The sequence below is a fragment of the Prunus avium genome, chromosome 1 (genome assembly GCF_965620075.1).
Source record: "Prunus avium chromosome 1, drPruAviu1.hap1.1, whole genome shotgun sequence".
Classification (NCBI taxonomy): Eukaryota; Viridiplantae; Streptophyta; class Magnoliopsida; order Rosales; family Rosaceae; genus Prunus; species Prunus avium.
Genome location: NC_142284.1, coordinates 26,798,275 through 26,870,363, shown reverse-complemented (window position 1 = coordinate 26,870,363; position 72,089 = coordinate 26,798,275). Strand labels below are relative to the sequence as shown.

Below are 72,089 nucleotides of genomic sequence, written 5' to 3'. Positions count from 1 at the left end.
AATACACCAACCACTCCAATTAGGAACGAACTGCCGTTCAACTTGAATTGTCCAATTTTGAACAACTATTCATTTCGGATCGAGCCCAAAACTTGGGCAACATCATAATATGGTGGGAGGCTTCATTTGGTGAGGTTTGAGTGAAATCCATTCACCAGAAGTATGGAATACACCAACCACTCCAATTAGGAACAAACTGCCGTTGAACTTGAATTGTCCAATTTGGAACACCTATTGATTTCGGATCGAGCCCAAATCTTGGGCAACATCATAATATGGTGGGAGGAGTCATTTGGTGAGTTTTGATTGAAATCCAATCGCTAGAAGTATGGAATACACCAACCACTCCAATTAGGAACGAACTGCCGTTGAACTTGAATTGTCCAATTTCTCACACCTATTGATTTCGGATCGAGCCCAAAACTTGGGCAACATCATAATATGGTGGGAGGAGTCATTTGGTTAGTTTTGAATGAAATCCAATCGCTAGAAGTATGGAATATACCAACCACTCCAATTAGGAATGAACTGCCGTTGAACTTGAAGTGTCCAATTTGGAACACCTATTGATTTCGGATCGAGCCCAAATCTTGGGCAACATCATAATATGGTGGGAGGAGTCATTTGGTGAGTTTTGAGAGAAATCCAATCGCTAGAAGTATGGAATACACCAACCACTCCAATTAGGAACGAACTGCCGTTGGACTTGAATTGTCCAATTTCGCACACCTATTGATTTTCGATCGAGCCCAAAACTTGGGCAACATCATAATATGGTGGGAGGAGTCATTTGGTGAGTTTTGAGTGAAATCCAATCGCTAGAAGTGTGGAATACACCAACCACTCCAATTAGGAACGAACTGCCATTGAACTTGAATTGTCCAATTTCGCACACCTATTGATTTCGGATCGATCCCAAAACTTGGGCAAAAGCATAATATGGTGGGAGGAGTCATTTGGTGAGTTTTGAGTGAAATCCAATCGCTAGAAGTATGGAATACACCAACCACTCCAATTAGGAACGAAATGCCGTTGAAATTGAATTGATCAATTTCTCACACCTATTGATTTTGGATCGAGCCCAAAACTTGGGCAACATCATAATATGGTGGGTGGAGTCATTTGGTGAGTTTTGAGTGAAATCCAATCGCTAGAAGTATGGAATACACCAACCACTCCAATTAGGAACGAACTGCCGTTGAACTTGAATTGCCCAATTTGGAACACCTATTGATTTCGGATCCAGCCCAAAACTTGGGCAACATCATAATATGGTGTGAGGAGTCATTTGGGGAGTTTTGAGTGAAATGCAATCGCTAGAAGTATGGAATACACCAACCACTCCAATTAGGAACGAACTGCCGTTGAACTTGAATTGTCCAATTTCTCACACCTATTGATTTCGGATCGAGCCCAAAACTTGGGCAACATCATAATATGGTGGGAGGAGTCATTTGGTGCGTTTTGAGTGAAATCCAATCGCTAGAAGTTTGGAATACACCAACAACTCCAATTTGGAACGAACTGTCGTTGAACTTGAATTGTCCAACTTGGAACACCTATTGATTTCGGATCGAGCCCAAAACTTGGGCAACATCATAATATGGTGGGAGGAGTCATTTGGTGAGTTTTGAGTGAAATCCAATCGCTAGAAGTATGGAATACACCAACCACTCTAATTAGGAACGAACTGCCGTTGAACTTGAATTGTCCAATTTGGAACACCTATTGATTTTGGATCGAGCCCAAAACTTGGGCAACAACATAATATGGTGGGAGGAGTCATTTGGTGAATTTTCAGTGAAATCGAATCCCTAGAAGTATGGAATACACCAACCACTCCAATTAGGAACGAACTGCCGTTGAACTTGAATTGTCCAATTTCTCACACCTATTGATTTCGGATTGAGCCCAAAACTTGGGCAACATCATAATATGGTGGGAGGAGTCATTTGGTGCGTTTTGAGTGAAATCCAATCGCTAGAAGTTTGGAATACACCAACAACTCCAATTTGGAACGAACTGTCGTTGAACTTGAATTGTCCAACTTGGAACACCTATTGATTTCGGATCGAGCCCAAAACTTGGGCAACATCATAATATGGTGGGAGGAGTCATTTGGAGAGTTTTGAGTGAAATCTAATCGCTAGAAGTATGGAATACACCAACCACTCCAAATAGGAACGAGCTGCCGTTGAACTTAAATTGTCCAATTTCTCACACCTATTGATTTCGGATCGAACCCCAAACTTGGGCAACAACATAATATGGTGGGAGGAGTCATTTGGTGAGTTTTGAGTGAAATCCAATCGCTAGATGTATGGAATACACCAACCACTCCAATTAGGAACGAACTGTCGTTGAACGTGAATTGTCCAATTTGGAACACCTATTGATTTGGGATCGAGCCCAAAACTTGGGCAACAACATAATATGGTGGGAGGAGTCATTTGGTGAGTTTTGAGTGAAATGCAATCGCTAGAAGTATGGAATACACCAACCACTCCAATTAGGAACGAACTGCCGTTGAATTTGAATTGTCCAATTTTGAACACCTATTGAGTTCGGATCGAGCCCAAAACTTGGGCAACATCATAATATGGTGGGAGGAGTCATTTGGGACGTTTGCAGTGCAATCCAATCGCTAGAAGTATGGAATACACCAACCACTCCAATTAGGAACGAACTGCCGTTGAATTTGAATTGTCCAATTTGGAACACCTATTGATTTCGTATCGAGCCCAAATCTTGGGCAACATCATAATATGGTGGGAGGAGTCATTTGGTGAGTTTTGAGTGAAATCCAATCGCTAGAAGTTTGGAATACACCAACCACTCCAATTAGGAACGAACTGCCGTTGAACTTGAATTGTCCAATTTCTCACACCTATTGATTTCGGATCGAGCCCAAAACTTTGGCAACATCATAATATGGTGGGAGGAGTCATTTGGTGAGTTTTGAGTGAAATCCAATCGCTAGAGGTATGGAATACACCAACCACTCCAATTAGGAACGAATTGCCGTTGAACTTTAATTGTCCAATTTGGAACACCTATTGATTTCGGATCGAGCCAAAAACTTGGGCAACATCATAATATGTTTGGAGGAGTCATTTGGTGAGTTTTGAGTGAAATCCAATCGCTAGAAGTATGGAATACACCAACCACTCCAATTAGGAACGAACTGCCGTAGAACTTGAATTGTCCAATTTGAAACACCTATTGATTTCGGATCGAGCCCAAAACTTGGGCAACATCATAATATGGGGGGAGGAGTCATTTGGTAAGTTTTGAGTGAAATGCAATCGCTAGAAGTATGGAATACACCAACCACTCCAATTAGGAACGAAGTGCCGTTGAAGTTGAATTGACCAATTTCTCACAACTATTGATTTCGGATCGAGCCCAAAACTTGGGCAACATCATAATATGGTGGGAGGAGTCATTTGGTGAGGTTTGAGTGAAATCCAATCGCTAGAAGTATGGAATACACCAACCACTCCAATTAGCAACGAACTGCCGTTGAACTTGAATTGTCCAATTTCTCACACCTATTGATTTCGGATCGAGCCCAAAACTTGGGCAACATCATAATATGGTGGGAGGAGTCCTTTGGTGAGTTTTGAGTGAAATCCAATCGCTAGAAGTATGGAATACACCAACCACTCCAATTAGGAACGAACTGCCGTTCAACTTGAATTGTCCAATTTTGAACACCTATTGATTTCGGATCGAGCCCAAAACTTGGGCAACATCATAATATGGTGGGAGGAGTCATTTGGTAAGTTTTGAGTGAAATGCAATCGCTAGAAGTATGGAATACACCAACCACTCCAATTAGGAACGAACTGCCGTTGAACTTGAATTGTCCAATTTCTCACACCTATTGATTTCGGATCGAGCCCAAAACTTGGGCAACATCATAATATGGTGGGAGGAGTCATTTGGTGAGTTTTGATTGAAATCCAATCGCTAGAAGTATGGAATACACCAACCACTCCAATTAGGAACGAACTGCCGTTGAACTTGAATTGTCCAATTTCTCACACCTATTGATTTCGGATCGAGCCCAAAACTTGGGCAACATCATAATATGGTGGGAGGAGTCATTTGATTAGTTTTGAGTGAAATCCAATTGCTAGAAGTATGGAATACACCAACCACTCCAATTAGGAACGAATTGCCGTTGAACTTGAATTGTCCAATTTGGAAAACCTATTGATTTCGGATCGAGCCCAAAACTTCGGCAACATCATAATGTGGTGGGAGGAGTCATTTGGTGAGTTTTGAGTGAAATCCAATCGCTAGAAGTATGGAATACACCAACCACTCCAATTAGGAACGAACTGCCGTTGAACTTGAATTGTCCAATTTGGAACTCCTATTGATTTCGGATCGAGGCCAAAACTTGGGCAACATCATAATATGGTGGGAGGAGTCATTTGGTGAGTTTTGAGTGAAATCCAATCGCTAGAAGTATGGAATACACCAACCACTCCAATTAGGAACGAAATGCCGTTGAAATTGAATTAACCAATTTCTCACACCTATTGATTTCGGATCGAGCCCAAAACTTGGGCAACACCATAATATGGTGGGAGGAGTCCTTTGGTAAGTTTTGAGTGAAATCCAATCGCTAGAAGTATGGAATACACCAACCACTCCAATTAGGAACGAACTGCCGTTGAACTTGAATTGTCCAATTTCTCACACCTATTGATTTCGGATCGAGCCCAAAACTTGGGCAACATTATAATATGGTGGGAGGAGTCATTTGGTGAGTTTTGAGTGAAATCCAGTCGCTTGAAGTATGGAATACACCAACCACTCCAATTAGGAACGAACTGCCGTTGAACTTGAATTGTCCAATTTGGAACACCTATTGATTTCGGATCGAGCCCAAAACTTGGGCAACATCATAACATGGTGGGAGGAGTCATTTGGTGAGTTTTGAGTGAAATCCAATCGCTAGAAGTATGGAATACACCAACCACTCCAATTAGGAACGAACTGCCGTTGAAGTTGAATTGACCAATTTCTCACACCTATTGATTTCGGATCGAGCCCAAAACTTGGGCAACATCATAATATGGTGGGAGGAGTCATTTGGTGAGGATTGAGTGAAATCCAATCGCTAGAAGTATGGAATACACCAACCACTCCAATTAGGAACGAACAGCCGTTGAACTTGGATTGTCCAATTTGGAACACCTATTGATTTCGGATTGAGCCCAAAACTTGGGCAACATCATAATATGGTGGGAGGAGTCATTTGGTGAGTTTTGATTGAAATCCAATCGCTAGAAGTATGGAATACACCAACCACTCCAATTAGGAACGAACTGCCGTTCAACTTGAATTGTCCAATTTTGAACACCTATTGATTTCGGATCGATCCCAAAACTTGGGCAACATCATAATATGGGGGGAGGAGTCGTTTGGTGAGTTTTGAGTGAAATCCAATCGCTAGAAGTATGGAATACACCAACCACTCCAATTAAGAACGAACTGCCGTTGAACTTGAATTGTCCAATTTGGAACACCTATTGATTTCGGATCGAGCCCCAAACTTGGGCAACATCATAATATGGTGGGAGGAGTCATTTGGTGAGTTTTGAGTGAAATCCAATCGCTAGAAGTATGGAATACCCCAACCACTCCAATTAGGAACGAAATGCCGTTGAAGTTGAATTGACCAATTTCTCACACCTATTGATTTCGGATCGAGCCCAAAACTTGGGCAACATCATAATATGGTGGGAGGAGTCATTTGGTGAGGTTTGAGTGAAATCCAATCGCTAGAAGTATGGAATACACCAACCACTCCAATTAGGAACGAACTGCCGTTGAACTTGAATTGTCCAATTTCTCACACCTATTGATTTCGGATCGAGCCCAAAACTTGGGCAACATCATAATATGGTGGGAGGAGTCATTTGGTGACTTTTGATTTAAATCCAATCGCTAGAAGTACGGAATACACCAACCACTCCAATTAGGAACGAACTGCCGTTGAACTTGATTTGTCCAATTTGGAACACCTATTTATTTCGGATCGAGCCCAAAACTTGGGCAACATCATAATATGGTGGGAGGAGTGATTTGGTGAGTTTTGAGTGAAATCCAATCGCTAGAAGTATGGAATACACCAACCACTCCAATTAGGAACGAACTGCCGTTGAACTTGAATTGTCCAATTTCTCACACCTATTGATTTCGGATCGAGCCCAAAACTTGGGCAACATCATAATATGGTGGGAGGAGTCATTTGGTGAGTTTTGATTTAAATCCAATCGCTAGAAGTACGGAATACACCAACCACTCCAATTAGGAACGAACTGCCGTTGAACTTGAATTGTCCAATTTGGAACACCTATTGATTTCGGATCGAGCCCAAAACTTGGGCAACATCATAATATGGTGGGAGGCATCGTTTGGTGAGTTTTGGGTGAAATCCAATCGCTAGAAGTGTGGAATACCCCAACCACTCCAATTAGGAACGAACTGCCGTTGAACTTGAATTGTCCAATATCTCACACCTATTGATTTCGGATCGAGCCCAAAACTTGGGCAACATCATAATATGGTGGGAGGAGTCATTTGGTGAGTTTTGAGTGAAATCCAATCGCTAGAAGTATGGAATACACCAACCACTCCAATTAGGAACGAACTGCCGTTCAACTTGAATTGTCCAATTTGGAACAAATATTGATTTCGGATCGAGCCCAAAACTTGGGCAACAACATAATATGGTGGGAGGAGTCATTTGGTGAGTTTTGAGTGAAATCCAATCGCTAGAAGTATGGAATACACCAACCACTCCAATTAGGAACGAACTGCCGTCGAACTTGAATTGTCCAATTTCTCACATCTATTGATTTCGGATCGAGCCCAAAACTTGGGCAACATCATAATATGGTGGGAGGAGCCATTTGGTGAGTTTTGAGTGAAATCCAATTGCTAGAAGTATGGAATACACCAACCACTCCAATTAGGAACGAACTGCCGTTCAACTTGAATTGTCCAATTTTGAACACCTATTGATTTCGGATCGAGCCCAAAACTTGGGCAACATCATAATATGGTGGGAGGAGTCGTTTGGTGAGTTTTGAGTGAAATCCAATCGCTAGAAGTATGGAATACACCAACCACACCAATTTAGAACGAACTGCCGTTGAACTTGAATTGTCCCATTTGGAACACCTATTGATTTCGGATCGAGCCCAAAACTTGGGCAACATCGTAATATGGTGGGAGGAGTCATTTGGTGAGTTTTGAGTGAAATCCAATCGCTAGAAGTATGCAATACACCAACCACTCCAATTAGGAACGAACTGTCGTTGAACTTGAATTGTCCAATTTGGAACACCTATTGATTTCGGATCGAGCCCAAAACTTGGGCAACATCATAATATGGTGGGAGGAGTCATTTGGTGAGTTTTGAGTGAAATCCAATCGCTAGAAGTATGGAATACACCAACCACTCCAATTAGGAATGAAATGTCGTTGAAATTGAATTGACCAATTTCTCACACCTATTGATTTCGGATCGAGCCCAAAACTTGGGCAACATCATAATATGGTGGGATGAGTCATTTAGTGAGTTTTGAGTGAAATCCAATCGCTAGAAGTATGGAATACACCAACCACTCCAATTAGGAACGAACTGCCGTTGAACTTGAATTGTCCAATTTGGAACACCTATTGATTTCGGATCGAGCCCAAAACTTGGGCAACATCATAATATGGTGGGAGGAGACATTTGGTGAGTTTTGAGTGAAATTCAATCGCTAGAAGTATGGAATACACCAACCACTCCAATTAGAAACGAATTGCCGTTGAACTTGAATTGTCCAATTTGGAACACCTATTGATTTCGGATCGAGCCCAAAACTTGGGCAACATCATAATATGGTGGGAGGAGTAATTTGGTGAGTTTTGAGTGATATCCAATCGCTAGAAGTATGGAATACACCAACCACTCCAATTAGGAAAGAACTGCCGTTGAACTTGAATTGTCCAATTTGGAACACCTATTGATTTCGGATCGAGCCCAAAACTTGGGCAACATCATAATATGGTGGGAGGAGTCGTTTGGTGAGTTTTGAGTAAAATCCAGTCGCTAGAAGTATGGAATACACCAACCACTCCAATTAGGAACGAACTGCCGTTGAACTTGAATTGTCCAATTTGGAACACCTATTGATTTCGGATCGAGCCCAAAACTTGGGCAACATCATAATATGGTGGGAGGAGTCATTTGGTGAGTTTTGATTTAAATCCAATCGCTAGAAGTACGGAATACACCAACCACTCCAATTAGGAACGAACTGCAGTTGAACTTGATTTGTCCAATTTGGAACACCTATTTATTTCGTATCGAGCCCAAAACTTGGGCAACATCATAATATGGTGGGAGGAGTCATTTGGTGAGTTTTGAGTGAAATCCAATCGCTAGAAGTACGGAATACACCAACCACTCCAATTAGGAACGAACTGCCGTTGAACATGAATTGTCCAACTTGGAACCCCTATTGACGTCGGATCGAGCCCCAAACTTGGGCAACATCATAATATGGTGGGAGGAGTCATTTGGGGAGTTTTGCGTCAAATCCAATCGCTAGAAATACGGAATACACCAAACACTCCAATTAGGAACGAACTGCCGTTGAACTTGAATTGACCAAATTCTCACACCTATTGATTTCGGATCGAGCCCAAAACTTGGGCAACATCATAATATGGTGGCAGGAGTCATTTGGTGAGTTTTGAGTGAAATCCAATCGCTAGAAGTATGGAATACACCAACCACTCCAATTAGGAACGAAATGCTGTTGAAATTGAATTGACCAATTTCTCACACCTATTGATTTCGGATTGAGCCGAAAACTTGGGCAACATCATAATATGGTGGGAGGAGTCATTTGGTGAGTTTTGAGTGAAATCCAATCGCTAGAAGTATGGAATACACCGACCACTCCAATTAGGAAAGAACTGCCGTTGAACTTGAATTGTCCAATTTGGAACACCTATTGATTTCGGATCGAGCCTAAAACTCGGGCGACAGCATAATATGGTGGGAGGAGTCATTTGGTGAGTTTTGAGTGAGATCCAATCGCTAGAAGTATGGAATACACCAACCACTCCAATTAGGAACGAACGGCCGTTGAACTTGAGTTGTCCAATTTGGAACACCTATTTATTTCGTATCGAGCCCAAAACTTGGGCAACATCATAATATGGTGGGAGGAGTCATTTGGTGAGTTTTGAGTGAAATCCAATCGCTAGAAGTATGGAATACACCAACCACTCCAATTTGGAACGAACTGTCGTCGAAATTGAATTGTCCAATTCGGAACACCTATTGATTTCGGATCGGGCCCAAAACTTGGGCAACAACATAATATGGTGGGAGGAGTCTTTTGGTGAGTTTTCAGTGAAATCCAATCGCTAGAAGTATGGAATACACCAACCACTCCAATTAGGAACGAACTGCCGTTGAACTTGAATTGTCCAATTTGGAACACCTATTGATTTCGGATCGAGCCCAAAACTTGGGCAACATCATAATATGGTGGGAGGAGACATTTGGTGAGTTTTGAGTGAGATCCAATCGCTAGAAGTATGGAATACACCAACCACTCCAATTAGGAACGAACTGCCGTTGAACTTGAATTGTCCAATTTCTCACACCTATTGATTTCGGATCGAGCCCAAAACTTGGGCAACATAATAATATGGTGGGAGGAGTCATTTGGTTTGTTTTGAGTGAAATCCAATCGCTAGAAGTATGGAATAGACCAACCACTCCAATTAGGAACGAACTGCCGTTGAACTTGAATTGTCCAATTTGGAACACCTATTGATTTCGGATCGAGCCCAAATCTTGGGCAACATCATAATATGGTGGGAGGAGTCATTTGGTGAGTTTTGAGTGAAATCCAATTGCTAGAAGTATGGAATACACCAACCACTCCAATTAGGAACGAACTGCCGTTGAACTTGAATTGTCCAATTTCGCACACCTTTTGATTTCGGATCGAGCCCAAAACTTGGGCAACATGATAATATGGTGGGAGGAGTCATTTGGTGAGTTTTGAGTGAAATCCAATCGCTAGAAGTATGGAATACACCAACCACTCCAATTAGGAACGAACTGCCGTTCAACTTGAATTGTCCTATTTTGAACACCTATTGATTTCGGATCGAGCCCAAAACTTGGGCAACATCATAATATGGTGGGAGGAGTCATTTGGCGAGTTTTCAGTGAAATCCAATCGCTAGAAGTATGGAATACACCAACCACTCCGATTAGGAACGAAATGCTGTTGAAATTGAATTGACCAATTTCTCACACCTATTGATTTCGGATCGAGCCCAAAACTTGGGCAACATCATAATATGGTGGGGGGAGTCGTTTGGTGAGTTTTGAGTGAAATGCAATCGCTAGAAGTATGGAATACACCAACCACTCCAATTAGGAACGAACTGCCGTTGAAATTGAATTGTCCAAATTGGAACACCAATTGATTTCGGATCGAGCCCAAAACTTGGGCAACATCATAATATGGTGGGAGGAGTCATTTGGTGAGTTTTGAGTGAAATCCAATCGCTAGAAGTATGGAATACACCAACCACTCCAATTAGGAACGAACTGCCGTTGAACTTGAATTGTCCAATTTCGAACACCTACTGATTTCGGATGGAGCCCAAAACTTGGGCAACATCATAATATGGTGGGAGGAGTCATTTGGTGAGTTTTGAGTGAAATCCAATCGCTGGAAGTATGGAATACATCAACCACTCCAATTAGGAACGAACTGCCGTTGAACATGAATTGTCCAATTTCTCACACCTATTGATTTCGGATCGAGCCCAAAACTTGGGCAACATCATAATATGGTGGGAGGAGTCATTTGGTGAGTTTTGAGTGAAATCCAATCGCTCGAAGTATGGAATACACCAACCACTCCAATTAGGAACGAACTGCCGTTGAACCTGAATTGTCCAATTTGGAACACCTATTGATTTCGGATCAAGCCCAAAACTTGGGCAACATCATAATATGGTGGGAGGAGTCATTTGGTGAGTTTTCAGTGAAATCCAATCGCTAGAAGTTTGGAATACACCGACCACTCCAATTAGGAACGAACTGCCGTTGAACTTGAATTGTCCAATTTGGAACACCTATTGATTTCGGATCGAGCCCCAAACTTGGGCAACATCATAATATGGTGGGAGGAGTCATTTGGTGAGTTTTGAGTGAAATCCAATCGCTAGAAGTATGGAATACACCAACCAATCCAATTAGGAACGAACTGCCGTTGAATTTGAATTGTCCAATTTCTCACACCTATTGATTTCGGAACGAGCCCAAAACTTGGGCAACATCATAATATGGTGGGAGGAGTCATTTGGTGAGTTTTGAGTGAAATCCAATCGCTAGAAGTATGGAATACACCAACCACTCCAATTAGGAACGAACTGCCGTTGAACTTGAATTGTCCAATTTGGAACACCTATTGATTTCGGATCGGGCCCAAAACTTGGAAAAACAACATAATATGGTGGGAGGAGTCGTTTGGTGAGTTTTGAATTAAATCCAATCGTTAGAAGTATGGAATACACCAACCACTCCAATTAAGAACGAACTGCCGTTGAACTTGAATTGTCCAATTTGGAACACCTATTGATTTCGGATCGAGCCCAAAACTTGGGCAACAACAGAATATGGTGGGAGGAGTCATTTGGTGAGTTTTGAGTGAAATCCAATCGCTAGAAGTATGGAATACACCAACCACTCCAATTAGGAACGAACTGCCGTTGAACTTGAATTGTCCAATTTGGAACACCTATTGATTTCGGATCGAGCCGAAAACTTGGTCAACATCATAATATGGTGGGAGGAGTCATTTGGTGAGGTTTGAGTGAAATCCAATCGCTAGAAGTATGGAATGCACCAACCACTCCAATTAGGAACGAACTGCCGTTCAACTTGAATTGTCCTATTTTGAACACCTATTGATTTCGGATCGAGCCCAAAACTTGGGCAACATCATAATATGGTGGGAGGAGTCGTTTGGTGAGTTTTGAGTGAAATCCAATCGCTAGAAGTATGGAATACACCAACAACTCCAATTAAGAACGAACTGCCGTTGAACTTGAATTGTCCAATTTGGAACACCTATTGATTTCGGATCGAGCCCAAATCATGGGTAACATCATAATATGGTGGGAGGATTCATTTGGTGAGTTTTGAGTGAAATCCAATCGCTAGAAGTATGGAATACACCAACCACTCCAATTAGGAACGAACTGCTGTTGAACTTGAATTGTCCAATTTCGCGCACCTTTTGATTTCGGATCGAGCCCAAAACTTGGGCAACATCATAATATGGTGGGAGGAGTCATTTGGTGAGTTTTGAGTGAAATCCAATCGCTAGAAGTATGGAATACACCAACCACTCCAATTAGGAACGAAATGCCATTGAAATTGAATTGACCAATTTGTCACACCTATTGATTTCAGATCGAGCCCAAAACTTGGGCAACATCATAATATGGTGGGAGGAGTCATTTGGTGAGTTTTGAGTGAAATCCAATCGCTCGAAGTATGGAATACACCAACCACTCCAATTAGGAACGAACTGCCGTTGAACTTGAATTGTCCAATGTGGAACACCTATTGATTTCGGATCGAGCCCAAAACTTGGGCAACATCATAATATGGTGGGAGGAGTCATTTGGTGCGTTTTGAGTGAAATTCAATCGCTAGAAGTTTGGAATACACCAACCACTCCAATTAGGAACGAACTGTCGTTGAACTTGAATTGTCCAATTTGGAACACCTATTGATTTCGGATCGAGCCCAAAACTTGGGCAACATCATAATCTGGTGGGAGGAGTCATTTGGTGAGTCTTGAGTGAAATCCAATTGCTAGAAGTATGGAATACACCAACCACTCCAATTAGGAACGAACTACCGTTGAACTTGAATTGTCCAATTTCTCACACCTATTGATTTCGGATCGAGCCCAAAACTTGGGCAACATAATAATATGGTGGGAGGAGTCATTTGGTTTCTTTTGAGTGAAATCCAATCGCTAGAAGTATGGAATACACCAACCACTCCAATTAGGATCGAACTGCCGTTGAACTTGAATTGTCCAATTTGGAACACCTATTGATTTCGGATCGAGCCCAAATCTTGGGCAACATCATAATATGGTGGGAGGATTCATTTGGTGTGTTTTGAGTGAAATCCAATCGCTAGAAGTATGGAATACACCAACCACTCCAATTAGGAACGAACTGCTGTTGAACTTGAATTGTCCAATTTCGCACACCTTTTGATTTCGGATCGAGCCCAAAACTTGGGCAACATCATAATATGGTGGGAGGAGTCATTTGGTGAGTTTTGAGTGAAATCCAATCTCTAGAAGTATGGAATACACCAACCACTCCAATTAGGAACGAAATGCCGTTGAAATTGAATTGACCAATTTGTCACACCTATGGATTTCGTATCGAGCCCAAAACTTGGGCAACATCATAATATGGTGGGAGGAGTCATTTGGTGAGTTTTGAGTGAAATCCAATCGCTCGAAGTATGGAATACACCAACCACTCCAATTAGGAACGAACTGCCGTTGAACTTGAATTGTCCAATTTCTCACACCTATTGATTTCGGATCGAGCCCAAAACTTGGGCAACGTCATAATATGGTGGGAGGAGTCATTTGGTGAGTTTTGAGTGAAATCCAATCGCTAGAAGTATGGAATACACCAACCACTCCAATTAGGAACGAAATGCCATTGAAATTGAATTGACCAATTTGTCACACCTATTGATTTCGGATCGAGCCCAAAACTTGGGCAACATCAAAATATGGTGGGAGGAGTCATTTGGTGAGTTTTGAGTGAAATCCAATCGCTCGAAGTATGGAATACACCAACCACTCCAATTAGGAACGAAATGCCATTGAAATTGAATTGACCAATTTGTCACACCTATTGATTTCGGATCGAGCCCAAAACTTGGGCAACATCATAATATGGTGGGAGGAGTCATTTGGTGAGTTTTGAGTGAAATCCAATCGCTCGAAGTATGGAATACACCAACCACTCCAATTAGGAACGAACTGCCGTTGAACTTGAATTGTCCAATTTCTCACACCTATTGATTTCGGATCGAGCCCAAAATTTGGGCGACATCATAATATGGTGGGAGGAGTCATTTGGTGCGTTTTGAGTGAAATTCAATCGCTAGAAGTTTGGAATACACCAACCACTCCAATTAGGAACAAACTGTCGTTGAACTTGAATTGTCCAATTTGGAACACCTATTGATTTCGGATCGAGCCCAAAACTTGGGCAACATCATAACCTGGTGGGAGGAGTCATTTGGTGAGTTTTGAGTGAAATCCAATTGCTAGAAGTATGGAATACACCAACCACTCCAATTAGGAACGAACTACCGTTGAACTTGAATTGTCCAATTTCTCACACCTATTGATTTCGGATCGAGCCCAAAACTTGGGCAACATAATAATATGGTGGGAGGAGTCATTTGGTTTCTTTTGAGTGAAATCCAATCGCTAGAAGTATGGAATACACCAACCACTCCAATTAGGATCGAACTGCCGTTGAACTTGAATTGTCCAATTTGGAACACCTATTGATTTCGGATCGAGCCCAAATCTTGGGCAACATCATAATATGGTGGGAGGATTCATTTGGTGAGTTTTGAGTGAAATCCAATCGCTAGAAGTATGGAATACACCAACCACTCCAATTAGGAACGAACTGCTGTTGAACTTGAATTGTCCAATTTCGCACACCTTTTGATTTCGGATCGAGCCCAAAACTTGGGCAACATCATAATATGGTGGGAGGAGTCATTTGGTGAGTTTTGAGTGAAATCCAATCTCTAGAAGTATGGAATACACCAACCACTCCAATTAGGAACGAAATGCCGTTGAAATTGAATTGACCAATTTGTCACACCTATGGATTTCGTATCGAGCCCAAAACTTGGGCAACATCATAATATGGTGGGAGGAGTCATTTGGTGAGTTTTGAGTGAAATCCAATCGCTCGAAGTATGGAATACACCAACCACTCCAATTAGGAACGAACTGCCGTTGAACTTGAATTGTCCAATTTCTCACACCTATTTATTTCGGATCGAGCCCAAAACTTGGGCAACATCATAATATGGTGGGAGGAGTCATTTTGTGAGTTTTGAGTGAAATCCAATCGCTAGAAGTATGGAATACACCAACCACTCCAATTAGGAACGAAATGCCATTGAAATTGAATTGACCAATTTGTCACACCTATTGATTTCGGATCGAGCCCAAAACTTGGGCAACATCAAAATATGGTGGGAGGAGTCATTTGGTGAGTTTTGAGTGAAATCCAATCGCTCGAAGTATGGAATACACCAACCACTCCAATTAGGAACGAAATGCCATTGAAATTGAATTGACCAATTTGTCACACCTATTGATTTCGGATCGAGCCCAAAACTTGGGCAACATCATAATATGGTGGGAGGAGTCATTTGGTGAGTTTTGAGTGAAATCCAATCGCTCGAAGTATGGAATACACCAACCACTCCAATTAGGAACGAACTGCCGTTGAACTTGAATTGTCCAATTTCTCACACCTATTGATTTCGGATCGAGCCCAAAACTTGGGCAACATCATAATATGGTGGGAGGAGTCATTTGGTGCGTTTTGAGTGAAATTCAATCGCTAGAAGTTTGGAATACACCAACCACTCCAATTAGGAACGAACTGTCGTTGAACTTGAATTGTCCAATTTGGAACACCTATTGATTTCGGATCGAGCCCAAAACTTGGGCAACATCATAATCTGGTGGGAGGAGTCATTTGGTGAGTTTTGAGTGAAATCCAATTGCTAGAAGTATGGAATACACCAACCACTCCAATTAGGAACGAACTGCTGTTGAACTTGAATTGTCCAATTTCGCACACCTTTTGATTTCGGATCGAGCCCAAAACTTGGGCAACATCATAATATGGTGGGAGGAGTCATTTGGTGAGTTTTGAGTGAAATCCAATCTCTAGAAGTATGGAATACACCAACCACTCCAATTAGGAACGAAATGCCGTTGAAATTGAATTGACCAATTTGTCACACCTATGGATTTCGTATCGAGCCCAAAACTTGGGCAACATCATAATATGGTGGGAGGAGTCATTTGGTGAGTTTTGAGTGAAATCCAATCGCTCGAAGTATGGAATACACCAACCACTCCAATTAGGAACGAACTGCCGTTGAACTTGAATTGTCCAATTTCTCACACCTATTGATTTCGGATCGAGCCCAAAACTTGGGCAACATCATAATATGGTGGGAGGAGTCATTTGGTGAGTTTTGAGTGAAATCTAATCGCTAGAAGTATGGAATACACCAACCACTCCAATTAGGAACGAAATGCCATTGAAATTGAATTGACCAATTTGTCACACCTATTGATTTCGGATCGAGCCCAAAACTTGGGCAACATCAAAATATGGTGGGAGGAGTCATTTGGTGAGTTTTGAGTGAAATCCAATCGCTCGAAGTATGGAATACACCAACCACTCCAATTAGGAACGAACTGCCGTTGAACTTGAATTGTCCAATTTCTCACACCTATTGATTTCGGATTGACCCCAAAACTTGGGCAACATCATAATATGGTGGGAGGAGTCATTTGGTGAGTTTTGAGTGAAATCCAATCGCTAGAAGTACGGAATACACCAACCACTCCAATTAGGAACGAACTGCCGTTGAAATTGAATTGACCAATTTCTCACACCTATTGATTTCGGATCGAGCCCAAAACTTGGGCAACATCATAATATGGTGGGAGGAGTGATTTGGTGAGTTTTGAGTGAAATCCAATAGCTAGAGTTTGGAATACACCCACGACTCCAATTAGGAACGAACTGTCGTTGAAATTGAATTGTCCAATTTGGAACACCTATTGATTTCGGATCAAGCCCAAAACTTGGGCAACATCATAATCTGGTGGGAGGAGTCATTTGGTGAGTTTTGAGTGAAATCCAATCGCTAGAAGTATGGAACACACCAACCACTACAATTAGGAACGAACTACCGTTGAACTTGAATTGTCCAATTTCTCACACCTATTGATTTCGGATCGAGCCCAAAACTTGGGCAACATTATAATATGGTGGGAGGAGTCATTTGGTTTGTTTTGAGTGAAATCCAATCGCTAGAAGTATGGAATACACCAACCACTCCAATTAAGAACGAACTGCCGTTGAACTTGAATTTTCCAATTTGGGACACCTATTGATTTCGGATCGAGCCCAAATCTTGGGCAACATCATAATATGGTGGGAGGAGTCATTTGGTGAGTTTTGAGTGAAATCCAATCGCTAGAAGTATGGAATACACCAACCACTCCAATTAGGAACGAACTGCCGTTGAACTTGAATTGTCCAATTTCGCACACCTATTGATTTCGGATCGAGCCCAAAACTTGGGCAACATCATAATATGGTGGGAGGAGTCATTTGGTGAGTTTTAAGTGAAATCCAATCGCTAGAAGTATGGAATACACCAACCACTCCAATTAGGAACGAAATGCCGTTGAAATTGAATTGACCAATTTCTCACACCTATTGATTTCGGATCGAGCCCAAAACTTGGGCAACATCATAATATGGTGGGAGGAGTCATTTGGTGAGTTTTGAGTGAAATCCAATCTCTAAAAGTACGGAAAACACCAACCACTCCAATTAGGAACGAACTGCTGTTGAACTTGAATTGTCCAATTTCTCACACCTATTGATTTCGGATCGAGCCCAAAACTTGGGCAACATCATATGGTGGGAGGAGTCATTTGGTGAGTTTTCAGTGAAATCCAATAGCTAGAAGTTTGGAATACACCCACCACTCCAATTAGGAACGAACTGTCGTTGAACTTGAATTGTCCAATTTGGAACACCTATTGATTTCGGATCAAGCCCAAAACTTGGGCAACATCATAATATGGTGGGAGGAGTCATTTGGTGAGTTTTGAGTGAAATCCAATCGCTAGAAGTATGGAATACACCAACCACTCCAATTAGGAACGAACTGCCGTTCAACTTGAATTGTCCTATTTTGAACACCTATTGATTTCGGATCGAGCCCAAAACTTGGGCAACATCATAATATGGTGGGAGGAGTCATTTGGTGCGTTTTGAGTGAAATCCAATCGCTAGAAGTAGGGAATACACCAACCACTCCAATTAGGAACGAACTGCCGTTCAACTTGAATTGTCCTATTTTGAACACCTATTGATTTCGGATCGAGCCCAAAACTTGGGCAACATCATAATATGGTGGGAGGAGTCATTTGGTGAGTTTTGAGTGAAATCCAATCGCTAGATGTTTGGAATACACCAACCACTCCAATTAGGAACGAACTGCCGTTGACCTTGAATTGTCCAATTTGGAACACCTATTGATTTCGGATCGAGCCCAAAACTCTGGCAACATCATAATATGGTGGGAGGAGTCATTTGGTGAGTTTTGAGTTAAATCCAATCGCTAGAAGTTTGGAATACACCAACCACTCCAAATAGGAACGAACTGCCGTTGAACTTGAATTGTCCAATTTGGAACACCTATTGATTTCGGATCGAGCCCAAAACTTGGGCAACATCATAATATGGTGGGAGGAGTCATTTGGTGAGTTTTGAGTGAAATCCAATCGCTAGAAGTATGGAATACACCAACCACTCCAATTAGGAACCAAATGCCGTTGAACTTGAATTGTCCAATTTGGAACACCTATTGATTTCGGATCGAGCCCAAAACTTGGGCAACATCATAATATGGTGGGAGGAGTCATTTGGTGAGTTTTGAGTGAAATCCAAACGCTAGAAGTATGGAATACACCAACCACTCCAATTAGGAACGAACTGCCGTTGAACTTGAATTGTCCAATTTGGAACACCTATTGATTTCGGATCGATCCCAAAACTTGGGCAACATCAAAATATGGTGGGAGGAGTCATTTGGTGAGTTTTGAGTGAAATCCAATCGCTAGAAGTATGGAATACACCAACCACTCCAATTAGGAACGAACTGCCGTTGAACTTGAATTGTCCAATTTGGAACACCTATTGATTTCGGATCGAGCCCAAAGCTTGGGAAACATCATAATGTGGTGGGAGGAGTCATTTGGTGAGTTTTGAGTGAAATCCAATCGCTAGAAGTATGGAATACACCAACCACTCCAATTAGGAACCAACTGCCGTTGAACTTGAATTGTCCAATTTGGAACACCTATTGATTTCGGATCGAGCCCAAAACTTGGGCAACATCATAATATGGTGGGAGGAGTCATTTGGTGAGTTTTCAGTGAAATCCAATCGCCAGAAGTATGGAATACACCAACCACTCCAATTAGGAACGAACTGCTGTTGCGTAGATACAGCTGCACCAAAATGGATTCAGTTGCATCCTCAACTTGTGATACTCGCAAGTGCACGAGCCGTTCGGTAGTATAGCGTATGTAAGTGCGAGGTCGATCCCACGAGGATTGGTGATTGAATGATTCAATTCATTTTCCCTACACAAAACAGAAATGAAAAAGAAGGGAAATAAATAAAACAAGGAAGAAAGAAATAACTAACTCAAGCAGATAAGTTCCCAAGTTCAATTAGATTAACGGATTGATTCTAGCTAATGTATGATTAAGCCATGGTGTGTGGTCATAACCTTGTGTTCCTAATTCCCTAATTTGATCATTTGTTGTCTAACCTAAAATTAAGCATTAGGAACCCATTAAGCATAGAAGAACAATTTAAACAACCAAGCATGTATCTAATCCCTGTTGTCGAATGTCCATACATACTCTTCCTATTCATAGTTCAATTCGAATTAAAGCATGGTGTATACTCTTAATTCAAACCAAGATAGCTAACATCCAAGCCTTAATGGTGATCAATCATTCAAACTAGCATATTAACTTATAAGCATAATGAATAAGAACAGGAACCATAATTGAAACTTGGAAACTAATCAAACTTGAAACTAAAGAAAAGAATTTACATAATGAAAAGTAAAGTGGAACTAAGAAAAACTTAAGGAAAATTTCAGCACAAAAGATTTCATTACAACAATTGAAAACTAGAAAGAGAAACTAAGAGAATTTGAGGGAGAGAAGGGAAGGGAGCTCTAGAGAAGTGTTTGAGAGCTCCCCCCCTTGGGGTGTGTTTACAAGCTTAGAGAACTTCCCTATTTATAGGCCTAGGGGAAGTGAAAATCTGAATTCAATATGGCTAATGCATACAACACTTGTTTTATAAAATCTGAAATGGTTGATGCACTTGTATTAGAAAATCTAAATTGGGTGATGCACTTGTATTAGAAAATCTTGAATTGGTTGATGCACTTCACCAATAGATCCCACCAGCAGCCCTAGCTCATCTTCATGTCACCATGACCAAGCTTCCTGTTGTGTAGATACAGCTGCACCAAAATGGATTCAGTTGCATCCTCAACTTGTGATACTCGCAAGTGCACGAGCCGTTTGGTAGTATAGCGTATGTAAGTGCGAGGTCGATCCCACGAGGATTGGTGATTGAATGATCCAATTCATTTCTCCTACACAAAACAGAAATGAAAAAGAAAGGAAATAAATAAAACAAGGAAGAAAGAAAATAACTAACTCAAGTAGATAAGTTCCCAAGTTCAATTAGATTAACGGATTGATTCTAGCTAATGTATGATTAAGCCATGGTGTTTGGTCATAACCTTGTGTTCCTAATTCCCTAATTTGATCATTTGTTGTCTAACCTAAAATTAAGCATTAGGAACCCATTAAGCATAGAAGAACAATTTAAACAACCAAGCATGTATCTAATCCCTGTTGTCGAATGTCCATACATACTCTTCCTATTCATAGTTCAATTCGAATTAAAGCATGGTGTCTACTCTTAATTCAAACCAAGATAGCTAACATGCAAGCCTAAATGGTGATCAATCATTCAAACTAGCACATTAACTTATAAGCATAATGAATAAGAACAAAAATCATAATTGAAACTTGGAAACTAATCAAACTTGAAACTAAAGAAAAGAATTTACATAACAATGAAAATTAAGTAGAACTTGGAAAAACTTAAGGAGAATTTCAGCACAAAGATCTCATTATAACAATTGAAAACTAGAAAATGAAACTAAGAGAATTTGAGGGAGAGAAGGGAAGGTAGCTCTAGAGAAGTGTTTGAGAGCTCCCCCCCTTGGGGTGTGTTTACAAGCTTGGGAAACCTCACTATATATAGGCCTAAGGAAGCTGAAAATCTGAATTAAGTATGGCTAATGCATACAACACTTGTTTTATAAAATCTGAAATGGTTGATGCACTTCACTAATGCATACAACACTTGCATTATAAAATCTGAAATGGTTGATGCACTTCACTAATAAATCCCACCAGCAGCCCTAGCTCATCTTCATGTCACCATGACCAAGCTTCCAACCAGAAATAATAGCTCATCCTGAGGTCAGCATGACCAGCAACTTCAAGGGCTTACGAATTGGGCATCCCTTAAGCAAATTAAGACTTTAAGCACTCAAACTTGAAGTTCAGAATGTCTTCTTTCCAGCCATATATCATTTGGGCCAATCCAAGGTCGGAGGAGGAAGTTAAGGCCAAAACAAATTGCTAACTCATTTTGCGCGCTGATAAAATCCATCCTGAGCATGGCTCTGTGTTTGCTAGGTAACAGACTCCATATTTATCCAATGGGGCTGCATTTTGGATATGTTATATTACACACCCATTGGAACAACTCTCATGAAGAATGTGGCCTCATCCGAGCTATGTAGGTTGCTGAAACAAAGCTTGCAATATGACCTACGAAACTGGGCTGGCAGGGGACTGTAGCCAAAATTGAGTTTGTCTTTAAGCTCTTCATCCATTCATCCAAATTAGGCCCTATCATGCATGGATTGCATCATTTACTATCCAAAGCCATCATTATTACCTAAAGCTCAATGAACTGAAAGATAAACACAAAAAGGATTAAAAGCACAAGTTTAACTCAAAAACATAACCAAATCATAAGCTAGAAGGGTACAAAATGATATACAATTATGAACCGATCAAATACCCCCAAACCTAGATTTTGCTAGTCCTCAAGCAAAACAAAAGGAAAACGAAGAAAAATAAAACAAAATAAGAAGTTAACTAGACCACTTTCGTAGGTAACTCGATTGCATTGAGCGTATGCAACAAGCCTTTAAACCTCTAGGCATCCCTAGTAGGAGGAGTTGTGTCTCCTGAGGGTTTAACAGATACGATACCCACAAACGTTTTACTGACTCTACAAAACAAAGTAGTTAGAAAACTTAATAGATTTGTTAGCCCTTAAGCAAAACAAAACAAAACAAAATACAAAAACCGTTAACCTTCCAACCGGACAAAAATGTTAAACTTCATAGACATGGCTCAACAAGGAACAAAACAAGCACTAAGGAAGTTCTAAACATTATTCTCAAGTGCTACCACAATCTCACAAAAATCATGCTCAAGGTGTGTGTGTGTGTGTGTGTGAAGTAGCCATGAAGATACAACTCATGCTTCTCAAACAACGATATGAATTCTTGCAAGAATGAACACAAGTTTGCCAAGCTAAACCAAAATCAATAGGACTTTACTCATGGATGTAATGTAATGGTTAGAAAAGGAATGGATATTGGAACACAAAGTCTAAGGAACAAAGTAGAGCATATCATGTAAACAAGATCATTGACATTTGAAATGTAAGGCACATAAATTGAAAAGCTCACAATACCAGATTTTGCAATTGAATCACTTCACAATTTGATTTTGACATTTACACACTTTGTATAATATTTGGCCCAATTTTGCGGCTCTTTACCCTAGATCACCTTGATTTCTCCTTATATCACCCTAGGGTCGTGACTACATTGGCCACACTTCTTTTCTCTTTTTCTTCTGAATTTTTTTTTTAATAGCTCATTTATTGCCTTGAATACATTACAATCTGAAATACAATCATACTCTACATGTCCCCTAGATGGTAGGATGTTTAATGGATGATAAGGTGATAGAAAGAAATTGCTAAGTGTTTGAGCACAAAGGGGTTTACAAGGGAATATGTATTGTATAGGTTGATGGAGGAAAAAAAAAAAAAAAAGAGGCATAACAAAGATGGCCTAAATCATATCTTAGTTATAACTTAACATTCCAGTGAATCACACAAGCAAAAATGCATACAATTGGGTAAGACATGCAAGAGGTGTATAATCATGGCTAAAGTGCATAGAAAGCTCAAGAATAATTATGTGAGACTTAGCTAGCAAAAGAATAAGATTCAGACCTAACACAATGCTTATCAAATTCCTAAGAGCCATATTAGAAGTTAGACTCATGATTTATCATTGGTGTGGGAAGGAAAACTGAAAATGACTCAAAGAAAAGAAACAGAAAAGAAAAAACGAGAGGTTTCAAATTGCTGTTTTGCTCAATTTCAACATATAATCTGTTTTGACATGTAACTTTCAAACCACTTGGTCAAATTTAACGTTCTTTATGTCGTTGGATTCAGCATGAAAAAATGAAGAACACATCACGGACCAATCTTTCAAAACAGTAGCAGAAAAAAAGAATTGTAGCAATGAAGAAGCCTACGTTTTCAGACACAAACACAAAAACTAAAAAAAAACTTTCCAGCACCCCCAAACTTAAATGAAACATTGTCCTCAATGTTAAAGCAAAGTAAAGATGATTGAGAACATGTAAATGATAAGGGGAAAAGTTAAGAAGAAGGTTTAGGAAGGAAAAAAAAAATAAAAATGAATATATAAGCAACTCACGGATGACCAGTTAAGGGCCTCAGAAAACACAGCCAGGGGATCCGGGAAGGTTGGAGGGGTCACAATGGTCCCGCTTAAAACCCAAACTTCTTAGACACCGAAGGTGTCGCCTAAAGAACTCCTAGACACTGTATTGACGGAAGTGCTCACTGGAGTTACCATAAGTCAGCTCATATGAAAAATCTTTTTAAATTTTTAAATTTTTTATTTTTTTAAATTTTTATAAAAAAAGAAACAGAAATTTAAAATAATAACAAGTAAAGAGAAAGGATTGAAATGCTCCCCCTTGAAGCGATTAGGTCGAGTGTGATGCACTTGGAGGTCGCGACTTCTCCCATTGCTCCACACTTCCCATTCTTATGATTGAGGTTGCCATCTCTCTCCATTTTTATTAAGCTGTCATAAATTGCTAAAACAAACACACAAACTTGAAATGGAATTAAAAGGATTAGGAAATAAAAACTAAAATGAAAAGGAAAATCAACACACATCCAATTCCATGCTTCAAAGCAACAAGCGCCAATGGGTTGTGTAAGCTGGGACTTAAACCCAGTTATCTTGCTTGTTGGGCAATTGTCCTTTTCTGTTGGACTACAAACACAACTTGTCCATTAATGTCATTAACTTTAAAACTTGAAATTGTCTAGTTAAGAAAAAAAAATAAAATAGGAAAGCCAAATAGAATCAAACAATGTTACCGATCCCCGGCAACGGCGCCAAAAACTTGTTGTGTAGATACAGCTGCACCAAAATGGATTCAGTTGCATCCTCAACTTGTGATACTCGCAAGTGCACGAGCCGTTTGGTAGTATAGCGTATGTAAGTGCGAGGTCGATCCCACGAGGATTGGTGATTGAATGATCCAATTCATTTCTCCTACACAAAACAGAAATGAAAAAGAAAGGAAATAAATAAAACAAGGAAGAAAGAAAATAACTAACTCAAGTAGATAAGTTCCCAAGTTCAATTAGATTAACGGATTGATTCTAGCTAATGTATGATTAAGCCATGGTGTTTGGTCATAACCTTGTGTTCCTAATTCCCTAATTTGATCATTTGTTGTCTAACCTAAAATTAAGCATTAGGAACCCATTAAGCATAGAAGAACAATTTAAACAACCAAGCATGTATCTAATCCCTGTTGTCGAATGTCCATACATACTCTTCCTATTCATAGTTCAATTCGAATTAAAGCATGGTGTCTACTCTTAATTCAAACCAAGATAGCTAACATGCAAGCCTAAATGGTGATCAATCATTCAAACTAGCACATTAACTTATAAGCATAATGAATAAGAACAAAAATCATAATTGAAACTTGGAAACTAATCAAACTTGAAACTAAAGAAAAGAATTTACATAACAATGAAAATTAAGTAGAACTTGGAAAAACTTAAGGAGAATTTCAGCACAAAGATCTCATTATAACAATTGAAAACTAGAAAATGAAACTAAGAGAATTTGAGGGAGAGAAGGGAAGGTAGCTCTAGAGAAGTGTTTGAGAGCTCCCCCCCTTGGGGTGTGTTTACAAGCTTGGGAAACCTCACTATATATAGGCCTAAGGAAGCTGAAAATCTGAATTAAGTATGGCTAATGCATACAACACTTGTTTTATAAAATCTGAAATGGTTGATGCACTTCACTAATGCATACAACACTTGCATTATAAAATCTGAAATGGTTGATGCACTTCACTAATAAATCCCACCAGCAGCCCTAGCTCATCTTCATGTCACCATGACCAAGCTTCCAACCAGAAATAATAGCTCATCCTGAGGTCAGCATGACCAGCAACTTCAAGGGCTTACGAATTGGGCATCCCTTAAGCAAATTAAGACTTTAAGCACTCAAATTTGAAGTTCAGAATGTCTTCTTTCCAGCCATATATCATTTGGGCCAATCCAAGGTCGGAGGAGGAAGTTAAGGCCAAAACAAATTGCTAACTCATTTTGCGCGCTGATAAAATCCATCCTGAGCATGGCTCTGTGTTTGCTAGGTAACAGACTCCATATTTATCCAATGGGGCTGCATTTTGGATATGTTATATTACACACCCATTGGAACAACTCTCATGAAGAATGTGGCCTCATCCGAGCTATGTAGGTTGCTGAAACAAAGCTTGCAATATGACCTACGAAACTGGGCTGGCAGGGGACTGTAGCCAAAATTGAGTTTGTCTTTAAGCTCTTCATCCATTCATCCAAATTAGGCCCTATCATGCATGGATTGCATCATTTACTATCCAAAGCCATCATTATTACCTAAAGCTCAATGAACTGAAAGATAAACACAAAAAGGATTAAAAGCACAAGTTTAACTCAAAAACATAACCAAATCATAAGCTAGAAGGGTACAAAATGATATACAATTATGAATCGATCACTTCCAACCAGAAATGATAGCTCATACCTAGCTCACCATGACCAAGCATCCAACCAGCACATGCTGAGGTCAGCATGACCAGCAACTTCAAGGGCTTACAACTTGGGCTTCTCTTAATCAAATTAGGACTTTAAGCACTCGAAATTGAAGTTCAGAATGTCTTCTTTCCAGCCATATGTTATTTGGGCCAATCCAAGGTCGGAGGAAGAAGTTAAGGCCGAAACAAATTGCTAACTCATTTTCCGCGCTGATAAGATCCATCCTGAGCATGGTTCTGTGTTTGCTAGGTAACAGACTCCATATTTATCCAATGGGGCTGAATGTTGGATATGTTATAGTACACACCCATTGGAACAACTTTCATGAAGAATGTGGCCTCATCCGAGCTATGTAGGTTGCTGAAACAAAGCTTCAATATGACCTACGAAACTGGACTGGCAGGGGGCTGTAGCCAAAATGAGTTTGTCTTTAAGCTCTTCTTCACTTTATCCAAATCAGGCTTTAACATGCATGGATTGCATCATTTCCTATCCAAAGCCAACATTGTTCCCTAAAGTTGAAAGATAAACACAAAAAGGATTAAAAGCACAAGTTTAACTCAAAAACATAACCAAATCATAAGCTAGAAGGGTACAAAATGATATACAATTATGAACCGATCAACTGCCATTCAAATTGAATTGACCAATTTCTCACACGTATTGATTTCGGATCGAGCCCAAAACTTGGGCAACATCATAATATGGTGGGAGGAGTCATTTGGGGAGTTTTGAGTGAAATCCAATCGCTAGAAGTATGGAATACACCAACCACTCCAATTAGGAAAGAACTGCCGTTGAACTTGAATTGTCAGATTTGGAACACCTATTGATTTCGGATCGAGCCCAAAACTTGGGCAACATCATAATATGGTGGGAGGAGTCATTTGGTGAGTTTTGAGTGAAATCCAATCGCTAGAAGTATGGAATACACCAACCACTCCAATTAGGAACGAACTGCCGTTGAACTTGAATTGTCCAATTTGGAACACCTATTGATTTCGGATCGAGCCCAAAACTTGGGAAACATCATAATATGGTGGGAGGAGTCATTTGGTGAGTTTTGAGTGAAATCCAATCGCTAGAAGTATGGAATACACCAACCACTCCAATTAGGAACGAACTGCCATTGAACTTGAATTGTCCAATTTCTCACACCTATTGATTTCGGATCGAGCACAAAACTCAGGCAACATCATAATATGGTGGGAGGAGTCATTTGGTGAGTTTTGAGTGAAATCCAATCGCTAGAAGTATGGAATACACCAACCACTCCAATTAGGAACGAACTGCCGTTGAACTTGAATTGTCCAATTTCTCACACCTACTGATTTCGGATCGAGCCCAAAACTTGGGCAACATCATAATATGGTGGGAGGAGTCATTTGGTGAGTTCTGAGTGAAATTGAAACGCTAGAAGTATGGAATACACCAACCACTCCAATTAGGAACGAACTGCCGTTGAACTTGAATTGTCCAATTTGGAACACCTATTGATTTCGGATCGAGCCCAAAACTTGGGCAACATCATAATATGGTGGGAGGAGTCATTTGGTGAGTTTTGAGTGAAATCCAATCGCTAGAAGTGTGGAATACACCAACCACTCCAATTAGGAACGAACTGCCGTTGAACTTGAATTGTCCAATTTGGAACACCTATTGATTTCGGATCGATCCCAAAACTTGGCAACATCATAATATGGTGGGAGGAGTCATTTGGTGAGTTTTGAGTGAAATCCAATCGCTAGAAGTATGGAATACACCAACCACTCCAATTAGGAACGAACTGCCGTTGAACTTGAATTGTCCAATTTCTCACACCTATTGATTTCGGATCGAGCCCAAAACTTGGGCAACATCATAATATGGTGGGAGGAGCCATTTGGTGAGTTTGGAGTGAAATCCAATCGCTAGAAGTATGGAATACACCAACCACTCCAATTAGGAACGAACTGCCGTTGAACTTGAATTGTCCAATTTGGAATACCTATTGATTTCGGATCGAGCCCAAAACTTGGGCAACATCACAATATGGTGGGAGGAGTCATTTGGTGAGTTTTGAGTGAAATCCAATGGCTAGAAGTATGGAATACACCAACGACTCCAATTAGGAACGAACTGCCGTTGAACTTGAATTGTCCAATTTGGAACACCTATTGATTTCGGATCGAGCCCAAAACTTGGGCAACATCATAATATGGTGGGAGGAGTCATTTCGTGAGTTTTGAGTGAAATCCAATCGCTAGAAGTATGGAAAACACCAACCACTCCAATTTGGAACGAAATGCCGTTGAACTTGAATTGTCCAATTTGGAACACCTATTGATTTCGGATCGAGCCCAAAACTTGGGCAACATCATAATATGCTGGGAGGAGTCATTTGGTGAGTTTTGAGTGAAATCCAATCGCTAGAAGTATGGAATACACCAACCACTCCAATTTGGAACGAACTGCCGTTGAACTTGAATTGTCCAATTTGGAACACCTACTGATTTCGGATCGAGCCCAAAACTTGGGCAACATCATAATATGGTGGGAGGACTCATTTGGTGAGTTTTGAGTGAAATCCAATCGCTAGAACTATGGAATACACCAACCACTCCAATTAGGAACGAACTGCCGTTGAACTGGAATTGTCCAATTTCTCACACCTATTGATTTCGGATCGAGCCCAAAACTCGGGCAACATCATAATATCGTGGGAGGAGTCTTTTGGTGAGTTTTGAGTGAAATCCAATGGCTAGAAGTATGGAATACACCAACCACTCCAATTAGGAACGAACTGCCGTTGAACTTGAATTGTCCAATTTGGAACACCTATTAGAAGACATTCTGAACTTCAAGTTTGAGTGCTTAAAGTCTTAATTTGCTTAAGGGAAGCCCAATTTGTAAGCCCTTGAAGTTGCTGGTCATGCTGACCTCAGGATGAGCTATTGTTTCTGGTTGGAAGCTTGGTCATGGTGAGCTAGGCATGAGCTATTGAGCTGGTTGGAAGCTTGGTCATGGTGACATGAAGATGAGCTAGGGCTGCTGGTGGGATTTATTGGTGAAGTGCATCAACCAATTCAAATTTTCTAATACAAGTGCATCAACCATTTCAGATTTTATAAAACAAGTGTTGTATGCATTAGCCATATTGAATTCAGATTTTTCACTTCCTTAGGCCTATAAATAGGGAGGTTCTCTAAGCTTGTAAACACACCCCAAGGGGGGGAGCTCTCAAACACTTCTCTAGAGCTCCCTTCCCTTCTCTCCCTCAAATTCTCTTAGTTTCATTTTCTAGTTTTCAATTGTTGTAATAAAATATTTGTGCTGAAATTCTGCTTAAGTATTTTTTAGTTCTACTTTACTTTTCCTTATGTACATTCTTTCTTTAGTTTCAAGTTGAATTAGTTTCCAAGTTTCAATTATGGTTTTTGTTCTTATTCATTATGCTTATAAGTTAATATGCTTGTTTGAATGATTGATCACCATTTAGGCTTGCATGTTAGCTATCTTGGTTTGAATTAAGAGTATACACCATGCTTTAATTCGAATTGAACTATGAATAGGAACAGTATGTATGGACATTCGACAACAGGGATTAGATACATGCTTGGTTGTTTAAATTGTTCTTCTATGCTTAATAGGTTCCTAATGCTTAATTTTAGGTTAGACAACAAATGATCAAATTAGGGAATTAGGAACACAAGGTTATGACCAAACACCATGGCTTAATCATACATTAGCTAGAATCAATCCGTTAATCTAATTGAACGTGGGAACTTATCTGCTTGAGTTAGTTATTTCTTTCTTCCTTGTTTTATTTATTTCCTTTCTTTTTCATTTCTGTTTTGTGTAGGAAAAATAAATTGGATAATTCAATTACCAATCCTCGTGGGATCGACCTCGCACTTACATATGCTATACTACCAAACGGCTCGTGCACTTGCGAGTAAGTTGAGGATGCAACTGAATCCGTTTTGGTGAAGCTGTATCTACGCAACACCACTCCAATTACGAACGAACTGCCGTTGAAATTGAATTGTCCAATATCTCACACCTATTGATTTCGGATCGAGCCCAAAACTTGGGCAACATCATAATATGGTGGGAGGAGTCATTTGGCGAGTTTTGAGCGAAATCCAATCGCTAGAAGTATGGAATACACCAACCACTCCAATTAGGAACGAACTGCCGTTGTACTTTAATTGTCCAATTTGGAACACCTATTGATTTCGGATCGAGCCCAAAACTTGGGCAACATCATAATATGTTGGGAGGAGTCATTTGGTGAGTTTTGAGTGAAATCCAATCGCTAGAAGTATGGAATACACCAACCACTCCAATTAGGAACGAACTTTCGTTGAAATTGAATTGACCAATTTCTCACACCTATTGATTTCGGATCGAGCCCAAAAGTTGGGCGACATCATAATATGGTGGGAGTAGTCATTTAGTGAGTTTTGAGTGAAATCCAATCGCTAGAAGTGTGGAATACACCAACCACTCCAGTTCGGAACGAACTGCCGTTATACTTGAATTTTCCAATTTGGAACACCTATTGATTTCGGATCGAGCCCAAAACTTGGGCAACATCATAATATGGTGGGAGGAGTCATTTGGTGAGTTTTGAGTGAAATCCAATCGCTAGAAGTACGGAATACACCAACCACTCCAATTAGGAATGAACTGCCGTTGAACTTGAATTGTCCAATTTCTCACACCTATTGATTTCGGATCGAGCCCAAAACTTGGGCAACATCATAATATGATGGGAGGAGTCATTTGGTGAGTTTTGAGTGAAATCCAATCGCTAGATGTATGGAATACACCAACCACACCAATTGTGAACGAACTGTCGTTGAAATTGAATTGACCAATTTCTCACACCTATTGATTTCGGATCGAGCCCAAAACTTGGGCAACATCATAATATGGTGTGGGGAGTCATTTGGTAAGTTTTGAGTAAAATCCAATCGCTAGAAGTATGGAATACACCAACCACTCCAGTTAGGAACGAACTGCCGTTGAACTTGAATTGTCCAATTCGGAACACCTATTGATTTCGGTTCGAGCCCAAACCTTGGGCAACATCATAATATGATGGGCGGAGTCATTTGGTGAGTTTTGAGTGAAATCCAATCGCTAGATGTATGGAATACACCAACCACTCCAATTATGAACGAACTGTCGTTGAAATTGAATTGACCAATTTCTCACACCTCTTGATTTCGGATCGAGCCCAAAACTTGGGCAACATCATAATATGGTGTGGGGAGTCATTTGGTAAGTTTTGAGTAAAATCCAATCGCTAGAAGTATGGAATACACCAACCACTCCAGTTAGGAACGAACTGCCGTTGAACTTGAATTGTCCAATTCGGAACACCTATTGATTTCGGTTCGAGCCCAAAACTTGGGCAACATCATAATATGGTGGGAGGAGTCATTTGGTGAGTTTTGAGTGAAATCCAATCGCTAGAAGTATGGAATACACCAACCACTCCATTTAGGAACGAACTGCCGTTATACTTGAGTTTTCCAATTTGGAACACCTACTGATTTCGGATCGAGCCCAAAACTTGGGCAACATCATAATATGGTGGGAGGAGTCATTTGGTGAGTTTTGAGTGAAATCCAATCGCTAGAAGTATGGAATACACCAACCACTCCAATTAGGAACGAACTTTCGTTGAAATTGAATTGACCAATTTCTCACACCTATTGATTTCGGATCAAGCCCAAAAGTTGGGCGACATCATAATATGGTGGGAGTAGTCATTTGGTGAGTTTTGAGTGAAATCCAATCGCTAGAAGTGTGGAATACACCAACCGCTCCAGTTAGGAACGAACTTCCGTTATACTTGAATTTTCCAATTTGGAATACCTATTGATTTCGGATCGAGCCCGAAACTTGGGCAACATCATAATATGGTGGGAGGAGTCATTTGGTGAGTTTTGAGTGAAATCCAATCGCTAGAAGTATGGAATACACCAACCACTCCAATTAGGAACGAACTGCCGTTGAACTTGAATTGTCCAATTTCGAACACCTATTGATTTCGGATCGAGCCCAAAACTTGGGCAACATCATAATATGGTGGGAGGAGTCATTTGGTGAGTTTTGAGTGAAATCCAATCGCTAGAAGTATGGAATACACCAACCACTCCATTTAGGAACGAACTGCCGTTATACTTGAGTTTTCTAATTTGGAACACCTATTGATTTCGGATCGAGCCCAAAACTTGGGCAACATCATAATATGGTGGGAGGAGTCATTTGGTGAGTTTTGAGTGAAATCCAATCGCTAGATGTATGGAATACACCAACCACACCAATTGTGAACGAACTGTCGTTGAAATTGAATTGACCAATTTCTCACACCTATTGATTTCGGATCGAGCCCAAAACTTGGGCAACATCATAATATGGTGTGGGGAGTCATTTGGTAAGTTTTGAGTAAAATCCAATCGCTAGAAGTATGGAATACACCAACCACTCCAGTTAGGAACGAACTGCCGTTGAACTTGAATTGTCCAATTCGGAACACCTATTGATTTCGGTTCGAGCCCAAACCTTGGGCAACATCATAATATGATGGGCGGAGTCATTTGGTGAGTTTTGAGTGAAATCCAATCGCTAGATGTATGGAATACACCAACCACTCCAATTATGAACGAACTGTCGTTGAAATTGAATTGACCAATTTCTCACACCTCTTGATTTCGGATCGAGCCCAAAACTTGGGCAACATCATAATATGGTGTGGGGAGTCATTTGGTAAGTTTTGAGTAAAATCCAATCGCTAGAAGTATGGAATACACCAACCACTCCAGTTAGGAACGAACTGCCGTTGAACTTGAATTGTCCAATTCGGAACACCTATTGATTTCGGTTCGAGCCCAAAACTTGGGCAACATCATAATATGGTGGGAGGAGTCATTTGGTGAGTTTTGAGTGAAATCCAATCGCTAGAAGTATGGAATACACCAACCACTCCATTTAGGAACGAACTGCCGTTATACTTGAGTTTTCCAATTTGGAACACCTACTGATTTCGGATCGAGCCCAAAACTTGGGCAACATCATAATATGGTGGGAGGAGTCATTTGGTGAGTTTTGAGTGAAATCCAATCGCTAGAAGTATGGAATACACCAACCACTCCAATTAGGAACGAACTTTCGTTGAAATTGAATTGACCAATTTCTCACACCTATTGATTTCGGATCAAGCCCAAAAGTTGGGCGACATCATAATATGGTGGGAGTAGTCATTTGGTGAGTTTTGAGTGAAATCCAATCGCTAGAAGTGTGGAATACACCAACCGCTCCAGTTAGGAACGAACTTCCGTTATACTTGAATTTTCCAATTTGGAATACCTATTGATTTCGGATCGAGCCCGAAACTTGGGCAACATCATAATATGGTGGGAGGAGTCATTTGGTGAGTTTTGAGTGAAATCCAATCGCTAGAAGTATGGAATACACCAACCACTCCAATTAGCAACGAACTGCCGTTGAACTTGAATTGTCCAATTTCGAACACCTATTGATTTCGGATCGAGCCCAAAACTTGGGCAACATCATAATATGGTGGGAGGAGTCATTTGGTGAGTTTTGAGTGAAATCCAATCGCTAGAAGTATGGAATACACCAACCACTCCATTTAGGAACGAACTGCCGTTATACTTGAGTTTTCTAATTTGGAACACCTATTGATTTCGGATCGAGCCCAAAACTTGGGCAACATCATAATATGGTGGGAGGAGTCATTTGGTGAGTTTTGAGTTAAATCCAATCGCTAGAAGTATGGAATACACCAACCATTCCAATTAGGAACGAACTTTCGTTGAAATTTAATTGACCAATTTCTCACACCTATTGATTTCGGATCGAGCCCAAAAGTTGGGCGTCATCATAATATGGTGGGAGAACTCATTTGGTGAGTTTTGAGTGAAATCCAATCGCTAGAAGTGTGGAATACACCAACCGCTCCAGTTAGGAACGAACTGCCGTTATACTTGAATTTTCGAATTTGGAACACCTATTGATTTCGGATCGAGCCCAAAACTTGGGCAACATCATAATATGGTGGGAGGAGTCATTTGGTGAGTTTTGAGTGAAATCCAATCGCTAGAAGTACGGAATACACCAACCACTCCAATTAGGAATGAACGGCCGTTGAACATGAATTGTTCAATTTCTCACACCTATTGATTTCGGATCGAGCCCAAAACTTGGGCAACATCATAATATGGTGGGAGGAGTCGTTTGGTGAGTTTTGAGTGAAATCCAATCGCTAGATGTGTGGAATACACCAACCACTCCAATTATGAACAAACTGTCGTTGAAATTGAATTGACCAATTTCTCACACCTACTGATTTCGGATCGAGCCCAAAACTTGGGCAACATCATAATATGGTGTGGGGAGTCATTTGGAGAGTTTTGAGTAAAATCCAATCGCTAGAAGTATGGAATACACCAACCACTCCAGTTAGGAACGAAGTGCCGTTGAACTTGAATTGTCCAATTTGGAACACCTATTGATTTCGGATCGAGCCCAAAACTTGGGCAACATCATAATATGGTGGGAGGAGTCATTTGGTGAGTTTTGAGTGAAATCCAATCGCTAGAAGTATGGAATACACCAACCACTCCAATTAGGAACGAACTTTCGTTGAAATTGAATTGACCAATTTCTCACACCTATTGATTTCGGATCGAGCCCAAAACTTGGGCAACATCTTAACATGGTGTGGGGAGTAATTTGGTGAGTTTTGAGTAAAATCCAATCGCTAGAAGTATGGAATACACCAACCACAGCAGTTAGGAACGAACTGCCGTTGAACTTGAATTGTCCAATTTGGAACACCGATTGATTTCGGATCGAGCCCAAAACTTGGGCAACATCATAATATGGTGGGAGGAGTCATTTGGTGAGTTTTGAGTGAAATCCAATTGCTAGAAGTATGGAATACACCAACCACTCCAATTAGGAACGAACTGCCGTTGAACTTGAATTGTCCAATTTGGAACACCATTTGATTTCGGATCGAGCCCAAAACTTGGGCAACATCATAATATGGAGGGAGGAGTCATTTGGTGAGTTTTGAGTGAAATCCAATCGCTAGAAGTATGGAATACACCAACCACTCCAATTAGGAACGAACATTCGTTGAAATTTAATTGACCAATTTCTCACACCGATTGATTTCGGATCGAGCCCAAAAGTTGGGCGACATCATAATATGGTGGGAGAAGTCATTTGGTGAGTTTTTAGTGAAATCCAATCGCTAGAAGTGTGCAATACACCAACCGCTCCAGTTAGGAACGAACTGCCGTTATACTTGAATTTTCCAATTTGGAACACCTATTGATTTCGGATCGAGCCCAAAACTTGGGCAACATCATAATATGGTGGGAGGAGTCATTTGGTGAGTTTTGAGTGAAATCCAATCGCTAGAAGTATGGAATACACCAACCACTCCAATTAGGAATGAACTTTCGTTGAAATTGAATTGACCAATTTCTCACACCTATTGATTTCGGATCGAGCCCAAAAGTTGGGCGACATCTTAATATGGTGGGAGAAGTCATTTGGTGAGTTTTGAGTGAAATCCAATCGCTAGAAGTATGGAATACACCAACCACTCCAATTAGGAACGAACTGCCGTTGTACTTGAATTGTCCAATTTGGAACACCTATTCATTTCGGATCGAGCCCAAAATTTGGGCAACATCATAATATGGTGGGAGGAGTCATTTGGTGAGTTTTGAGTGAAATCCAATCGCTAGAAGTATGGAATACACCAACCACTCCAATTAGGAACGAACTGCCGTTGAACTTGAATTGTCCAATTTCTCACACCTATTGATTTCGGATCGAGCCCAAAACTTGGGCAACATCATAATATGGTGGGAGGAGTCATTTGGTGAGTTTTGAGTGAAATCCAATCGCTAGAAGTATGGAATACACCAACCACTCCAATTAGGAACGAACTGCCGTTGTACTTGAATTGTCCAATTTGGAACGCCTATTGATTTCGGATCGATCCCAAAACTTGGGCAACATCATATTGTGGTAGGAGGAGTCATTTGGTGAGTTTTAAGTGAAATCCAATCGCTAGAAGTATGGAATACACCAACCACTCCAATTAGGAAAGAATTGTCGTTGGAAATGAATTGAGCAATTTCTCACACCTATTGAATTCTGATCGAGCCCAAAACTTGGGCAACATCATAAGATGGTGGGAGGTGTCATTTGGTGAGTTTTGAGTGAAATCCAATCGCTAGATGTATGGAATACACCAACCACTCCAGTTAGGAACGAACTGCCGTTATACTTGAGTTTTCCAATTTGGAACACCTATTCATTTCGGATCGAGCCCAAAACTTGGGCAACATCATAATATGGTGGGAGGAGTCATTTGGTGTGTTTTGAGTGAAATCCAATCGCTAGAAGTATGGAATACACCAACCACTCCAATTAGGAACGAACTGCCATTGAACTTGAATTGTCCAATTTGGAACACCTATTGATTTCGGATTGAGCCCAAACCTTGGGCAACAACATATGATGGTGGGAGGAGTCATTTGGTGAGTTTTGAGTGAAATCCAATATCTAGAAGTATGGAATACAACAACCACTCCAATTAGAAACGAACTGCCGTTGAACTTGAAGTGTCCAATTTGGAACACCTATTGATTTCGGATCGAGCCCAAAACTTGGGCAACATCATAATATGGTGGGAGGAGTCATTTGGTGAGTTTTGAGTGAAATCCAATCGCTAGAAATATGGAATACAGCAACCACTCCAATTAGGAACGAACTGCCGTTGAACTTGAATTGTCCAATTTGGAACACCTATTGAATTCTGATCGAGCCCAAAACTTGGGCAAAATCATAAGATGGTGGGAGGAGTCATTTGGTGAGTTTTGAGTGAAATCCAATCGCTAGAAATATGGAATACAGCAACCACTCCAATTAGGAACGAACTGCCGTTGAACTTGAATTGTCCAATTTCTCACACCTATTGATTTCGGATCGAGCCCAAAACTTGGGCAACATCATAATCTGGTGGGAGGAGTCATTTGGTGAGTTTTGAGTGAAATCCAATCGCTAGAAGTACGGAATACACCAACCACTCCAATTAGGAACGAACTGCCGTTGAACTGGAATTGTCCAATTTCTCACTCCTATTGATTTCGGAACGAGCACCAAACTTAGGCAACAACATAATATGGTGGGAGGTGTCATTTGGTGAGTTTTGAGTGAAATCCAATCGCTAGAAGTATGGATTACACCAACCACTCCAATTAGGAACTAAATGCCGTTGAACTTGAATTGTCCAATTTGGAACACCTATTGATTTCGGATCGAGCCCAAAACTTGGGCAACATCATATTATGGTGGGAGGAGTCATTTGGTGAGTTTTAAGTGAAATCCAATCGCTAGAAGTATGGAATACACCAACCACTCCAATTAGGAAAGAACTGTCGTTGGAAATGAATTGACCAATTTCTCACACCTATTGAATTCTGATCGAGCCCAAAACTTGGGCAACATCATAAGATGGTGGGAGGAGTCGTTTGGTGAGTTTTGAGTGAAATCGAATCGCTAGAAATATGGAATACAGCAACCACTCCAATTAGGAACGAACTGCCGTTGAACTTGAATTGTCCAATTTCTCACACCTATTGATTTCGGATCGAGCCCAAAACTTGGGCAACAACATAATATGGTGGGAGGAGTCATTTGGTGAGTTTTGAGTGAAATCCAATCGCTAGAAGTATGGAATACACCAACCACTCCAATTAGGAACGAACTGCCGTTGAACTTGAATTGTCCAATGTCTCACACCTATTGATTTCGGATCGAGCCCCAAACCTGGGCAACATCATAATATGGTGGGAGGAGTCATTTGGTGAGTTTTGAGTGAATTCCAATAGATAGAAGTATGAAATACACCAACCACTCCAATTAGGAACGAACTGCCGTTGAACTTGAATTGTCCAATTTGGAACACCTATTGATTTCGGATCGAGTCCCAAACTTGGGCAACATCATAATATGGTGGGAGGAGTCATTTGGTGAGTTTTGAGTGAAATCCAATAGCTAGAAGTATGGAATACACCAACCACTCCAATTAGGAACGAACTGCCGTCGAACTTGAATTGTCCAATTTGGAACACCTATTGATTTCGGATCGAGCCCAAACCTTTGGCAACATCATATGATGGTGGGAGGAGTCATTTGGTGAGTTTTGAGTGAAATCCAATCGCTAGAAGTATGGAATACACCAACCACTCCAATTAGGAACGAACTGCCATTGAACTTGAATTGTCCAATTTCTCGCACCTATTGATTTCGGATCTAGCCCAAAACTTGGGCAACATCATAATATGGTGGGAGGTGTCATTTGGTGAGTTTTGAGTGAAATCCAATCGCTAGAAGTATTTAATACACCAACCACTCCAATTAGAAACGAACTGCCGTTGAACTTGAATTGTCCAATTTCTCACACCTATTGATTTCGGATCAAGCCCAAAACTTGGGCAACAGCATAATATGGTGGGAGGAGTCATTTGGTGAGTTTTGAGTGAAATTCAATCGCTAGAAGTATGGAATACACCAACTACTCCAATTAGGAACGAACTGCCGTTGAACTTGAATTGTCCAATTTCTCACACCTATTGATTTCGGATCGAGCCCAAAACTTGGGCAACATCATAATATGGTGGGAGGAGTCATTTGGTGAGTTTTGAGTGAAATATAATCGCTAGAAGTATGGAATACGCCAACCACTCCAATTAGGAACGAACTGCCTTTGAACTTGAATTGTCCAATTTCTCACACCTATTGATTTCGGATCGAGCCCAAAACTTGGGCAACATCATAATATGGTGGGAGGAGTCATTTGGTGAGTTTTGAGTGAAATCCAATCGCTAGAAGTATGGAATACAGCAACCACTCCGATTAGGAACGAACAGCCGTTGAACTTGAATTGTCCAATTTGGAACACCTATTGATTTCGGATCAAGCCCAAAACTTGGGCATTATCATAATATGGTGGGAGGAGTCATTTGGTGAGTTTTGAGTGAAATCCAATCGCTAGAAGTATGGAATACCCCAACCACTCCAATTAGGAACGAACTGCCGTTGAACTTGAATTGTCCAATTTCTCACACCTATTGATTTCGGCTCGAGCCCAAAACTTGGGCAACATCATAATATGGTGGGGGGAGTCATTTGGTTAGTTTTGAGTGAAATCCAATCGCTAGAAGTATGGAATACACCAACCACTCCAATTAGGAACGAACTGCCGTTGAACTTGAATTGTCCAATTTGGAACACCTATTGATTTCGAATCGAGCCCAAATCTTGGGCAACATCATAATATGGTGGGAGGAGTCATTTGGTGAGTTTTGAGTGAAATCCAATCGCTAGAAGTATGGAATACACCAACAACTCCAATTAGGAACGAACTGCCGTTGAACTTGAATTGTCCAATTTCTCACACCTATTGATTTCGGCTCGAGCCCAAAACTTGGGCAACATCATAATATGGTGGGAGGAGTCATTTGGTTAGTTTCTAGTGAAATCCAATCGCTAGAAGTATGGAATACACCAACCACTCCAATTAGGAACGAACTGCCGTTGAACTTGAATTGTCCAATTTGGAACACCTATTGATTTCGGATCGAGCCCAAATCTTGGGCAACATCATAATACGGTGGGAGGAATCATTTGGTGAGTTTTGAGTGAAATCCAATCGCTAGAAGTATGGAATACACCAACCACTCCAATTAGGAACGAACTGCCGTTGAACTTGAATTGTCCAATTTCTCACACCTATTGATTTCGGCTCGAGCCCAAATCTTGGGCAACATCATAATATGGTGGGCGGAGTGATTTGGTCAGTTTTGAGTGAAATCCAATCTCTAGAAGTATGGAATACACCAGCCACTCCAATTAGGAACGAACTGCCGTTGAACTTGAATTGTCCAATTTGGAACACCTATTGATTTCGGATCGAGCCCAAAACTTGGGCAACATCATAATATGGTGGGAGGAGTCATTTGGTTAGTTTTGAGTGAAATCCAATCGCTAGAAGTATGGAATACACCAACCACTCCAATTAGGAACGAACTGCCGTTGAACTTGAATTGTCTAATTTGGAATACCTATTGATTTCTGATCGAGCCCAAAATTGGGCAATATCATAATATGGTGGGAGGAGTCATTTGGTGGGTTTTGAGTGAAATCCAATCCCTGGAAGTATGGAATACACCAACCACTCCAACGAGGAACGAACTGCCGTTGAACTTGAATTGTCCAATTTCTCACTCCTATTGATTTCGGATCGAGCCCAAAACTTGGGCAACATCATAATACGGTGGGAGGAGTCATTTGGTGAGTTTTGAGTGAAATCCAATCGCTAGAAGTATGGAATACACCAACCACTCCAATTGGGAACGAACTGCCGTTGAACTTGAATTCTCCAATTTGAAACACCTATTGATTTCGGATCGAGCCCAAAACTTGGGCAACATCATAATATGGTGGGAGGAGTCATTTGGTGAGTTTTGAGTGAAATCCAATCGCTAGAAGTATGGAATACACCAAACACTCCAATTAGGAACGAACTACCGTTGAACTTGAATTGTCCAATTTCTCACACCTATGGATTTCGGCTCGAGCCCAAAACTTGGGCAACATCATAATATGGTGGGAGGAGTCATTTGGTGAGTTTTGAGTGAAATCCAATCGCTAGAAGTATGGAATACACCAACCACTCCAATTAGGAACGAACTGAAGTTGAACTTGAATTATCCAATTTCTCACACCTATTGATTTCGGATTGAGCCCCAAACTTGGGCAACATCATAATATGGGGGGAGGAGTCACTTGGTGACACTATGCCAAAAAAGGGCTTTAGCCACGGATTTTATCCGTTGCCTATTACACATAAATACCGTGGTATTCATGCCTGTTGCATATTCCTATGTAATAGGCAACGGATATTCTCCGTCGCTGTTTATCACTTACTACATCGGATATCTGGGAAACTCCGATGCCTAAATGATTTCCGAGTGCCAAAAAAAGGTTGACTTTTGACGCCTAAACCCGAAACAACATCAGTAGTTTCAAAAGGTAGGAGGCTAAAGAGGTCTAACATCATCAGTAGTTTTAAAAGGGATGAGGCTAAAGAGGTCTAACAGCATCAGTGATATCTACTATGCTGATGCATATTATCAATTACAACATCATAGAAACAAATAATGGTGTTGTGAATTATGTTATACATCATTGCTTTTTTTTATTTTGCGGACGTGAAAAACCTCCAATAGTGCTAGTGGTTACATAAATGTTGATGCTACTTCTCGTTTTAGGCATCAGTGATAATAGATGTCTGGTTGTTGTTTTTATCTTTCAACTTCAGTTATTTCTGGAAAACTGAAATTGTTATAAACAATAAGCATCATTAATGCAAGGAAAGAGTAGGTATTTTGCTTGTTTCACATCACACTTTACTTAGTTACTATAATAGTATTTAAGAAAGACCTCATTTCCAAATCATGTTGTTGCCATTGCTCATAAAAATAAACATTATATCAACAGTAATTTAAATATATCCTTAATTGTCTATATATATATATATATATAAGCAAAATACTTGAATGATCCATACTTGTCACATCCAAATCACAAATTTACCAGCCCTACACCACAAATTATCCATACTTGTCTATGCATAAGCAAAATACTAGCTAGAAAGACATGTAAAATGAAGGAATGTTTAGCTTAATCAAAAAGCCATTCTAGGACATGACTTGCCAATTCTTCTCGCACCTCATCCAATTCCATTTGGGTGTACGTGTCCTTCCTTCTAGCTCTATATTGGAAAAAAAAAAAAAAAAAAACACAGAATGTAAACACAAAATATGAACATCAGCTTAAAAAGTGCAAGGTACTAAATTTGCATAAGATATGTTGTCACTTCAAATGAACCAATATGCAAATTTACGAAATCATATTGGTGAACAAGAAAATCTAATTTGTCAATCAATCTAATTAAACAAGAAGTCATTAATTGGATCCCACTTCATGTTTAAACTAGCAATTAAATGATCATGTGATGGGGTAGAGAGTTGGACATGCACAGCTAGCATTTTTTCTCAATTGACACAGACCTAACTACCAAAAAAACAGAGGCACATTGCTGTGAAAAAAAATTACACAAGGTTCATATTAACACAGACCTAACTACCAAAAAAACTGAATTTGTCAACCAATCTAACTAGATAACAAGGTAATTACTATCCAATAAAAGAAACAATAAAAGTAAAGATATGCCAAAACCTTTTGGTTATTTTTCAAAATACCTTTACTTGCTGAAGTATAATAGAATCATTTCTTCTCTTTTTTAATGGGAAAAATGACATTACAAGAGGAAGCTGTATTCAGATTTCTCAAACTTGAAGTACCAAAGCAATGATGAGCATACAATAGTAAATATAATATATGTTCAATCTTAAGAAGTTAACCCATCTTGAACAACATAGAGAAAAAATTAGGTCATTATCTAGATTTGGTATCCTCTTCCTGTTTTTGAGTCTGGGCAACTTCAACAAAAATCAGCCTCCCATCAACCATCTGGACAAATTTTAACAAAAACTTCGAAAGAGAAAAACAAGACTGAAGGTGTTCACAAAAAAATACAATTTAAAAACATATGACAAAAACAAAGACTAGGAAATTTGATCAACGAAAAACACATATTCAGTACATAAAAGATTAGAATGCGCAAGTATAAGGGCTATATGATCTGCAATTTGGCACAAAAACAATTATAATGAGTCAATTTACCAAATCAGAACAAAGATGTGTTAGTTGAATGCCAAAATAGTACGATGCCAAAATATTCAATGAGTTTTTGATGTTTGACGAGTCTTTTAATATTTCTTTTAGGTTTAGGTGAAATTAACTTTGGAAGCTAAACCTTCTGTACTTAACCTTAGAAAGTAGCCTCACTTATGTTCAAGGAAACACACTACACAGAAATCAGATTGATAATGAAGCTGTGTTTCCCTGTTTGTGTCATCTTCAAATTGCAAGATGTTTTTTTCATAAGAAACCAGACCTGTAACCAAATAAAGAGGGACTCAACCAACTACTTGCTGATCTTCAGCGTACAACTCATCATAAATAAACATGAACCAAAGATCAAATCTAAAACTACAAACTAAACAGCAAATAATATGAAACATATACAGAATTGAAATTCTCATTTAGTTAGTTTAAAAAACCTAAATTTCTGCCAAATACCAAGATAGATTTGACCCCAAACACCAAAACAAATTAAAATTGAATTGAAAAATAAAGAATTCTTACCAAAATGTGGAGCAGTTAGTGGTCATGGGGTAGTGGCGTTGATCCTTGGCAGCAGAGGAAGAGGATTAAAAAAATATAAACGGAAAATTAAAATGAGAAAGGAAAAAAATTCTGAATCATAATCAAAACAAAGCACCTGCCTCAAACGCTGTGTTCAGACCTTTCATCGAACACTTGGGCGGCACCATTTTCAGGCAGATCCACACGATCAGTCGAACACCTGCTATCTACCGCACACTCTTGTAGTGAAAAAAATCAAAAGTAAAACAATAATGAAACATGAAAAAGAAATTAGAGCAGATAATTGCAGTTCTTAAATCAAATTCAATTAGAAGAATCTTCAGATTGAACATACTAGCCAACAATTTCTTTTTTTCTAAAAGGGTATAAGAAGCTGACTTTTACCTCTTTCCCACCGTCCTCTCACCCAGCTTTTTCTCTAACTTCAACCAATCACATGGCACCTCTTCTAAAAACAAACCAAAGCACCATTAGATTCTGCAAAATGAATGATAAAAAATCTAAATATAAATTAAACTCTTGAAAGAATTTGAAACTTTGTAGTATCTGGTAGAACATAAATTGAAATAATTGAAAGAATTTGAAACTTCGTAGCCAGTGAGGTTCTACAAAATTTAGTAAAACCAATTGAGGGTGCAGCCGTGAGGTTCTGCAAGGCTAAATTGGAAAATAAAAGAGCGATAAAGAGAGTTAGGGTTACCTTGCGATTGCAGTCGTGAGAGGGTTTGGGAACGAAGAGGATGTCTAGATGAGAAAGAATGAGCTCGTTTGGGGTTAAAGAGAATAAAAGGGATTTGGAATCAGATATAGAGCCAGAGAGGGTTTTGGGTTAGAGAGAGAGTGAGTGAGTTTAGGGTCAGAGAGGACTCTGGCTGCTACACGAAAAATTAGGGGTAGAGTATTCTGGGAATATGAACATTCTAAGAGGGAAAGGGGGAGGATTTTCGCAAGAATGGGGCAGTGATGAAGGAGAGAGAAGAAAGAGAGAGTTTCAGAGGGACTGAAAAAAATTGAGAGGGTGAGGCGAGATTTTTCCAGGAGATGGAGTTTTAGGGTGACAGTTTGAGAGGGAGTGAAAAAATTGAGAGGGAGCTGGAAGTAATTGGGGCAAGAGTTTCAGAGGGAAATGAAGTTTCAGGCAGAATTTGCGAGGGAGAGCGTGAAAATTTTGGGTTAGTTTCAGAGTGAGTGAAAAAATTGAGAGGGAGTTAGAAGAATTGGGGGTAGAGTTTGAGAGGGAGCAGAAGTTTCAGAGAGAGTTTGCGAGGGAGAGTAAAACTTTTGGGTTAGGGCGTTGACTCAGACTTTAGGCATCAGAGCTAGATTACCAAAAAATGACCCTCTTAAAAATAAAATAAAAACTAATCACTTTAGGCATCTATATTTTTGTAGATGATGCTAAAGGGGAATAAAGCCATCGTTATAAATAAACAAAAATGCGCGCTGATGTCTTTATACCTGTTTAGTATCGTTATTTTCGAAATTGATGCCTAATCTGCTAATAGCATCGATTTCACTCTCTACCGATGCCTATCTAGTGTTGCTGTAAGTGAAATTTGACATAGTGTCAGTTTTGAGTGAAATCCAATCGCTAGAAGTATGGAATACACCAACCACTCCAATTAGAAACGAACTGCCGTTGAACTTGAATTGTCCAATTTGGAACACCTATTGATTTCGGATCGAGCCCCAAACTTGGGCAACATCATAATATGGTGGGAGGAGTCATTTGGTGAGTTTTGAGTGAAATCCAATCGCTAGAAGTATGGAATACACCAACCACTCCAATTAGGAACGAACTGCCGTTGAACTTGAATTGTCCAATTTCTCACACCTATTGATTTCGGCTCGAGCCCAAAACTTGGGCAACATCATACTATGGAGGGAGTAGTCATTTGGTGAGTTTTGAGTGAAATCCAATCGCTAGAAGTATGGAATACACCAACCACTCCAATTAGGAACGAACTGCCGTTGAACTTGAATTGTCCAATTTGGAACACCTATTGATTTCGGATCGAGCCCCAAACTTGGGCAACATCATAATATGGTGGGAGGAGTCATTTGGTGAGTTTTGAGTGAAATCCAATCGCTAGAAGTATGGAATACACCAACCACTCCAATTAGGAACGAACTGCCGTTGAACTTGAATTGTCCAATTTCTCACACCTATTGATTTCGGATCGAACCCCAAAGTTGTGCAACATCATAATATGGTGGGAGGAGTCATTTGGTGAGTTTTGAGTGAAATCCGATCGCTAGAAGTATGGAATACACCAACCACTCCAATTAGGAACGAACTGCCGTTGAACTTGAATTGTCCAATTTCTCACAGCTATTGATTTTGGATCGAGCCCAAAACTTGGGCAACATCATAATACGGTGGGAGGAGTCATTTGGTGAGTTTTGAGTGAAATCCAATCGCTAGAAGCATGGAATACACTAACCACTCCAATTAGAAACGAACAGCCGTTGAACTTGAATTGTCCAATTTGGAACACCTATCGATTTCGGATCGAGCCCAAAACTTGGGCAACATCATAATATGGTGGGAGGAGTCATTTGGTGAGTTTTGAGTGAAATCCAATCGCTAGAAATATGGAATACACCAACCACTCCAATTAGGAACGAACTGTCGTTGAACTTGAATTGTCCAATTTCTCACACCTATTGATTTCGGATCAAGCCCAAAACTTGGGCAACATCATAATACGGTGGGAGGAGTCATTTGGTGAGTTTTGAGTGAAATCCAATCGCTAGAAATATGGAATACACCAACCACTCCAATTAGGAACGAACTGCCGTTGAACTTGAATTGTCCAATTTCGCACATCTATTGATTTCGGATCAAGCCCAAAACTTGGGCAACATCATAATACGGTGGGAGGAGTCATTTGGTGAGTTTTGAGTGAAATCCAATCGCTAGAAGTATGGAATACACCAACCACTCCAATTATGAACGAATTGCCGTTGAACTTGAATTGTCCAATTTCTCACACCTATTGATTTCTGATCGAGCCCAAAACTTGGGCAACAACATAATATGGTGGGAGGAGTCATTTGGTGAGTTTTGAGTGAAATCCAATGGCTAGAAGTATGCAATACACCAACCACTCCAATGAGGAAAGAACTGCCGTTGAACTTGAATTGTCCAATTTCTCACACCTATTGATTTCGGATCGAGCCCAAAACTTGGGCAACATCATAATATGGTGGGAGGAGTCATTTGGTGAGTTTTGAGTGAAATCCAATCGCTAGTAGTATGGAATACACCAACCACTCCAATTAGGAACGAACTGCCGTTGATCTTGAATTGTCCAATTTCTCACACCTATTGATTTCGGATCAAGCCCAAAACTTGGGCAACATCATAATACGGTGGGAGGAGTCATTTGGTGAGTTTTGAGTGAAATCCAATCGCTAGAAATATGGAATACACCAACCACTCCAATTAGGAACGAACTGCCGTTGAACTTGAATTGTCCAATTTCTCACAGCTATTGATTTCTGATCGAGCCCAAAACTTGGGCAACATCATAATATGGTGGGAGGAGTCATTTGGTGGGTTTTGAGTGAAATCCAATCACTAGAAGTATGGAATACACCAACCACTCCAACGAGGAACGAACTGCCGTTGAACTTGAATTGTCCAATTTCTCACACCTATTGATTTCGGATCAAGCCCAAAACTTGGGCAACATCATAATACGGTGGGAGGAGTCATTTGGTGAGTTTTGAGTGAAATCCAATCTCTAGAAGTATGGAATACACCAACCACTCCAATTGGGAACGAACTGTCGTTGAACTTGAATTCTTCATTTTGGAACACCTATTGATTTTGGATCGGGCCCAAAACTTGGGCAACATCATAATATGGTGGGAGGAGTCATTTGGTGAGTTTTGAGTGAAATGAAATCGCTAGAAGTATGGAATACACCAACCACTCCAATTATGAACGAACTGCCGTTGAAATTGAATTGCCCAATTTCTCACACATATTGATTTCTGATCGAGCCCAAAACTTGGGCAACATCATAATATGGTGGGAGGAGTCATTTGGTGAGTTTTGAGTGAAATCCAATCGCTAGAAGTATGGAATACACCAACCACTCCAATTAGGAACGAACTGAAGTTGAACTTGAATTATCCAATTTCTCACACCTATTGATTTCGGATTGAGCCCCAAACTTGGGCAACATCATAATTTGGTGGGAGGAGTCATTTGGTGGGTTTTGAGTGAAATCCAATCGCTAGAAGTATGGAATACACCAACCACTCCAATTAGGAACGAACTGCCGTTGAACTTGAATTGTCCAATTTCGCACATCTATTGATTTCGGATCAAGCCCAAAACTTGGGCAACATCATAATACGGTGGGAGGAGTCATTTGGTGAGTTTTGAGTGAAATCCAACCACTAGAAGTATGGAATACACCAACCACTCCAATTAGAAACGAACTGCCGTTGAACTTGAATTGTCCAATTTGGAACACCTATTGATTTCGGATCGGGCCCAAAACTTGGAAAACATCATAATACGGTGGGAGGAGTCATTTGGTGAGTTTTGACTGAAATCCAATCGCTAGAAGTATGGAATACACCAACCACTCCAATTAGGAACGAAGTGCCGTTGAACTTGAATTGTCCAATTTGGAACACCTATTGATTTCGGATCGGGCCCAAAACTTGGGCAACATCATAATATGGTGGGAGGAGTCATTTGGTGAGTTTTGAGTGAAATCCAATCGCTAGAAGTATGGAATACACCAACAACTCCAATTAGGAACGAACTGCCGTTGAACTTGAATTGTCCAATTTCGAACACCTATTGATTTCGGATCGGGCCCAAATCTTGGGCAACATCGTAATATGGTGGGAGGAGTCATTTGGTGAGTTTTGAGTGAAATCCAATCGCTAGAAGTATGGAATACACCAACCACTCCAATGAGGAACGAACTGCCGTTGAACTTGAATTGCCAATTTCTCCCACCTATTGATTTCGGATCGAGCCCCAAACTTGGGCAACATCATAATACGGTGGGAGGAGTCATTTGGTGAGTTTTTAGTGAAATCCAATCGCTAGAAGTATGGAATACACCAGCCACTCCAATTAGGAACGAACTGCCGTTGAATTTGAATTGTCCAATTTGGAACACCAATTGATTCCGGATCGAGCCCAAAACTTGGGCAACATCATAATATGGTGGGAGGAGTCATTTGGTGAGTTTTGAGTGCAATCCAATCGCTAGAAGTATGGAATACACCAACCACTCCAGTTAGGAACGAACTGAAGTTGAACTTGAATTATCCAATTTCTCACACCTATTGATTTCGGATTGAGCTCCAAACTTGGGGAACGTCATAATATGGTGGGAGGAGTCATTTGGTGAGTTTTGAGTGAAATCCAATCGCTAGAAGTATGGAATACACCAACCACTCCAATTAGGAACGAACTGCCGTTGAACTTGAATTGTCCAATTTCTCACACCTATTAATTTCGGATCGAGCCCAAAACTTGGGCAACATCATAATATGGTATGAGGAGTCATTTGTTTAGTTTTGAGTGAAATCCAACCGCTAGAAGTATGGGATACACTAACCACCCCAATTACGAACGAACCGCCGTTGAACTTGAATTGTCCAATTTGGAACACCTATTGATTTCGGATCAGGCCCAAAACATGGGCAACATCATAATATGGTGGGAGGAGTCATTTGGTGAGTTTTGAGTGAAATCCAATCGCTAGAAGTATGGAATACACCAACCACTCCATTTAGGAACGAACTGCCGTTGAACTTGAATTGTCCAATTTCGAACACCTATTGATTTCGGATCGAGCCCAAATCTTGGGCAACATCATAATATGGTGGGAGGAGTCATTTGGTGAGTTTTGAGTGAAATCCAATCACTAGAAGTATGGAATACACCAACCACTCCAATGAGGAACGAACTGCCGTTGAACTTGAATTGTCCAATTTCTCACACCTATTGATTTCGGATCGAGCCCCAAACTTGGGCAACATCATAATATGGTGGGAGGAGTCATTTGGTGAGTTTTGAGTGAAATCCAAACGCTAGAAGTATGGAATACACCAACCACTCCAATTAGGAACGAACTGCCGTTGAACTTGAATTGTCCAATTTCTCACACCTATTGATTTCGGATCGAGCCCAAAACTTGGGCAACATCATAATATGGTGGGAGGAGTCATTTGGTGAGTTTTGAGTGAAATCCAGTCGCTAGAAGTATGGAATACACCAACCACTCCAATTAGGAACGACATGCCGTTGAAATTGAATTGACCAATTTCTCACACCTATTGATTTCGGATCGATCCCAAAACTTGGGCAACATCAAAATCTGGTGGGAGGAGTCATTTGGTGAGTTTTGAGTGAAATCCAAACGCTAGAAGTATGGAATACACCAACCACTCCAATTAGGAACGAACTACCGTTGAACTTGAATTGTCCAATTTGGAACACCTATTGATTTCGGATCGAGCCCAAAACTTGGGCAACATCAGAATATGGTGGGAGGAGTCATTTGGTGAGTTTTGAGTGAAATCCAATCGCTAGAAGTATGGAATACACCAACCACTCCAATTAGGAACGAACTGCCGTTGAACTTGAATTGTCCAATTTCTCACACCTATTGATTTCGGATCGGGCCCAAAACTTGGGCAACATCATAATATGGTGGGAGGAGTCATTTGGTGAGTTTTGAGTGAAATCCAATCGCTAGAAGTATGGAATACACCAACCACTCCAATTAGGAACGAACTGCCGTTGAACTTGAATTCCCCAATTTGGAACACCTATTGATTTCGGATCGAGCCCAAAACTTGGGCAACATCATAATATGGTGGGAGGAGTCATTTGGTGAGTTTTCAGTGAAATCCAATCGCTAGAAGTATGGAATACACCAACCACTCCAATTGGGAACGAACTGCCGTTGAACTTGAATTGTCCAATTTCTCACACCTATTGATTTCGGATCGAACCCCAAACTTGTGCAACATCATAATATGGTGGGAGGAGTCATTTGGTGAGTTTTGAGTGAAATCCAATCGCTAGAAGTATGGAATACACCAACCACTCCAATTAGGAACGAACTGCCGTTGAACTGGAATTGTCCAATTTGGAACACCTATTGATTTCAGCTCGAGGCCAAAACTTGGGCAACTTCATAATATGGTGGGAGGAGTCATTTGGTTAGTTTTGAGTGAAATCCAACCGCTAGAAGTATGGAATACACCAACCACTCCAATTAGGAACGAACTGCCGTTGAACTTGAATTGTCCAATTTCTCACACCTATTGATTTCGGCTCGAGCCCAAAACTTGGGCAACATCATAATATGGTGGGAGGAGTCGTTTGGTTAGTTTTGAGTGAAATCCAATCGCTAGAAGTATGGAATGCACCAACTGACAGGACCCGACCCAAATTCCACTTTGGAATCCGAGCCGAACCCTGTGCGTGTCCGACACCTGGCAGGTGCTGGACAAAATTGACCTTATTGCCCTTTTACTCAAAAGTGCTACTAAAAATGGAGTTTGACTTCTCCCGAAATTTCAGCAGAGTCTCCCCTGTAATTAGACCAAACCCAAAATTACACCTGTCAGAAAAGCATGGAAAACTGTACACCAACTGCCAGCATGCAAAATAAATACATTCCAACAGTTAAGTATACTTCAAGGGCAATATCAGAGCTCTATACAGAAAACTACAAGTATAAAATAATTATACAAGTCCCTACGTCGTCAAGGAGTGTGGCAGAAGCTGGACTCGGCCCAATGGTGGCTCACTATGCACGCCTACTGCCTGGGGGCGCAAAACACGGAAAGGGTGAGTGGACCAAAAACAAAGCTTTAGAAACATAGTAGAGAAACATACTAACCCCCACTGTAAAAAAACTCAGTTATAAAACTAAACCATTTCTTATCATACTTGTACTGAAATCAAAGCGTACATATTTATATCTATAGATTTAATCACATACTTAAACAAACATTAAATTCTTAAAAGCATAGAAATCACTTTAATCTACCACCTAGGTGTACCCATTTATTAATCCGTCAATTCCGTTAGTTTCCGTCAATTCCATCCTCGTGCCACCGGAGCGACACGTCCTAGCAGACCTCGGGAAACACAAAGTCACCCGAGCCGCAATCCTCGCGGCATTCAGGGGACACTTGGTCCATCTGAGCCGCGTTCCTCACACCCACGGTTTGGGCGTCCCCGAAACTCGTGGGGCGGTGTCTAGCATGCTGACCTACCCGAAGGCAACTGGATGTCCGTCGACATCAATATAACCGAAGACAACCTTTTTATATCGAAGGCAACATATAACTGAAGGCAACCTTTAATATGCTTGGGTACCTAGGGTGGCTTTTAAGAAAATATAAAGTTCTGAAAAGTAAATAAGAATTTAATTTAATTATTATCAGCCCTTGAACTCTGCTGCCAATTTATCTGTTAATTATCTAACAATTCGGCTATGCCAAAAATCTCTAGGCACTCTCAACTCGGCAGCATATAAAATAAACATATAAAAACAACAATAAATCAAGTTGTTAAAACTCTGGGCAATGAATAACTTATTCAAGATCAAGAAATAAGATTAAATTGCATAAATTCATTTATGAAAACAAAAAGGTCCACTCACTGGTGATCTGAGCTAGCTGGACCTTTCGAAGGTCCCTCCTGCGGGTCACCTGGTGCCCGGGTGCCTGTATAGTCATCATAATATTCTATTAATAAATCTGCTCAATAAAATAATAATAAGTTAAAAACCCTCACCCCCGGCTCCTAAAGGTGCGTGCATCCTAATAAAGATTGTTCCTTTGCCCACACTAACTTTCCTCTCAGTGGATATGGTTTAGAAGTAGCTCGGGACTTAAAACGATAAAGTCCCTAAAAGTCAACTCAGGACCCCTTGGGGTCCACGGCCTCAAAACCCGCTCTGAAAATTGCTAGAGGTTCCCACATACCTAGGACACACGTCCCGAGAGTTTGGTCTCGATCGGACGGTAGGATTTCTCACGATCGCACGATCGGATAACGAATGGTTTTGCGTACTCCTAACCTTAGGGTTGGCCTTTTCAGAGTAACCGGGACTCCGATTAACGATCCGTCGAATCCTACACGACCCTGAAACTACCTAGATCAACATACTCCAGTTTGACTAAAATCCAACGGTCTGAACGTATTGAACCCAGAAATCGCACATTATGCGAGATCCGTTCGGGGTTCAAACGTTATCCGAATTAAGATCCGCGATTTGCTACGCGCTCGTGAGGATACGAGGATCATCCTAGAACCAAGAGTGGTCCCCAATACCTGGCTCGCGTGCCGTCCACGCGCCGGCAGCGCGTGGGTGTGCATAACAATTTCCGGCGGCCGGAAAATCTCCAAACCGCCGGCCCAAACTCCTAGTCCAGGTAAAACACCTAATTTGGAACTACTTTTGTTCTTGGACTATGGCCAAAAAGTGGCTGGAAGTTACTAAAATCGACGACGCAAACCGGCAGAAACTTAACTCGTAAATCGTCCTGTCAAACTTTAAAATCTCTGAAAACCTACCCAACCAGCAGCTAGAGCACGAAAATCAGTCGAAAAACCATACCTAATTCTTCCGATTTGGTGGTCGGAGGAGGGAGAACGAGAGGCTTGAAATTCGGAGAAAAACCAGCCAATTCCGGGCTGTTTCCGGTGGCTGTGGCGTCGGCGGAGGCAGGAGGAAGGTCGGAGCGGCTGTGGGTGCGACGCCGGTCAGGTCTTGGCTGGTCCGGTGCGGTTTGGTGGAGGTGGGTGGTGGCTGGGCTGGTTTGAATGAACAGTAACGGGTAGGGGGTTTTGCGCGAGGAAGAAGAGAATGAGGAGAGAGAGAGGTAATCTGATTTTAAAAAAAATCTGATTATTCGAAAATTACTTTTTTGTCCTTTTTCAGTATTTTGCTCGTAATTTCTTCGTTACCAGTCCAATTCGAGTCCACTACGTGTCTACGGACTCGTTTCGTCGTGCTCTACACAACGGTATAAGTAGTTTTCCCAAATTCTTCCCCAGTGAACAAGTCAATTTAAAACCTAATAAAATATTCTAAGGGTAGTTTAGTCTTTTTCCTTGTTAAAATATTAGTTAAATAATAATTAAGAATTGGGTTGTTACAATCTACCCCCCTTATGAAAATTTCGTCCTCGAAATTACATACCTGTCACTCGAAGAGGTAAGGATACCGGGCCCGCATCTGCTCTTCGGGTTCCAAAGTGGCCTCCTCCACGGTGTGACTCCTCCACAACACCTTTACTAGTGGAATCTCTCTGGACCGAAGGACCTGCATCTTCCAGTCCAGGATTTGAACAGGCTGCTATACGTAATTCAAATCATCCTTCAACTCTATAGGCTGATCCTCCAGTACATGGGATGGGTCTGGAATATATTTCCGGAGCATAGACACGTGGAACACATCAAGTAAACGGGAAAGATCTGCTGGCAAGGCAAGTCTGTAAGCTACTGGGCCCACACGCTCCACAATCTCGTATGGTCCAATATAGCGAGGGCTTAGTTTTCCCCTAATCCCATTGAGTGAAATCCAACCGCTAGAAGTATGGAATACACCAACCACTCCAATTAGGAACGAACTGCCGTTGAACTTGAATTGTCCAATTTGGAACACCTATTGATTTCGGATCGGGCCCAAAACTTGGGCAACATCATAATATGGTGGGAGGAGTCATTTGGTGAGTTTTGAGTGAAATCCAATCGCTAGAAGTATGGAATACACCAACCACTCCAATTAGGAACGAACTGCCGTTGAACTTGAATTGTCCAATTTCGAACACCTATTGATTTCGGATCGAGCCCAAATCTTGGGCAACATCATAATATGGTGGGAGGAGTCATTTGGGGAGTTTTGACTGAAATCCAATCGCTAGAAGTATGGAATACACCAACCACTCCAATGAGGAACGAACTGCCGTTGAACTTGAATTGTCCAATTTCTCACACCTATTGATTTCGGATCGAGCCCCAAACTTGGGCAACATCATAATATGGTGGGAGGAGTCATTTGGTGAGTTTTGAGTGAAATCCAATCGCTAGAAGTATGGAATACACCAACCACTCCAATTAGGAATGAACTGCCGTTGAACTTGAATTGTCCAATTTCTCACAGCTATTGATTTCGGATCGAGACCAAAACTTGGGCAACATCATAATACGGTGGGAGGAGTCATTTGGGGAGTTTTGAGTGAAATCCAATCGCTAGAAGTATGGAATACACAAACCACTCCAACTAGAAACGAACTGCCGTTGAACTTGAATTGTCCAATTTGGAACACCTATTGATTTCGGATCGAGCCCAAAACTTGGGCAACATCATAATATGGTGGGAGGAGTCATTTGGTGAGTTTTGAGTGAAATCCAATCGCTAGAAGTATGGAATACACCAACCACTCCAATTAGGAATGAACTGCCGTTGAACTTGAATTGTCCAATTTCTCACACCTATTGATTTCGGATCGGGCCCAAAACTTGGGCAACATCATAATATGGTGGGAGGAGTCATTTGGTGAGTTTTGAGTGAAATCCAATCGCTAGAAGTATGGAATACAGCAACCACTCCAATTAGAAACGAACTGCCGTTGAACTTGAATTGTCCAATTTGGAACACCTATTGATTTCGGATCGAGCCCAAAACTTGGGCAACATCATAATATGGTGGGAGGAGTCATTTGGTGAGTTTTGAGTGAAATCCAATCGCTAGAAGTATGGAATGCACCAACCACTCCAATTAGGAACGAACTGCCGTTGAACTTGAATTGTCCAATTTCTCACACCTATTGATTTCGGATCGAACCCCAAACTTGTGCAACATCATAATATGGTGGGAGGAGTCATTTGGTGAGTTTTTGAGTGAAATCCAACCGCTAGAAGTATGGAATACACCAACCACTCCAATTAGGAACGAACTGCCGTTGAACTTGAATTGTCCAATTTGGAACACCTATTGATTTCGGATCGAGCCCAGAACTTGGGCAACATCATAATAAGGTGGGAGGAGTCGTTTGGTTAGTTTTGAGTAAAATCCAATCGCTAGAAGTATGGAATACACCAACCACTCCAATTAGGAACGAACTGCCGTTGAACTTGAATTGTCCAATTTGGAACACCTATTGATTACGGATCGAGCCCAAAACTTGGGAAACATCATAATATGGTGGGAGGAGTCATTTGGTGAGTTTTGAGTAAAATCCAATCGCTAGAAGTATGGAATACACCAACCACTCCAATTAGGAACGACATGCCGTTGAAATTGAATTGACCAATTTCTCAAACCTATTGATTTCGGATCGATCCCAAAACTTGGGCAACATCAAAATATGGTGGGAGGAGTCATTTGGTGAGTTTTGAGTGAAATCCAATCGCTAGAAGTATGGAATACACCAACCACTCCAATTAGGAACGAACTGCCGTTGAACTTGAATTGTCCAATTTGGAACACCTATTGATTTCGGATCGAGCCCAAAACTTGGGCAACAGCATAATATGGAGGGAGTAGTCATTTGGTGAGTTTTGAGTGAAATCCAATCGCTAGAAGTATGGAATACACCAACCACTCCAATTAGGAACGAACTGCCGTTGAACTTGAATTGTCCAATTTCTCACACCTATTGATTTCGGATCGAGCCCCAAACTTGGGCAACATCAGAATATGGGGGGAGGAGTCATTTGGTGAGTTTGGAGTCAAATCCAATCGCTAGAAGTATGGAATACACCAACCACTCCAATTAGGAATGAACTGCCGTTGAACTTGAATTGTCCAATTTCTCACACCTATTGATTTCGGATCGGGCCCAAAACTTGGGCAACATCATAATATGGTGGGAGGAGTCATTTGGTGAGTTTTGAGTGAAATCCAATCGCTAGAAGTATGGAAGACACCAACCACTCCAATTAGGAACGAACTGCCGTTGAACTTGAATTGTCCAATTTCTCACACCTATTGATTTCGGAACGAACCCCAAACTTGTGCAACATCATAATATGGTGGGAGGAGTCATTTGGTGAGTTTTTGAGTGAAATCCAACCGCTAGAAGTATGGAATACACCAACCACTCCAATTAGGAACGAACTGCCGTTGAACTTGAATTGTCCAATTTCTCACACCTATTGATTTCGGATCGAGCCCAAAACTTGGGCAACATCATAATATGGTGGGAGGAGTCATTTGGTGAGTTTTGAGTGAAATCCAATCGCTAGAAGTATGTAATACACCAACCACTCCAATTAGGAACGACGTGCCGTTGAAATTGAATTGACCAATTTCTCAAACCTATTGATTTCGGATCGATCCCAAAACTTGGAAAACATCAAAATATGGTGGGAGGAGTCATTTGGTGAGTTTTGAGTGAAATCCAATCGCTAGAAGTATGGAATACACCAACCACTCCAATTAGGAACGAACTGCCGTTGAACTTGAATTGTCCAATTTGGAACACCTATTGATTTCGGATCGAGCCCAGAACTTGGGCAACATCATAATAAGGTGGGAGGAGTCGTTTGGTTAGTTTTGAGTGAAATCCAATCGCTAGAAGTATGGAATACACCAACCACTCCAATTAGGAACGAACTGCCGTTGTACTTGAATTGTCCAATTTCTCACACCTATTGATTTCGGATCGGTCCCAAAACTTGGGCAACATCATAATATGGTGGGAGGAGTCATTTGGTGAGTTTTGAGTGAAATCCAATCGCTAGAAGTATGGAATACACCAACCACTCCAATTAGGAACGAACTGCCGTTGAACTTGAATTGTCCAATTTCTCACACCTATTGATTTCGGCTCGAGCCCAAAACTTGGGCAACATCATAATATGGTGGGAGGAGTCGTTTGGTTAGTTTTGAGTGAAATCCAATCGCTAGAAGTATGTAATACACCAACCACTCCAATTAGGAACGACGTGCCGTTGAAATTGAATTGACCAATTTCTCAAACCTATTGATTTCGGATCGATCCCAAAACTTGGGCAACATCAAAATATGGTGGGAGGAGTCATTTGGTGAGTTTTGAGTGAAATCCAATCGCTAGAAGTGTGGAATACACCAACCACTCCAATTAGGAACGAATTGCTGTTGAACTTGAATTGTCCAATTTGGAACACCTATTGATTTCTGATCGAGCCCAAAACTTGGGCATCATCATAATATGGTGGGAGGAGTCGTTTGGTTAGTTTTGAGTAAAATCCAATCGCTAGAAGTATGGAATACACCAACCACTCCAATTAGGAACGAACTGCCGTTGAACTTGAATTGTCCAATTTGGAACACCTATTGATTACGGATCGAGCCCAAAACTTGGGAAACATCATAATATGGTGCGAGGAGTCATTTGGTGAGTTTTGAGTAAAATCCAATCGCTAGAAGTATGGAATACACCAACCACTCCAATTAGGAACGACATGCCGTTGAAATTGAATTGACCAATTTCTCAAACCTATTGATTTCGGATCGATCCCAAAACTTGGGCAACATCAAAATATGGTGGGAGGAGTCATTTGGTGAGTTTTGAGTGAAATCCAATCGCTAGAAGTATGGAATACACCAACCACTCCAATTAGGAACGAACTGCCGTTGAACTTGAATTGTCCAATTTGGAACACCTATTGATTTCGGATCGAGCCCAAAACTTAGGCAACATCATAATATGGTGGGAGGAGTCGTTTGGTTAGTTTTGAGTGAAATCCAATCGCTAGAAGTATGGAATACACCAACCACTCCAATTAGGAACGAACTGCCGTTGAATTTGAATTGTCCAATTTCTCACACCTATCGATTTCGGATCGGGCCCAAAACATGGGCAACATCATAATGTTTTGGGAGCAGTCATTTGGTGAGTTTTGTGTGAAATACAATCGCTAGAAGTATGGAATACACCAACCACTCCAGTTAGGAACGAACTGCCGTTGAACTTGAATTGTCCAATTTCTCACACCTGTTGATTTCGGATCGAGCCCAAAACTTGGGCAACATCATAATATGGTGGGAGGAGTCGTTTTGGTTAGGTTTGAGTGAAATCCAATCGCTAGAAGTATGGAATACACCAACCACTCCAATTCGGAACGAACTGCCGTTGAACTTGAATTGTCCAATTTCTCACACCTATTGATTTCGGATCGAGCCCAAAACTTGGGCAACAGCATAATATGGTGGGAGGAGTCATTTGGTGAGTTTTGAGTGAAATCCAATCGCTAGAAGTATGGAATACACCAACCACTCCAATTAGGAACGAACTGCCGTTGAACTTGAATTGTCCAATTTGGAACACCTATTGATTTCGGATCGGGCCCAAAACTTGGGCAACATCATAATATGGTGGGTGCAGTCATTTGGTGAGTTTTGAGTGAAATCCAAAAGCTAGAAGTATGGAATACACCAACCCCTCCAATTAGGAACGAACTGCCGTTGAACTTGAATTGTCCAATTTGGAACACCTATTGATTTCGGATCGAGCCCAAATCATGGGGAACATCATAATATGGTGGGAGGGGTCATTCGGTGAGTCTTGTGTGAAATCCAATCGCTAGAAGTATGGAATACACCAACCACTCCAATTAGGAACGAACTGCCGTTGAACTTGAATTGTCTAATTTGGAACACCTATTGATTTCGGATCGAGCCCAAAACTTGGGCAACATCATAATATGGAGGGAGGAGTCATTTGGTGAGTTTTGAGTGAAATCCAATCGCTAGAAGTATGGAATACACCAACCACTCCAATTAGGAAAGAACTGCCGTTGAACTTGAATTGTCCAATTTCTCACACCTGTTGATTTCGGATCGAGCCCAAAACTTGGGCAACATCATAATATGGTGGGAGGAGTCGTTTGGTTAGTTTTGAGTGAAATCCAATCGCTAGAAGTATGGAATACACCAACCACTCCAATTAGGAACGAACTGCCGTTGAACTTGAATTGTCCAATTTGGAACGCCTATTGACTTCGGATCGAGCCCACAACTTGGTCGGCATCATAATATGGTGGGAGGATTCATTTGGTTAGTTTTGAGTGAAATCCAATCGCTAGAAGTATGGAATATACCAACCACTCCATTTAGGAACGAACTGCCGTTGAACTTGAATTGTCCAATTTCTCACACCTATTGATTTCGGATCGGGCCCAAAACTTGGGCAACATCATAATATGGTGGGAGGAGTCATTTGGTGAGTTTTGAGTGAAATCCAATCGCTAGAAGTATGGAATACACCAACCACTCCAATTAGGAACGAACTGCCGTTGAACTTGAATTGTCCAATTTGGAATGCCTATTGATTTCGGATCGAGCCCAAAACTTGGGCGACGTCATAATATGGTGGGAGGAGTCATTTGGTGAGTTTTGAGTGAAATCCAATCGCTAGAAGTATGGAATACACCAACCACTACAATTAGGAACGAACTGCCGTTGAACTTGAATTGTCCAATTTCTCACACCTATCGATTTCTGATCGAGACCCAAACTTGGGCAACATCATAATATGGTGGGAGGAGTCATTTGGTGAGTTTTGAGTGAAATCCAATCGCTAGAAGTATGGAATACACCAACCCCTCCAATTAGGAACGAACTGCCGTTGAACTTGAATTGTCCAATTTGGAACACCTATTGATTTCGGATCGAGCCCAAAACTTGGGCAACAACATAATATGGTGGGAGGAGTCATTTGGTGAGTTTTGAGTGAAATCCAATCGCTAGAAGTGTGGAATACACCAACCCCTCCAATTAGGAACGAACTGCAGTTGAACTTGAATTGTCCAATTTGGAACACCTATTGATTTCGGATCGAGCCCAAAACTTGGGCAACATCATAATATGGTGGGAGGAGTCATTTGGTGAGTTTTGAGTGAAATCCAATCGCTAGAAGTATGGAATACATTAACCACTCCAATTAGGAACGAACAGCCGTTGAACTTGAATTGTCCAATTTATCACACCTATTGATTTCGGACCGAGCCCCAAACTTGGGCAACATCATAATACGGTGGGAGGAGTCATTTGGTGAGTTTTGAGTGAAATCCAATCGCTAGAAGTATGGAATACACCAACCGCTCCAATTAGGAACGAACTGCCGTTGAACTTGAATTGTCCAATTTCTCACACCTATTGATTTCGGATTGAGCCCAAAACTTGGTCAACATCATAATATGGTGGGAGGAGTCATTTGGTTAGATTTGAGTGAAATCCAATCGCTAGAAGTATGGAATACAACAACCGCTCCCATTAGTAACGAACTGCCGTTGAACTTGAATTGTCCAATTTCTCACACCTATTGATTTCGGAACGAGCCCGAAACTTGGGCTACATCATAATATGGTGGGAGGAGTTATTTGGTGAGTTTTGAGTGAAATTCAATCGCTAGAAGTATGGAATACACCAACCACTCCAATTAGGAACGAACTTCCGTTGAACTTGAATTGTCCAATTTGTCACTCCTATTGATTTCGGATCAAGCCCAAGACTTGGGCAACATCATAATATGGTGGGAGGAGTCATTTGGTTAGATTTGAGTGAAATCCAATCGCTAGAAGTATGGAATACAACAACCGCTCCCATTAGGAACGAACTGCCGTTGAACTTGAATTGTCCAATTTCTCACACCTATTGATTTCGGAACGAGCCCAAAACTTGGGCAACATCATAATATGGTGGGAGGAGTAATTTGGTGAGTTTTGAGTGAAATCCAATCGCTAGAAGTATGGAAAACACCAACCACTCCAATTAGGAACGAACTGCCGTTGAACTTGAATTGTCCAATTTCTCACACCTATTGATTTCGGATCGAACCCCAAACTTGGGCAACAACATAATATGGTGGGAGGAGTCATTTGGTGAGTTTTGAGTGAAATCCAACCGCTAGATGTATGGAATACACCAACCACTCCAATTAGGAACGAACTGCCGTTGAACTTGAATTGTCCAATTTGGAACACCTATTGATTTGGGATCGAGCCCAAAACTTGGGCAACAACATAATATGGTGGGAGGAGTCAGTTGGTGAGTTTTGAGTGAAATCCAATCGCTAGAAGTATGGAATACACCAACCACTCCAATTAGGAACGAACTGCCGTTGAACTTGAATTGTCCAATTTCTCACACCTATTGATTTCGGATCGAGCCCAAAACTTGGGCAACATCATAATATGGTGGGAGGAGTCATTGGGTGAGTTTTCAGTGAAATCCAATCGCTAGAAGTATGGAATACACCAACCACTCCAATTAGGAACGAACTGCCGTTGAACTTGAATTGTCCAATTTGGAACACCTACTGATTTGGGATCGAGCCCAAAACTTTGGCAACAACATAATATGGTGGGAGGAGTCATTTGGAGAGTTTTGAGTGAAATCCAATCGCTAGAAGTATGGAATACACCAACCACTCCAATTAGGAACGAACTACCGTTGAACTTGAATTGTCCAATTTCTCACACCTATTGATTTCGGATCGAGCCCAAAACTTGGGCAACATCATAATATGGTGGGTGGAGTCATTTGGTGAGTTTTGAGTGAAATCCAATCGCTAGAAGTATGGAATACACCAACCACTCCAATTAGGAATGAACTGCCGTTGAACTTGAATTGTCCAATTTGGAACACCTATTGATTTCGGATCGAGCCCAAAACTTGGGCAACATCATAATATGGTGTGAGGAGTCATTTGGGGAGTTTTGAGTGAAATGCAATCGCTAGAAGTATGGAATACACCAACCACTCCAATTAGGAACGAACTGCCGTTGAACTTGAATTGTCCAATTTCTCACACCTATTGATTTCGGATCGAAGCCAAATCTTGGGCAACATCATAATATGGTGGGAGGAGTCATTTGGTGCGTTTTGAGTGAAATCCAATCGCTAGAAGTATGGAATACACCAACCACTCCAATTAGGAACGAACTGCCGTTGAACTTGAATTGTCCAATTTGGAACACCTATTGATTTCGGATCGAGCCCAAAACTTGGGCAACATCATAATATGGTGTGAGGAGTCATTTGGGGAGTTTTGAGTGAAATGCAATCGCTTGAAGTATGGAATACACCAACCACTCCAATTAGGAACGAACTGCCGTTGAACTTGAATTGTCCAATTTCTCACACCTATTGATTTCGGATCGAGCCCAAAACTTGGGCAACATCATAATATGGTGGGAGGAGTCATTTGGTGCGTTTTGAGTGAAATCCAATCGCTAGAAGTTTGGAATACACCAACAACTCCAATTTGGAACGAACTGTCGTTGAACTTGAATTGTCCAACTTGGAACACCTATTGATTTCGGATCGAGCCCAAAACTTGGGCAACATCATAATATGGTGGGAGGAGTCATTTGGTGAGTTTTGAGTGAAATCCAATCGCTAGAAGTATGGAATACTCCAACCACTCCAATTAGGAACGAACTGCCGTTGACCTTGAATTGTCCAATTTGGAACACCTATTGATTTTGGATCGAGCCCAAAACTTGGGCAACAACATAATATGGTGGGAGGAGTCATTTGGTGAATTTTCAATGAAATCCAATCCCTAGAAGTATGGAATACACCAACCACTCCAATTAGGAACGAACTGCCGTTGAACTTGAATTGTCCAATTTCTCACACCTATTGATTTCGGATCGAGCCCAAAACTTGGGCAACATCATAATATGGTGGGAGGAGTCATTTGGTGCGTTTTGAGTGAAATCCAATCGCTAGAAGTTTGGAATACACCAACAACTCCAATTTGGAACGAACTGTCGTTGAACTTGAATTGTCCGACTTGGAACACCTATTGATTTCGGATCGAGCCCAAAACTTGGGCAACATCATAATATGGTGGGAGGAGTCATTTGGAGAGTTTTGAGTGAAATCTAATCGCTAGAAGTATGGAATACACCAACCACTCCAATTAGGAACGAGCTGCCGTTGAACTTAAATTGTCCAATTTCTCACACCTATTGATTTCGGATCGAACCCCAAACTTGGGCAACAACATAATATGGTGTGAGGAGTCATTTGGGGAGTTTTGAGTGAAATGCAATCGCTAGAAGTATGGAATACACCAACTACTCCAATTAGGAACGAACTGCCGTTGAACTTGAATTGTCCAATTTCTCACACCTATTGATTTCGGATCGAGCCCAAAACTTGGGCGACGTCATAATATGGTGGGAGGAGTCATTTGGTGCGTTTCGAGTGAAATCCAATCGCTAGAAGTTTGGAATACACCAACCACTCCAATTAGGAACGAACTGTGCTTGAACTTGAATTGTCCAATTTGGAACACCTATTGATTTCGGATCGAGCCCAAAACTTGGGCAACATCATAATATGGTGGGACGAGTCATTTGGTGAGTTTTGAGTGAAATCCAATCGCAAGTAGTATGGAATACACCAACCACTACAATTAGGAACGAACTGCCGTTCGACTTGAATTGTCCAATTTTGAACACCTATTGATTTCGGATCGAGCCCAAAACTTGGGCAACATCATAATATGGTGGGAGGAGTCGTTTGGTGAGTTTTGAGTGAAATCCAATCGCTAGAAGTATGGAATACACCAACCACTCCAATTAAGAACGAACTGCCGTTGAACTTGAATTGTCCAATTTGGAACACCTATTGATTTCGGATTGAGCCCAAAACTTGGGCAACTTCATAATATGGTGGGAGGAGTCATTTGGTGAGTTTTGCGTGAAATCCAATCGCTAGAAGTATGGAATACACCAACCACTCCAATTAGGAAAGAACTGCCGTTGAACTTGAATTGTCCAATTTGGAACACCTATTGATTTCGGATCGAGCCCAAAACTTGGGCAACATCATAATATGGTGGGAGGAGTCATTTGGTGAGTTTTGAGTGAAATCCAATCGCTAGAAGTATGGAATACACCAACCACTCCAATTAAGAACGAACTGCCGTTGAACTTGAATTGTCCAATTTGGAACACCTATTGATTTCGGATCGAGCCCAAAACTTGGGAAACATCATAATATGGTGGGAGGAGTCATTTGGTGAGTTTTGAGTGAAATCCAATCGCTAGAAGTATGGAATACACCAACCACTCCAATTAGGAACGAACTGCCATTGAACTTGAATTGTCCAATTTCTCACACCTATTGATTTCGGATCGAGCCCAAAACTCGGGCAACATCATAATATGGTGGGAGGAGTCATTTGGTGAGTTTTGAGTGAAATCCAATCGCTAGAAGTATGGAATACACCAACCACTCCAATTAGGAACGAACTGCCGTTGAACTTGAATTGTCCAATTTCTCACACCTACTGATTTCGGATCGAGCCCAAAACTTGGGCAACATCATAATATGGTGGGAGGAGTCATTTGGTGAGTTTTGAGTGAAATTGAAACGCTAGAAGTATGGAATACACCAACCACTCCAATTAGGAACGAACTGCCGTTGAACTTGAATTGTCCAATTTGGAACACCTATTGATTTCGGATCGAGCCCAAAACTTGGGCAACATCATAATATGGTGGGAGGAGTCATTTGGTGAGTTTTGAGTGAAATCCAATCGCTAGAAGTGTGGAATACACCAACCACTCCAATTAGGAACGAACTGCCGTTGAACTTGAATTGTCCAATTTGGAACACCTATTGATTTCGGATCGAGCCCAAAACTTGGGCAACATCATAATATGGTGGGAGGAGTCATTTGGTGAGTTTTGAGTGAAATCCAATCGCTAGAAGTATGGAATACACCAACCACTCCAATTAGGAACGAACTGCCGTTGAACTTGAATTGTCCAATTTGGAACACCTATTGATTTCGGATCGAGCCCAAAACTTGGGCAACATCACAATATGGTGGGAGGAGTCATTTGGTGAGTTTTGAGTGAAATCCAGTGGCTAGAAGTATGGAATACACCAACCACTCCAATTAGGAACGAACTGCCGTTGAACTTGAATTGTCCAATTTGGAACACCTATTGATTTCGGATCGAGCCCAAAACTTGGGCAACATCATAATATGGTGGGAGGAGTCATTTGGTGAGTTTTGAGTGAAATCCAATCGCTAGAAGTATGGAAAACACCAACCACTCCAATTAGGAACGAACTGCCGTTGAACTTGAATTGTCCAATTTGGAACACCTATTGATTTCGAATCGAGCCCAAAACTTGGGCAACATCATAATATGGTGGGAGGAGTCATTTGGTGAGTTTTGAGTGAAATCCAATCGCTAGAAGTATGGAATACACCAACCACTCCAATTAGGAACGAACTGTCGTTGAACTTGAATTGTCCAATTTGGAACACCTATTGATTTTGGATTGAGCCCAAAACTTGGGCAACATCATAATATGGTGGGAGGAGTCATTTGGTTAGTATTGAGTGAAATCCAATCGCTAGAAGTATGGAATACACCAACCACCCCAATTAGGAACGAACTGCCGTTGAACTTGAATTGTCCAATTTGGAACACCTATTGATTTCGGATCGAGCCCAAAACTTGGGAAAAATCATAATATGGTGGGAGTAGTCATCTGGTGGGTTTTGAGTGAAATCCAATCGCTAGAAGTATGGAATACACCAACCACTCCAATTAGGAACGAACTATCGTTGAACTTGAATTGTCCAATTTCTCACACCTATTGATTTCGGATCGAGCCCAAAATTTGGGCAACATCATAATATGGTTGGAGGAGTCGTTTGGTGAGTTTTGAGTGAAATCCAATCGCTAGAAGTATGGAATACAACAACTACTCCGATTAGGAACGAACTGTCGTTGAAATTGAATTGACCAATTTCTCAAACCTATTGATTTCGGATCGAGCCCAAATCTTGGGCAACATCATATTATGGTGGGAGGAGTCATTTGGTGAGTTTTGAGTGAAATCCATTCGCTAGAAGTATGGAATACACCAACCACTCCAATTAGGAACGAACTGCCGTTGAACTTGAATTGTCCAATTTGGAACACCTGTTGATTTCGGATCAAGCCCAAAACTTGGGCAACAGCATAATATGGTGGGAGGAGTCATTTGGTTAGTTTTGAGTGAAATCCAATCGCTAGAAGTGTGGAATACACCAACCACTCCAATTTGGAACGAACTGCCGTTGAACTTGAATTGTCCAATTTCTCACACCTATTGATTTCGGATCGAGCCCAAAACTTGAGCAACATCATAATATGGTGGGAGGAGTCATTTGGTTAGTTTTTAGTGAAATCCAATCGCTAGAAGTATGGAATACACCAACCACTCCAATTAGGAACGAACTGCCGTTGAACTTGAATTGTCCAATTTCTCACACCTATTGATTTTGGATCGAGCCCAAAACTTGGGCAACATCATAATATGGTGGGAGTAGTCATTTGGTGAATTTTGAGTGAAATCCAATCGCTAGAAGTGTGGAATACACCAACCACTCCAATTAGGAACGAACTGCCGTTGAACTTGAATTGTCCAATTTCTCACACCTATTGATTTCGGGTTGAGCCCAAAACTATGGCAACTTCATAATATGGTAGGAGGAGTCATTTGGTGAGCTTTGAGTGAAATTGAATCGCTAGAAGTATGGAATACAGCAACCACTCCAATTAGGAAGGAACTGCCTTTGAACTAGAATTGTCCAATTTCTCACACCTATTGATTTCGGATCGAGCCCAAAACTTGGGCAACAGCATAATATGGTGGGAGGAGTCATTTGGTGAATTTTGAGTGAAATCCAATCGCTAGAAGTATGGAATACACCAACCACTCCAATTAGGAACGAACTGCCGTTGAACTTGAATTGTCAAATTTGGAACACCTATTGATTTCGGATCGAGCCCAAAACTTGGGCAACATCATAATACGGTGGGAGGAGTCATTTGGTTAGTTTTGAGTGAAATCCAATCGCTAGAAGTATGGAATACACCAACCACTCCAATTAGGAACGAACTGACGTTGAACTTGAATTGTCCAATTTATCACACCTATTGATTTCGAATCGAGCCCCAAACTTGGGCAACATCATAATATGGTGAGAGGAGTCATTTGGTGAGTTTTGTGTGAAATCCAATCGCTAGAAGTATGGAATACCACTCCAATTAGGAACGAACTGCCGTTGAACTTGAATTGTCCAATTTGGAACACCTATTGATTTCGGATCGTACCCAAAACTTGGGAAACATCATAATATGGTGGGAGGAGTCATGTGGTGAGTTTTGAGTGAAATCCAATCGCTAGAAGTATGGAATACACCAACCACTCCAATTAGGAACGAACTGACATTGAACTTGAATTGTCCAATTTCTCACACCTATTGATTTCGGATCAAGCCCCAAACTTGGGCAACATAATAATATGGTGGGAGGAGTCATTTGGTGAGTTTTGAGTGAAATCCAATCGCTAGAAGTATGGAATACCACTCCAATTAGGAACGAACTGCCGTTGAACTTGAATTGTCCAATTTGGAACACCTATTGATTTCGCATCGAGCCCAAAACTTGGGCAACATCATAATATGGTGGGAGGAGTCTTTTGGTGAATTTTGATTGAAATCCAATCGCTAGAAGTATGGAATACACCAACCACTCCAATTAGGAACGAACTGCCGTTGAACTTGAATTGTCCAATTTGGAACACCTATTGAATTCGGATCGAGCCCAAAACTTGGGCAACATCATAATGTGGTGGGAGGAGTCATTTGGTGAGTTTTGAGTGAAATCCAATCGCTAGAAGTATGGAATACACCAACCACTCCAATTAGGAACCAACTGCCGTTGAACTTGAATTGTCCAATTTCTCACACCTATTGATTTCGGATCGAGCCCTAAACTTGGGCAACATCATAATATGGTGGGAGGAGTCATTTGGTGAGTTTTGAGTGAAATCCAATCGCTAGAAGTATGGCATACACCAACCACTCCAATTAGGAACGAACTGCCGTTGAACTTGAATTGTCCAATTTGGAACACCTATTGATTTCGGATCGAGCCCCAAACTTGGGCAACATCATAATATGGTCGGAGGAGTCATTTGGTGAGTCTTGAGTGAAATCCAATCGCTAGAAGTATGGAATACCACTCCAATTAGGAACGAACTGTCGTTGAACTTGAATTGTCCAATTTGGAACACCTATTGATTTCGGATCGAGCCCAAAACTTGGGCAACATCATAATATGGTGGGAGGAGTCATTTGGGGAGTTTTGAGTGAAATCCAATCGCTAGAAGTATGGAATGCACCAACCACTCCAATTAGGAACGAACTGCCGTTGAACATGAATTGTCCAATTTCTCACACCTATTGATTTCGGATCGATCCCAAAACTTGGGCAACAGCATAATATGGTGGGAGGAGTCATTTGGTGAGTTTTGAGTGAAATCCAATCGCTAGAAGTATGGAATACACCAACCACTCCAATTTGGAACGAACTGCCGTTGAACTTGAATTGTCCAATTTCTCAAACGGATTGATTTCGGATCGAGCCCCAAACTTGGGCAAAATCATAATATGGTGGGAGGAGTCATTTGGTGAGTTTTGAGTGAAATCCAATCGCTAGAAGTATGGAATACACCAACCACTCCAATTAGGAACAAACTGCCGTTGAACTCGAATTGTCCAATTTGGAACACCTATTGATTTCGGATCGTGCCCAAAACTTGGGCAACATCATAATATGGTGGGAGGAGTCATTTGGTGAGTTTTTAGTGAAATCCAATCGGTAGAAGTATGGAATACACCAACCACTCCAATTAGGAACAAACTGCCGTTGAACTTGAATTGTCCAATTTCTCACACCTATTGATTCCGGATCGAGCCGAAAACTTGGGCAACATCATAATATGGTGGTAGGAGTCATTTGGTGAGTTTTGAGAGAAATCCAATCGCTAGAAGTATGGAATACACCAACCACCCCAATTAGGAACGAACTGCCGTTGAACTTGAATTGTCCAATTTGGAACACCTATTGATTTCGGATCGAGCCCAAAACTTGGGAAAAATCATAATATGGTGGGAGTAGTCATCTGGTGGGTTTTGAGTGAAATCCAATCGCTAGAAGTATGGAATACACCAACCACTCCAATTAGGAACGAACTATCGTTGAACTTGAATTGTCCAATTTCTCACACCTATTGATTTCGGATCGAGCCCAAAACTTGGGCAACATCATAATATGGTGGGAGGAGCCATTTGGTGAGTTTGGAGTGAAATCCAATCGCTAGAAGTATGGAATACACCAACCACTCCAATTAGGAACGAACTGCCGTTGAACTTGAATTGTCCAATTTGGAACACCTATTGATTTCGGATCGAGCCCAAAACTTGGGCAACATCACAATATGGTGGGAGGAGTCATTTGGTGAGTTTTGAGTGAAATCCAGTGGCTAGAAGTATGGAATACACCAACCACTCCAATTAGGAACGAACTGCCGTTGAACTTGAATTGTCCAATTTGGAACACCTATTGATTTCGGATCGAGCCCAAAACTTGGGCAACATCATAATATGGTGGGAGGAGTCATTTGGTGAGTTTTGAGTGAAATCCAATCGCTAGAAGTATGGAAAACACCAACCACTCCAATTAGGAACGAACTGCCGTTGAACTTGAATTGTCCAATTTGGAACACCTATTGATTTCGAATCGAGCCCAAAACTTGGGCAACATCATAATATGGTGGGAGGAGTCATTTGGTGAGTTTTGAGTGAAATCCAATCGCTAGAAGTATGGAATACACCAACCACTCCAATTAGGAACGAACTGTCGTTGAACTTGAATTGTCCAATTTGGAACACCTATTGATTTTGGATTGAGCCCAAAACTTGGGCAACATCATAATATGGTGGGAGGAGTCATTTGGTTAGTATTGAGTGAAATCCAATCGCTAGAAGTATGGAATACACCAACCACCCCAATTAGGAACGAACTGCCGTTGAACTTGAATTGTCCAATTTGGAACACCTATTGATTTCGGATCGAGCCCAAAACTTGGGAAAAATCATAATATGGTGGGAGTAGTCATCTGGTGGGTTTTGAGTGAAATCCAATCGCTAGAAGTATGGAATACACCAACCACTCCAATTAGGAACGAACTATCGTTGAACTTGAATTGTCCAATTTCTCACACCTATTGATTTCGGATCGAGCCCAAAATTTGGGCAACATCATAATATGGTTGGAGGAGTCGTTTGGTGAGTTTTGAGTGAAATCCAATCGCTAGAAGTATGGAATACAACAACTACTCCGATTAGGAACGAACTGTCGTTGAAATTGAATTGACCAATTTCTCAAACCTATTGATTTCGGATCGAGCCCAAATCTTGGGCAACATCATATTATGGTGGGAGGAGTCATTTGGTGAGTTTTGAGTGAAATCCATTCGCTAGAAGTATGGAATACACCAACCACTCCAATTAGGAACGAACTGCCGTTGAACTTGAATTGTCCAATTTGGAACACCTGTTGATTTCGGATCAAGCCCAAAACTTGGGCAACAGCATAATATGGTGGGAGGAGTCATTTGGTTAGTTTTGAGTGAAATCCAATCGCTAGAAGTGTGGAATACACCAACCACTCCAATTTGGAACGAACTGCCGTTGAACTTGAATTGTCCAATTTCTCACACCTATTGATTTCGGATCGAGCCCAAAACTTGAGCAACATCATAATATGGTGGGAGGAGTCATTTGGTTAGTTTTTAGTGAAATCCAATCGCTAGAAGTATGGAATACACCAACCACTCCAATTAGGAACGAACTGCCGTTGAACTTGAATTGTCCAATTTCTCACACCTATTGATTTTGGATCGAGCCCAAAACTTGGGCAACATCATAATATGGTGGGAGTAGTCATTTGGTGAATTTTGAGTGAAATCCAATCGCTAGAAGTGTGGAATACACCAACCACTCCAATTAGGAACGAACTGCCGTTGAACTTGAATTGTCCAATTTCTCACACCTATTGATTTCGGGTTGAGCCCAAAACTATGGCAACTTCATAATATGGTAGGAGGAGTCATTTGGTGAGCTTTGAGTGAAATTGAATCGCTAGAAGTATGGAATACAGCAACCACTCCAATTAGGAAGGAACTGCCTTTGAACTAGAATTGTCCAATTTCTCACACCTATTGATTTCGGATCGAGCCCAAAACTTGGGCAACAGCATAATATGGTGGGAGGAGTCATTTGGTGAATTTTGAGTGAAATCCAATCGCTAGAAGTATGGAATACACCAACCACTCCAATTAGGAACGAACTGCCGTTGAACTTGAATTGTCAAATTTGGAACACCTATTGATTTCGGATCGAGCCCAAAACTTGGGCAACATCATAATACGGTGGGAGGAGTCATTTGGTTAGTTTTGAGTGAAATCCAATCGCTAGAAGTATGGAATACACCAACCACTCCAATTAGGAACGAACTG

At 40.9% G+C, this 72,089-nt stretch overlaps 2 long non-coding RNA genes across 2 annotated transcripts; both read right to left on the bottom strand.

Annotated features, from left to right (window-relative positions):
* Positions 1-41,944: 41,944 nt before the first annotated feature.
* Positions 41,945-44,925, bottom strand: LOC110773459 (uncharacterized). The gene is made up of 5 exons (XR_015835298.1): positions 44,402-44,925; positions 44,086-44,149; positions 43,817-43,919; positions 43,681-43,724; positions 41,945-42,181 (listed from the first exon to the last, which is right to left on the bottom strand). It is a non-coding gene; the product is annotated as an uncharacterized LOC110773459 (long non-coding RNA).
* Positions 44,926-51,328: 6,403 nt separating this feature from the next.
* Positions 51,329-53,345, bottom strand: LOC148297667 (uncharacterized). Its single transcript, XR_015833118.1, has 3 exons — positions 53,325-53,345; positions 52,365-52,428; positions 51,329-51,520 (listed from the first exon to the last, which is right to left on the bottom strand). It is a non-coding gene; the product is annotated as an uncharacterized LOC148297667 (long non-coding RNA).
* Positions 53,346-72,089: the final 18,744 nt, after the last annotated feature.